Source organism: Cydia pomonella, chromosome 6 (genome assembly GCF_033807575.1).
Source record: "Cydia pomonella isolate Wapato2018A chromosome 6, ilCydPomo1, whole genome shotgun sequence".
NCBI classification, from domain to species: domain Eukaryota; kingdom Metazoa; phylum Arthropoda; class Insecta; order Lepidoptera; family Tortricidae; genus Cydia; species Cydia pomonella.
In genome coordinates, this window is record NC_084708.1 from 7,526,255 (window position 1) to 7,584,588 (window position 58,334).

Here is a 58,334-nt window from a genome sequence, read left to right on the forward strand (position 1 = left end):
AATGTTTAAGTCGCAGGCGAGATACGTGCGAAATCGAGATCGGCGTTTGAAAAGTTGGGCATTGCAAAATCGAACATATTTTTAATTGTATTTAGATGGAGCGACGGAAATTGTACCTAAGTTATTTGCTGTAGAAACTAAATTGATTTATATCGGAAATACTACTAGGAGCGGCAATTTTGCCAACAGTGAAATTACTTGTGAACGTTTTGGGAATGTAATGTGAATTCTTTATTATGAGAATTTTTGAAATATGTACAATCTTTTATGAACAATTTTGCTCACAGCGAAATTAATTGTGAATGTCCAGTAAGCGTTTTGTGAATGTTTTGTGATCTGTTTACCTACTATGGGAATTTTTGAAATATATACAATCTTTTATGAATAATTTGTATATTAATTTATAAAATCCAATATCTAAAAAAAAATACAATAAATTATCACATTAGGTAAATAGGTATTGTATACTTATCATAATAGCTAATTAAATAAATCACAATATAAAATCTAACCTAGGGCACGATATCGAGCCATCTATGATATATCTGTTGGTATACAAAATATTATTTCTAAGGGCTGACAAAACATTACATGGCCCTGCCCAAGTATAGTGCTGTATTTTATGAATAAATGTTTATCACTTTGTATAAATTAAAATAAAACATTAAATAAGCAACTTTGTAATAAAAATACTGTATAATATTGTAGAATTATCATAATGAGGTAATAAATCACATAATAAAAACTCATTTCGGGCGGCCTATTCCCAATCACCCACAAATCCGACAGTAAACATAATTATTTCTACGGGCTAACTTCAGTTTTTGGTCATGTTTTCTATCACACTAGGAGCATGTTGAAAAACGCTGATGTGCATCATACTAAAGGTGATAAAGCTCACTGCAGTACAAATGGATTTGAATAGGCGGGTGTATTTATACATTCACACGCTCACAATCGTTTGTAACATCCGTATGTAGGAGGGAAGGCTTCATCAACCGTGTGCCACTGATATAATCAATGAAAATGATATAGCACGAGTCATATTTGAGTCACGGCAGCTAGGCGTTTTCTTCTTTAGGCACGGTGACGCGCTCCAGCACGCCGCGCGTGCCGGACAGGCGCACCAAGTCGCCCGTGCGGAACATGTCCGTGGCGTTGGCCGCGCCCACTATGCATGGCAGGCCGTACTCGCGTGCTATCACCGCTCCTGTAAACACCCACCATTGGTATTCCGCAGGTCTGATATTTTTGCCTACATAACCTACAAATTTATTGTTTTGGACTAGTAAGCTTTGATATAAAGTCGCGACGCGAATTGCAACAAATCGATCACGTAGGTAGATAAAGTTGTGTAAATACAAAAACGAGCGAAATTCCGTTGCTCTTTTCTCGATATCGACCGGAAAGGGTTTTGTATCAATCTACCTACTAGTTTGGGTGTGCTCGAACTACTGGACGATATCCATTGGCTCGAAACGCTATTAATAAACATGTTTGGTAAAATAATATGCGATCAGATCGAGCCGATTCCGCATCGATAAGTCCGGTGACTCGGTTCTAGGAGATTACGCATCGCATACTAACCATGCGAAATGAGTCCCCCTAGTTCCGTGACGATACCAGTCAAGAGAGGGAAATACGGTGACCATCCAATATCAGTCGAGTGCGTTATTAGAACGTCTCCCTGTTGTAGCTGTCCAATCTGAAAAACGATAATATTTGATAGATAATTTGTTGAGATATTCAAATAAAACCAGCCAAGTGCGAGTCGGACTCGCACAGGAAGGGTTCCGTGCCTTTATATATAAAAAACGGTCACCCATCCAAGTACTGACCCCGCCCGACGTTGCTTAACTTCGGTGATTGGATGAGGACCTCGAGATTGGAAAGAAATATTTATTTTATTCTGTTTTTAGTATTTGTTGTCATAGCGGCAACAGAAATACATAATGTATAGAAATTTCGACTGGCTAATTATCACGGTTCATGCTGAGATACAGCCTGGTGACAGACGGACGGAAACACAAATAGACATACATCGTATATCGTAATTAAAAATAATAACAATAGGTGTACTTATATTAAGAATGTCTACTTACTTTTCCTATCTATCGGAAGAACAAAAACGATATTTTTTATTAGTTTTGTTGTTTTTGCATCCATCTACACTACAAACTGTGTTATTTGTTCGTAACGAAGATATTTCTTTCGCATACATTTTGGCATATTCGAGCACGCGGCGACGCGGCGTGCGTACGTGAGCGCGTGTGACAACCAACTGGCTTACTTTTGTACCGTGAACGGGACGAGATTCGTAGGTATAGATCCGAGCTCGCGGAGAGTTCCATAGCCTACCCTTGTGTTGGGCCTTAACGGCATGCATTAGTAGTACTGCGTGTAGCGAGTGTATACCTCCGAAAGATCCTTGACGACACAGGCCCGCGCTACGGTCTCGCCGCCGCACACGGACGTGGCCTCGAGGCGCGCGTCGCCGGCCTCCACGCGGGGCCTCGCCGCCGGCAGAGGCGACAGCCAGCCCGAGTTCAACTCGGCAAATCGCAGTTTTGACCAAGCAGTAAAATGCTGGTGGCGCTGCATGGCTCTGTAAATGTTCATAAAACATATATAGAATAATCCTAAAATCCATAACTAACATTTATCAGATGTCATGTATCAGATTGTAATGTCAGGCAGATGCTAGACGACCAGTATTTTTGTATATTACCGCAATATTATGGACCCTTGGTAACTAACCCTTGCAATGTCACTCCACCTTACCTACTTACTTCTTCAGCAAGTCTGGATTCCTATATAAGTACCAGTAACATGTATGCGGAAGTAGTAGACCAGGTTAGCGTCAGGGAGGTACCAACGCTGGACGAGGAGCTGGCCTAGTCGCCGGAAAGCTAGCCGTATCTTGTCGATAGTATAACTTGTACTTGGTACATTAACAATGTCGCTGCAACTAATATACTCACTTCTTAAGCAAGTCTGGGTTTCTCGTCTCGATATACTCCAGCAGCTCGTGAACGCGGAAGTAGTAGACTAGGTCAGCATCGGGGAGGTACCACCGCTGGACGAGGAGCTGGCCTAATCGCCGGACAGCTAGCCGTATTTTGTGAATGGCCAGGATTAGGTGCGCTTTAGTACCCTCGCGGTGCCGTACGGTGCGCCGGCATAGAGGTAGAAGCCAGCGTAGGACTTTCCTGGAATGGACACCAGATTTACACATTTGCAGTTCCCACATATACCAATGCGTCCAGAAGGAACACGAAGTATTACATTCATGAATTACTGATGCAGGCCACAAGAAGTAAAAATCATGGCTTTAAAAAAATATGTTGGAATTGCTTCTTTGTCTCTTCATGCCAATAATACCAATCCTATAAATTAAGAAGCCAGGACTTCTTGGGTTTACTATTCATAAGAAGAAGATACCTTGTGCTGGATTTCTTGGGTGTTTTAAGTGCTGCGATGATTTCGGCGTCAGTCTTGGCGTGCGATTTGATGGGTTCCTTAGGAGGCCGCATGTTTTGCAGGACCTCCATCAGGTCGTCGGGAACCAGGGCCCAGGGTTTCGTCGCCAAGTCGAACTGACAACACCAAAATATACATGGTCAAATTATGGGCTTGAAGGTATCAACAAGGAAAAAAGAATAAGGAGACAGATAAATGTAAATCGGGTTGTTTGTATAGAAAATATAAATGAATGGGCTACCTCCATAATGCATCTATGGCCATGTTTGTTCAAGAACTCCATGACTTCTTTGTGGACATCTGGCAGATTATCTTGCAGCCAGCCGAGCGCGTCCTTAGGCTTCTGCGCGCGGAATTCCTCCACCTTCCCCGAGGCGCCCAGCTTGCGTGCCAGGCGGTCCAGGATGTGCGGCACTTCGGCTGACAACACGTCGCCTGAACTGAGGATTACGCTTATCTCGTTGCATTGCTCGGAGGTGAAATCTGAAAAATGATTGGGTTGGTAGTTCTAGTTAAGGAAATTGCGGCTACTGCCACTACTACTATAGACACACAAATACGGTAAAGGCTAAATCACTACTGTAATCGAATAATCGCAGTAAAAGGTCATGGGTTCCAGGAGGGACTCTAGATCTTGCGAAGCTGCCAAAGCGTTCCCTATCCTACTTCTAATAAGATTTGAGACTTCTAATAGGTTTTTGTATAAGACACCAATCCTACTACATAGATCGTCTTCGTTTTCTTCTAGCAATATTTTTTTAGCTTTGTTTCCTCTAGCCGCCCAGAGGCCTATATAACTCTCTTACTTTTTTTATTGTGGCGAATCAAAATTGCATTTGTTTTGGCAAGATGTTAAATGACAGTCTACATACCCTGCCCCCCCTCCAACAGGACTGTCATAGCAATAAACTGGCTAGCTGAACTCGCAGCGCTAGTGCTCATGTGGTTGAACGCGAACCGTCGGATATCTTGGTCTAAATCCACCAAAGCTGCCAGGTATTCCTCGGGTCGGTCTGACTTGAACGAGTCGATGGTCATTCGGTCGACCTTCTTGATCGTGTCGTTCATGTGCCATTTGGTGAACAGTAAGTCCTGGAAAATAAACCACGATAAAACGAATGGATAAGTAAACTACTTCAACCAATACACAACTTGTGTGAAGGTTCACAGGGCTATTAGGATGTATACGATCAGTATCTATTATGTTCGAAGGAAACTGAACCTTGCTGTGCAAGTTATAAGGTCGTTAACCTGGGACATACCGGGGCACGCTACAGACGCAGTCGTAGGCTACCTTGACAAAAAAAATAATCCCCGTTCCGGGCTTGTCGGTATATTGAAGAAGTTTTCGTCATTTCGTGCAGAGACTGCAGAGGAGGCTTGTGCTATAGCACAAGATTCCGTTTCCATGAATCGGGTAAAAAAAACCATATCCTGTATATAGGATAAGGTTTTTTTATCCGATTCATAGATCATGGCAGGCTTGCCAGTCCAGTGCGGTACAGAGTTACGCTAAAAATATAAGGTCGTCGGCCACTTTGTCATACCAAACTAAACCTTTGCTATATGTATATATCTGCGGCCGATCGTAAAATCAGGCCGATTGTAAAGTTCCTGTATAATGTTTTGACTGTTGTCACATTAAACCAATATATAAGTAGGATAGGCTTATTACGGTGCTTCAGATGCCCCAAGGGCAAACTGTCCAGAAATATGAAGCGGGACTCCGCCGGTTCCCTGGAATGAGACAATAATTTTCACGTTTCGCGATATTCGAAGAATTTCATGATCTGCCTGATTTTACGATCTGCCGGCGATATATACATGATAAGATTGATAAGTTAGGTTACCTGAGTCATTTTTAATATCATGGCAGGTTTGTCGGTCCACTTCGGTTTTCGGCGATGCAAGGCCACGCTGAAAATATGATCGTCGGCCACCTTGTGACCGTGAACTGCCATCTCGATCATGCGGATGCCCACATCGATTTCTGATGATACCCTTTTGTATACCGACTGAAAAAATAAGTCTATGTTATCATTTTTTGTGAACTAATAACATATTAGAGAGTAAAGGATTCACAACTGTGCGCTACAATGATACCTAATCAGCGACTTTAGTATAAAACACAACGAAGAATAAAGTAAATAAAACTTTTTCAACAAATTATATCGCCTATAATGAATTTCAAATCCATCCTGATGTTTCGAACCATTTAACTAATTTAGTGCTCAACGGAGGAAATAGTTATTTACGATACAGGTGCAGAAAATAGGACATTCGCAACGAGTGTTGATAAATTAAAACACGACCGAAGGGAGTGTTTTAAATCGACACGAGTTGAGAATTACCTATTCGCACGTGTATCGTACAACGTTTTACAGTAGGTACATATGGCTCTTTAAAGTTTCGACATAAAGTAGCACCATATGTAAAAACATATTCACCACTGTCAAAATTACAATGTGTGCAAAACTAATACCCAAATACAAAAATTATAATTAAAGGCTCGTTATTCGTGCAAAATAGGCGTATAAAGCTTGCTATACATTACAACTACCTATTTTAAGTAACACTATTATACTAAAATGTCCACACCATTGAAAGCTTTGGTGTCACAGGTCTATGTCTTTCTTATTCCTTTAACAGATGGACTACTGGATTCCAAGCTGAAACGTCGAGGTGTACCTATTATGAATTCATTATATCCGTTAATAGTAGTTTATGTGACTGCTACATAATAAAAGGCATTAAAATACACGAGTGTTTTAATGCCTAATTATGTACAGTTGCATACACTATTTTATCTACACACTATTATAAATTTTCTATGAAATATTCACTAACCGAAATTACAGCCTCCGTTAAGGCATCGTTGCCTTATCGTTTCTTGGCGGACCTCGCGGATATGTGGTGGCGTCACCGAAAATTTTTTATCGCTCATTTTACACGCACCTTTTGCTATAGTTACTTTAAAAACAACAAAGCATATTCATTTTATACTTAAAACTGATTAGATTCCTTGAAACTGACTAGATTCCGTTGACGCGAAACGCGAATGCTTTTTTCTCTTCAGTTAAAGCAAAAACCTAGTTGACGAAATCAACTAGTTTTTCAACTAGTTGACGTTTTCTAAGTTAACGTTTCGTTTCGTTGAAGCGAAAACCGTCAACGACCCACCACTAGCGGTAAATGAAAACTTTTTTCACGCATGTAGTTTTTTTTTAATTCAGAGACAAACTAGTGAAACTAGAGTCGGGGGCGTATTTCCGTATCATTCGATACAAACGAACATGCGAGATATGTCAAAATTGTATGCAATTGACATTTCAATTCGAACAAAAAGGCATCTCGACTGATATTAGAATAGAGGTCAAATCGAATTGCTTTTTCTTCAGAGATGTTCCAAATTTGAATGCATAACCAAATCGATTTTGATGTAGTTATGAAGCTATAACTACATTATCACAGATAAGAAATTTGTTGTAACAAAACAGTTTATCGTAATGTTGGCCATTATTTACGGATTTTGAAGGCATCATAGAGGGTTTATGATATGTGTGTAGATAAAATAGTTTTATTTAATAAGTAACTATCGCGGTAAACGAAGACAATAGTAAAGAATAAAGGACTCACGTTATACAGCGCCATAGCGCAGCGGCTGTGGGTCACGATGATACTCTGGTCGAATCCTTCTTGGTTGCTGCCGATCATGCGATCGATGGCTCTCTGTAGCGGTCGCAACATTACGTCATAGCTCAACGGCGACAGGGCCTTGGGTAACACCTGTTAACAACATAATTGCAATGACATTTTTCATTGGCAAAAACATCTAAAACTGCATATTGTTTAAAGTGTTCAAGACAAGAAATTAGAATACAAGACTCACTGGATTTAACATTTAAATTGCGTTCCACACTAGTTAAAGTACTCCTATGAAATCGATTATTTCCATAGAAGTAGTGGTACTTATTTGAACTCTTTAGTTTGTACCACAACGCAAACTATTTTAGGTAGGTACTTTGGCTGCCGTTAGTTCCACTTTCTAAGCTTTACGTCACTCGTCACGATCCGGTAGTCCATCTCTTTTGACCACCGCTCCAAAGATGTGATGGGTTAAATTTGAATCAGATGTACCATTCCGTAAAAAATATAAAAACTTACCTCGCCAGTGTTAGCGAAGGTTATGAGCTCGTCATCCGACATGATCGGGTAGTCCATTTCGTGGAGTAGTTCCTCTTCCGTCCATCGCTCGAGAGATGTGATAGGTCGTGCTTGAAGCAGGTAGATGCCATCCTTCACAAATTATATAACAATGTTGTATTATTCATACATTTACCAAAAACGAATATATAGAGCATAACTAATGCCATAAAATAAACATTAATCTTAAATAACCAACAAGCTGACTACAACTCCGTACCTACATCAAAAACTAGGTACTCAATGTCACAGGTAAGTATGGTATAATTGGTAACTGCTGCAAGCCGCTGTAAGGCAGCAGAAGTCCTTATACCAACAAGCCAGCTTCGACTTTCCGCTCAACGAGGCATATTCTTGTTGAACTTACAACAACCTCTGCATCTTCTAAATAGGTTACAGTCAAAAATTTACCTTGCGAATAGCCCACTCCATATCTCTGCCAGCGCTCTACAGCTCTACCTGGCGCACCCCAAGCCTGGCCTGCCTCAAAACCTTACTCTGCGCGACGCACAGAATTCCTCGCTCGGCTTCCGACACTGCTTGCATTTCCACGCCACCGCTACCGCTGAAACACGGGATGTCATCGAACCGAAAAGTCAATTGAATAATTACCTCACAAACAGCCCACTCTATATCCCTGCCCGCGCCCCACAGCTCCTCTTGTCGCACACCGAGCCTCGCCAGCCTCAACACCTCGCTCTCCGCGAGGCACGGCACTCCTCGCTCAGCTTCCGAAACTGCTTGCACCTCTACGACACCGCCGGTGGCTGACACACGGGACGTCTTCGAGCCGAGCACGATGCTAGATATCGTGAGGCCGCCGTCTGGGCCACGAATGACTGTTATCGTGTCGGGCTCGACTGCGCCAGATACCACGCTCTGGAAAATACAATAGAGGAGATTAACATCTAGTACTTAAGCCTCCAATTCGGAGCATCCCGACCTAAAAAAAACTTCGTTTGTGTAATGTGGTAAACTCCTGAGGCTGCAATTGTGTGCGAGTACCAAAGATTTTACCTTTAAGCCTGGACCAAATTTGAAGAACCCTGCTAATACTGACCTCGCCAAGACCGTAGTTCGCGGTGATAAGAAGCCGCGAAGGATCGCCGGCTGCAGGGTGTTTAGTGAACAGGACGCCAGCTGCGCGCGGCGAAACTAACGCCTGCACTACTACACCACCACCACACAGACATTGCTGACCGTTTTGTCTGAAACAAATTGCACCCATGTATATATTATCTGTGGGATCAGCTAAATCAGATTTACAAAAATTTTGTATGAATTTGTGTTACAATACCTGCGGTAGTACGCGCTAGTGAACGCGAACATAGATCCCCAGCACTTCTGCACGCCACGAAGCACATCCTCCTCGGTACACCCGAGCACGGTCTCGTTCTGCCCGGCCGCGGAGAGTGACTCGCTGTCTTCTCCCACCGCTGAAGACCTAACTGCGAAGCGGATTTCTGGGCCTAAGCCTGCTTTTACAGCCTTCTTCTTTAAGTCATTTAACTCCTTTAGAATTTCTTCTTTAATATCTCCCGTTATTTCAGTTTCAGTTATTAACTGTGCTGCCCTGTAAAAGTTTATATTGTATGAATTTTATTTATTATGTATCTATTAAACGGTCTTAGAGCGACGCAAGCGTGCGAGTGCCGTTGCTATTCGTGAATTATAGAATTTAATTGTCTATATCTTGATAATGATACAAAACTAATTTTGAATGAATGTGCACATGATTTTCCGTACGCCGCAGTGGGCTTTTGACTTAACAATGTTCGTTACCTAGTACATGTTTGTTTAAAGTGTGCCTCTTCGTAATCACCGCCAGCCTTTTCAATTTCTAGTATAGCTTCCTTCAATTTCGGGTTCATTTCCAGATGCTTGTCGAGCGCTTTAGTAGTCAGACAATAGCCTGGTGGAACTTTGTAACCCTGAAAACCACTCGAACTTTACACATTCTGTTCAGCCATAACGTACCTATATACTCGTATTATACTCGTAATATTCAAATGTATAATACGAGTACATCCAAGAGTAGTCCTTAAGCTACCAATCAAAACCAAAATGTTCTGCGATGTTTACCTAGTTGTTTCACAGATAAAGATCTTTCTTCTTTATCCACGTTGTTTCCCGCAAAACTCTTAATTCATGTACCTACTATTTCCATAATTGTAAGTATTTTTAATTATTAAAATAACCAATGTCGTAAGTAGGTCATACATAATCATCTAAAACTTGTTTATCCATGGTAGCGGTTCCTCTGAACGCAGTGAGTACATAACACAAGCTGTATTTACTATGTAATGTACTTAATCCTATTCCAGGCCGCACCAAACTACAAAGTATTTACGAAAAATCCATATTTATTTCAATTAATCCAACTTACAAGCAAGTCACACTATTCGAAAGTTAAATCTAATTTGAACCTTAAATCGAAGCGGTAAAGTTGACATTCAATTGGCGCGTATGTCGAATTTAATGACGATCGATAAATCGAACTATGCCTGGAAAAAGGTTAAGTACATATGTACCTACACGTACATGGTACGTTAAATTAACTAAAAATAACATTTCGTCATAAATCACCTCTTCTTCCTGCATGGACACCAGCAACGACAACGAAGCGCCCTTGCCGCCCACATACTCGGGACAGGAAGCCACTTTAGACTCGAAGAGGGCGCAGTACGACACCGGCCCAACTTCACTTGCTGCGAGCCATTTGAGGGCGCGCGCCGGAGCGAGGCGAATAGCTGGTTCTCTTATGTCTGAAATATTCCATATTTTAATAGATTTAGAGATCAGATCCTTCCAACTCGCATAGTAGGTACAGTCAGCGTCAAATACTTTGTAGCAGTCATCGTGTCCAAATAGTTCGGTACACCATACTAAATATATGGTGTACCGAACTATTTGGCTACTTTGGTTGCTACAAAATATTTGACGCTGACTGTACATTAAAGTATTACTGTGCTGAAACTATCTCTCCCATCACAACCGAGGAAGTGGGTAAAGCCATGTCCACGATGAAGTTCGACAAAGGCTCTGGAGCTGACGGGATTAGCACAGAGGAACTTGTTTTCGGAAAGACTAACCTTTTACTTCCCCTTGCAAAATTATTCAATAACATTTAAAAAACAGGACAATTACCCCAAAAGCTGCTTAATTCTAATATGATACTTTTATACAAGAAAGGCGATAAGTTCGACATAGGCAACTATCGACCAATCAGTCTGGTGTCACATATTTACAAAACATTTATTAAAGTTATCGCATGCTATTAGTGTCGCACCCCCCGAACAGGCTGACTTTCGTCCCGGATTTTCCACCACCGACCACCACACACTCAACCAGATCATTGAAAAGTGTAATGAATTTAAGATCCCCCTGTATTTAGCATTTGTTGATTACAGAAAAGCATTTAATAGCATAACCCATTCTGCCATAGTAAACACACTCATAAAGCAAAACATTAATCCTACCTATATAAACTTAATCAAAAATATATACAGTAATAGTACCGCCGATATGAAACTTCAGTACTCCGGTCCGTCGTTCCCTATACAACGAGGTGTCAAACAGGGTGATCCGCTGTCTCCTAAACTATTCACAAGTACCCTCAAAGAAGTTTTCAAGAGCCTGGTGGTTTCCTGGGAGGCTAGGGGAATAGTCGTCGGTGATAGGAGGCTATCAAATCTTCGTTTCGCGACGACATCGTTCTCTTTGACCCTACTGCAGCAGAACTGAAGCAATAGCTCCAAGATCTGAGCAACACAAGCCCTCAGGTTGGACTTTAAATGTAGCGCGCGAAGACTCAAGTGATGCCGATAGAGGGACGTGGACGGGGCAGGCCCAAACAGAGATGGCGGGATGACCTGGACAGCTTCCTGAACAACTGGCCGGAGGAAACACCAAATCAAGGGGAGAGGCCTTTTCCCAGCAGTGGGACACTCAAACAGGCTAATAAAAAAAAATATTGATACTGAAACACAAAATTTTGTGAGCGTCAGGATGGCGGGAGGCCTTTCTGACGTCAGAACGGCGGGTGGACCTTTTTTGTTCAATGTCTCGTTTTAGGGAGAGGAACACAGAAGGTACAATATGTTTATAAATATTTCGTTGAAATTCACCGCATCGTATGGCATTCGAAGGTCTACCCGCCATCCTGGTGCTCACAAAATGTTTCACCACACCAACGCAAGGAAAATACTAACTATGAAATACCAAATAAATCAAACCAAATCAAATCAAATAAAAGTCATTTCCACCAGATAATATAAGGAATCAACTCAAAATTTACATTGCATCAAAAATATTTTGAGCTGACGGTCCATGTTTTGTCTACATCGAATGTCATTAAAGTATGTTTTATAAAGAATCGTAAGTTACTTATGAGGTGCAGCAACACTGTCGAGTTGTAAAAGACAGGATTATCGCGTTTGGAAATTATTGTATTGGCAACAAATTATTTCTTCTCGTGTCTAATGTAAATGTTGGCTATTCTAAGAACCGTTGCTTATCGTGTGTTTATTACGAATAACATTTATTTATATAACATTAACATTAGTAGTAACATTTATGGCCGTCGATCCTCACCTGTCGGTTGGTAGCCCAACTCCAGAATCCCCGTACCAGGTTCTCCGTTGATTTCCACCACCAGCGTGCGGTACATCATTTCTTGCTGATACGGCACGCCGCTGAATAACCGTCCGCCCTTAGAGTTGATCCGTACCACTACTTTTAGGTCCTTATCCTTTGCTGAAAAAAAAAGTAGCGAGTCGCAGGTTCATGATTTGCTAAAGGTCGATGTTGCATGCTTATTTTCAATTCTAACGTTTCTCTTTTTCAGTCGTTGCTGTCAAATCCAGCAAATTCATATTTACCTCACTATTTGTACTCCCGTTTTTACTCTCTCAATAACAAAAGTGAATTTAGATAATTTTGGACATCGCCTGAAAATCGCTGTCTGATCAATGATCACGGCAGTAAAAAGGTTTAACTATATGAACAATCAAACTTATAATATAATTATAGTTTCCACCGGTAACTACCTCATTGTATACGTACGATAACTTTTTATATTTATTCTCACTCGAACAATGAAACTTACTGCTCACATTGATCGTATAACTCTTCGGTACGCTGACCGGTAGTTCGCAAAAGTCTGACATGACGAAATCAGTGGCCGTGATACTTTGCACTTGGAAGTCCGGAAATCGGACACACCCTGAATAGCACCTGTAAAGAAACTTTATGAAATTTTGTATTGAGTAAGAATTTTTTGCTTGATTTAATAAACTTCATCCAACTAGCAAGTTTAGAATATATGAGGAAGCTTAGTACATATATTACTAAAAATATCTTATTTGAAGTTCTGATTATTAAAATTTCATACTGAAAAGAAGACTCAGCGGTGGCAGCATGGTTCCATTTTTATTACTTGTCACAATGCAAGTCACTTTCGCGCTTGCATACTTGTTAAAACGTGACAGGCATGGTGACAAATGACAAAGAACCAACCATCTTAGTATATATAAATAAATATTTTTACGATACATATTTCATATTCAGCCGCCTTTGAATTGAAAATTGAATAAATCTCTACCTAATTGAGAAGAATAAGCGATTAACTCACTGCGTCAAAACATTCTTGTAAGCCACCGCTTTTAGCTGTACGGCGCTACCATCTTTAGCCGCTACCATTATGTCCACCGTTCTCCTCAAACCTTGGTAGCCGTACGGTGCCCAACTGCGCTCCTTCACTCCTCGAACCTGCAGATCATCGGAATATCCTTTAAAATACTCCCGATCCCGGATATAAGGTTTTTCCAATGATAGATAAAACCACTTGCCACTGTCATCCACCGAATCATTTCTACCAAATGGACAGCCTAGCTTTTGCGGGTTTCTTATCCTGGGAACTTTCTCGTTTCTCGTACCTGCAAGTACTCGCTCATAGTCGCCACGTCCTGATTGAAGACCTGGAACCGGCCCTGCACCACGCCCCATTGCATCCAGCTGCCGTCTTCCCATCGATCCCTGAACAAATATTCTGTTTCTTATGTGATTGGTTCATTTTATACTTGTCGTGTCGCCTCTATACGTACATAATTACGTAAACAAGTAAAACGTAAAAAACAAATTCAACCAGACTGATTTTTAATTTTTTTCACGTAAGCCGCCTATCATCTATTTTTTTGCAAAAAAGCCCTCTATTTTTAAGCAAGGAGGTCATCTTAGCTAACTCTGTTTTTCATTTCATAGGAATTTGACGTTTTTGGTGGCTCTTCCACTGACACTGTAGTCTGTGAAGAATCAGCTTTGGGTTAACTCTAGACGAAACATTGCGATGATCCTCATTCTATTATATACTGCCTGATATTAATACTGAGGTCCAGATCAATTCACAAGAACTGGCACGAATGTAACGAATGAGTAATTTGATACACACATAAAAAAATATCTATATGTGTATGTTAACGGCACCAATTATGGGACATTTAAGAGAATATTTGGAGTATTTTCGATATTTCACCGACATTTGTAAAATTTCTACCGCTTTATGCTTTAAAAATTGAATGTCCAATTCGTTCTTTATGTATTCTATGTATTTAATGAAAGCTACTGAAATTGGTTTCAATATTATTAACCAATTAAAAGTATGTTTTTTTGCTCCAGTCATGGGGTGTATGGCGCCATTAATTTTTAATTTCACAAATATCAATGAAAAATTAAACTGAAGCAGCTCTTTGGCTCTTATTTATGGTAAAATGTTGCCAGCGATTAAAAACTGATGGTAAATGCTTGTTTTACAGGATTTGTTTATACCATTCCATTACTGGTGCCTGTTCCATTATAGGGGTGTTTACTATATCACATTACCCAATAAAATGGTGGCTCTGATTGTATCGATACAAGTGTCACTCATACAATGAAAGTTTCATTCATTCCATTCGTGCCAGCTTTCGTGAATTAATCTGAAATTACTTCCGAGATATAACGTCTAATGTGGCGCCTAGAAAATTCCTTAAAGGCTTGATATGATTACCTATTACCTAACCGTTATTGTCCGTATACTAGGCATGATATAATATCAGTGATAATATTAACACATCAATCTGATAAAACACTTAACAGGTACCTAAGGCATAAGTGGCATATCGTACTTAACCCAATTCCTAAGGATTTATCAACATACTCTGTTTCCTCAAACACATCATGTGCGTAATATGTGAAATCGTAACATATTGTTTACTTTACCTAATAATTTGGCAACATAATGACAAGCGATTACCTACTTAGGTACGCAAATCACTTTGTTTACCTGCACATTATCCCTATTGACAGAGCAGAAAATAAGTCCACGGATATAAGGTCAACAGGCCATGATAAAGATTTTGGTAGTATTTTTATTTATAATCAACATCTTAAAGTCTATAAGTACATAATATCCAGATTAATTCAAGCCGATGGAAGCCAATTATACACTTCAAATGTGGACTATCCAGTCATGACCACGATTCTCAGTCTTGAAGGGACGACCAAAGGGAGCGAGAACCCAGCCGACGCTAGTCAAATATACATTATGGAAACATTAAATTAAGTCGTGCCCAAAGCGCCAGGAACGGTTATATGTCAGAAGCTGTCAATGTAACCTTCATACAGTCAGCAGATAAAGGTTGATCAATGTAACCAAATATATCGGAACACGTCCTTTTTTCTATAGGTATGGTAACAAAGTTGTGTTATACCTATATCTTTTTGATACTGACTGTACATTGAAGTAAGATTATATTAACTCGCATGCATCCATCATCATGACGTGTAACGTGTACATTTTTATTCCTAAACTACTCAACGATATCTTTAATTAAAAGATAAACTTCGGTATTCAATTATCTAGACAAATTACATGCTGATTGTTTGAATAAATGAGATAAGGGTCCTGGCGTGTCTTCTGATAATCTATTTCACTTAACCCTTTTCCAGGCCGCACAAATCTACAAGGTTTTCCCAATAAATCCAAATATAGATATTCCAATTAATCCAGCTTTGATGATTCATTTAAAGAAAAGTAACATTTCCTGAAAGTGTAATCTAATTTGAACCTTAAATCGGAATACTAAAGTTGAAATCCTAATGGCGCGTATGTGGTCGATAAATCGTACTATGCCTGGAAAAGGGTTAAGTATATAAATGAGCTTCATGTACAGTCAGCTGCAGAGAGAGGGAACCCCCCTGCATAGAATCAGTCTATGCAGGGGGGGGGGGGGGTGTCATCTCTCACTGCAGCTGACCGTACCTAATGGTGGTAGTAAAATATCCCAGCATAAATACTTCATATATAAAATTGGCGGCCAAGACTCAGTAGCTTTTACTGTTAAAAAGTTACCAGATCAAAAGCCAAACCCCTAAGCCGTGACTTTATAATATAAACCTTGAAACTTGGTCCAAAAACTACGGCTAGGCCGTTTATGCCTGCACCTCCATTAATGGAGGGTGGGAGTAATAGATTTATTTCGGGAAGTTTCCTAAGATCACTAAGTGTCCTAAGTTCTGTATACAGAACTACACCCCCCTTTATAGAGGAGGATGGGGTGAAAGTAAGAGACTTCTTAGTTTTCCTGTTCTTCGTATGTAAATCCTAGGCTCCGTGCCAAATTTCCGCTTTCTAGGACATCGGGAAGTACCCTAGAGTTTTGTGTCAGTAAGTGGCCAAAATGTCTTATTTTAGTTATTGATAAATGGCTTCGGCCAAGGCGACAACCATAAGTGGGAACGAAAGGTCCGATCGCTGTGTCTCGCTCCAACCTATGGCCAGCGCGTAAAGTATTAAAGCTATTTTGTTGAAACTTAATTTATTTTACATGTTTCCTAATTACGAAGCTATGAGGGTTTGAAATGAGACGTAACGGTACATAGGTGCCCCGCCTTTTTTTCGTACGTTGTCTTGAAAGATGTAATATAACTAATTTAAATTCCAATCTGTACAATATAGTATAATCAGTCAATTGGTACCCATGGTCACCGTTGCCTCTGATTCTAGTCTAGCCATGGTTCTATAAGTCATTGTATGTCTTTTGATCCTGACGAAATCTGGTATTAGAAGTTTGTACGATTATTTTAAATGCCATCACTCACAAAATATTGGGCCAGTCCCCGTCCCGCCACGGCTCGAGCGCGAGTGCTTCTGCCGCTAACTCGTTGCTCCAGTCTTCCGGATGCCGCACCGGATTCGACGCCGCTATCCAACTGTAACAAAGGAAGGAAAGGAATAGTAAATTAAGGACACCAAGCACCAAGAATATCGTACACTGACCCGCCTTTTCCTATCTCTATAGCACGCGCGTAATTATATTCCTGTCACCGTAATGCCAGCAGTCAATGACACTGTGCGAGCGGGACAGCAATATGCGCTGGTCATAGAGACAGGAAATACCTAGTTGGTTACTAAATTCTGTTACTGCAATAATTTTTATCTACATAAAATATACAAACGAAAGTTGAATAAACTATATCTTAAAATGAAATACACATAATAAGGAATTACATATGACTATATCATTCAAAATGGCCCCCTCTGGCCTTGACACAGGCCCTCAAACGACGAGGCCAGTCATCAATAGCGGCACGCACGATTGTCATGTCTAATTCCGTCACTGTCTTAACTATGGACCGCTTGAGGGAGTCAAGATTTGTGTGGGGTTTAGCACAGGCTTTCTCCTCAATAACCTGGCATATGGCATAATCTAGGGGGTTAAGGGACGGCCGGTCTTCGTGGGCAATAAAATCAATTTTGTTCCTTCGAAACCAGGCTTGAGTTGTTTTTGCCTTATGTGCAGGAGCTGAGTCCTGTTGAAAGACCCATGGCTGGTTTTAAATAGGGTGTGGCTTAAGAGCTTCACTATTGGTTCGAGAACGGTTTCCTGGTAAACTTTGGCCCCAGTTTTCACACCTTTTTCACAGAACAGAACTAACACAGGTTAGCCCTGAGTATGACACACCCAGCCAAATCATCACATAAGAGGGCTGATGGCCTCGTTGCACTCTCAGAACAGCCGCAATCGCCTCTTCACTGTTTTTTGCATAGACCCTGTCATTCTGGCGGTTACAACATTCTTCAATGGTAAATATTTTTTTATCTGTAAATACTATTTTTCGGTGGCCATTTTGTGCGTACCGCTTCAATAGCACGCGACTTCTCTCTAGCCTCATAGTCTTTAATCGTCCATTAAGCAAATGACCTTTTTGTCTGCGGTAAGCGTGTAGTCCAAGGTCTTCATTGATAAATTTTTTTAGGGAGCTTCTCTTCACAGACATCTGTATTGCCAACAACTTTTGCTTCCGGACGGGGTTTCTTGCAATTCTCGCCTTCACTGCCTTTATTAGAGCTGGGGTCCGAATGGTGCATGGTCTTCCAGACCTCTTGCCGTCATCGAAGCTCTGAGTACTATTGTATCTATTAATTATGCGGTAAACAAATTGTTTGTTGATTTTTAGGTTTTCAAGCAACTTCAAAATCATGTTTGGCACCCGCCCACATTTGTGCAACGCAATCACAGCGATACGATTCTCTTTTAGGCCCCAATTCATTATAGTTACGACGAGATAAGCGTTATGTGTGGTATATAATTATAGCTCACAAATCCACCACATTACGTCATTTCTTTATTTTTTCGGTAGCATTTGTTTTAACGGAAATAAAGAGGTTGCAAATCGAGTAACAGAACTTAGTAATCAACTAGGTAGCAGGTCAATGGACGATTTACTTTAATTATTTGACGTAGTAACTTTTTATTAATCTGTGGTATTTGTACGTGTACTTCATGTCTTGCTTGCTGAATAACTTAGTAGAGTTTTTGAAAAGCATGTACGATGTTTTCCAACGGATTGACCAAATTAGTATACCTATTTACAGAAAGTAAATAGGTATTGCAAAATATATATTATATAACAAGTTGTCTAAATCGTTGTAAGCGCCTACCTAACTTATAATAATAGCAAACTCAGTTCAGGCAGAACAAACATTAAAACGTATGCTAATATACTTTGATCTACGAAGCCATAAGTAATTCAAAAAATAAAATATACCTACGAGTAGAAAATAGTGTATTGTGTCACAAGGGAGCAAAATATTGTTTACCACACCAACTCGTAAAGGCTCTCTAGAAGTAGCCTGCGGCTGTCGTGCATCTAAAGGCCTCATTTGCAAAATTTCACTTACCCCCCTCGTTGCAAGATGTACTATATAGCATGAGGGGTTAAACAATAACTTTGCTCCATTATAGACAACTATTTCAAACCACATGCTAACAGTCCGTAGGTACTGACTATTGGATCGAGTGTTTAGTATGAATGCTTTCACAAAACCTGTGAATTTAAAAACTTCACTAAATGTATATCATGTTTTTTTTTAACAAAAAACACTTAAGATACTTTATTCCACTACGGAGTTCTAGTTCCCACTATGTTTCTATCAGACATTGGCAATATATTTGTTGGTAATATCAAAGAGCATTTGAAATAGAGATGGAATGTTAAAAAAAAAAATTGTAGCCACAGTAAATGTACTGCAATTTTTCGACACATGACTAAAACTTTTAGACTTTGATCCTTACTCTTTCACTAATATGTGTTAAATTTGTTCAATATCAAAAAGTAGCGCCATCTTACCGGGCGTAGGCCAAAGGTATGGTGGCATCTTTTCGAACGATGGCCTGATGACCTCTATTTCAAATTACCTTTGGGAATATTGACTTACAGGGCATTGAACTTAGCGTGATGAGTAGTACTGTCCCCAACTTTTGTGACGAGACCGTTGAAGATGATCCTCAAGCGAGTGTGCCGCTCTATTACTTGTATCTTGAGGTCTCCTGCGTGCCACGTCCCATCCGTAGCCTCCCAAGCTCCTACTGCTGTGTCTGGGTGACCTATAGTAACAGTTATTCTATTATTTACAAGTTGTATGCTTGGTTGGTAGTTGGTACCCAATGTTAACCAACAAAAACATTATTTGCTGCCAAACAGAAAAATATAAGAAACAGTTAGGGACAATTTTACACAAATCGGCCTAGCTCCAAACTAAGCAAAGAAATACGAGTAGTCAGTAGTGCAAGAACTAAAGTAGTGAATAAACGATGCATTTTTTATGTAAGTAAGTGCAACTTTCGTTGTCTATAATTTTGGTTTGGCACCGACTTGACAAACTAAGTAATTACCCGGATGGTTATTAATTTTCTTATTATTAGGTATTAATTACTTTTTGGCAGAAATTTGCTTTACAACGGGATAGGGGCTGGACAAGCTAGGATAGGGGTGGGGTATAAAATAGTTGTTTGTTTTACAAGGGGGCAAAGTTATTATTTTAACCGCTCGTGCTAATATTGATACCCGAGCAAGCGAAAGATTCCAAAATTGAATTTGGTATTTATAGTTAAAGATAAAGATAGAGTATTTTCCTCACTTTGATGTGGTGAAAAATGTTGTGTTTCACTTGGAGGTAAAGTTTGTTTAACCCTCGTGCCTTGAAACCCTCGCAATGCTCAAGATTCCAGCACTCGCTACGGTCGTGGTTCAATTTTGGAATCTTTCGCTTGCTCGGGTATCAATATTAGCGCCAGCGTTTAAACAACAACTTTGCCCCCTTGTAAAACAATTCACTATTGTGCTTTTTAGTGGGTTTTGGCTTTTTGAAGGCGGTTCCCTTTTATTAAAAGAGAACTAAAATTAACTTACTTTTCTTTTGTTTTGTTTTTCAATTATTTATTTATTTATTTTATTGCTATTAGTACCTACTCTGTGTAGCCAATGTGTAGCTGTGTATAGAATTGGCAATACCTACATTTATTTCTTTAGAATTTTTATACAATAGGGTATTAAATTGCTCACCAAAATATTTTTTTATTCGGGTAATTCGGGTATTTCAGTTGCGAAATTGATGGATTTGTTATAACGATTCTACTAAATACGTAGCTATAGTGACCGTTCCGGTCTGCCGCATGCCGCATCTATGTATTATAATATAGATTACGTCGTTCTCGTGAATGACATGAAATGCGTTTAATAACCATAACCTGTTGGTGGCTATACAGCTTTGGTATTATCGACAAATAGTAGTAGCATCAGGTGTCTATCTATAGTCAAGGACCTAATGCTCTTTTAAGAAACTCCTCTAAACACCTTTAAATAGTACCGTAGATAAAATTTACCTTAAATCTAATCAATGAATGTTGCAATTTCCTGTACGTACCTATAGGTGCGATTATTATGACAGTATATACCCTGGTACTACTAAACCTTGACTGCGACTGACCTCGACATGTTACCGAAAACAATGTTGTAGACACCTGCCTGACACTTTCGACTTCGCCGTTATTGCAGTCCAAAACCTTATCTTTCGCTTGGCTAAATCTGCAATTTAGTTATTTTGCAACTGCTCGCCGGCCCCATCGACTTTGAATTAACCTGCTATTAAGTAGTATCTAGAAATCACCATTGAAATCACTAGACTTCATAAAATTTAATAAATGTACTTATCTAATTCCAATGCAAACCACGCTTTTCCTATCCTACCTTAACAGCCACGAATATCACATTTAATTTAATTCTATATTTATCCCCGTATTTCTACAAATAAACGACTGTCTATAATTAATACAATTGCTGAAATTATGATAATTCTGTTTTCGGGGTTACATTCCTCCCACTCCCGATAGGTACCAACTGTCTATTTAGTAGGTAAGTCTAGCCCAGTCGATGGTCAACTCAATATGGTCATACGAACATGATGTCACGTAGCAAATGCGCAGTTTTATCTGTGGAGTACGAAGCTATAATTATTGTGTCTAGGTATAGGCGGTAACTAGCAAAACGATTGGAAAAACTGACAACTATTTAAGAACTCTTTTGATTTGTAAAACTAATGAAATCAATGCAGAAAATATTGACCCAAGTGACGCATAACTAAAAGGAGATAAACGTTGCGTATCTACTGTTGCCTTAACATTCTATGACAACATGAAATACTTTACCTATGACCTGTGAAACACCGTGGGATTAAGTGTGATTGTAAAGATTGTAAAGAATGAATTATTTATTGTTATGTTATTAATGATGAAATTGATAATTCAATGTATATATATACCGTATTATTTGACATTTAGATTTTATTCTAGAAAGGTTCTAGACTAGTATTTTTATACAATTTTGATGTTTGACGATCCTTTTGTGAAATTCTTATTATTAAGTTTACCATATCTATAATAGTACAATGTTTTTTTTAGAACAATAATAACTGCATCAATAAATTGCTCTGATATTTAGATTAAGATGATATTTGTAAAATTTGACGATTTAAAAGTGCTTGTTGCTAGGCCTATTTGAATAAAGAATATTTTGACTTTTGACTTTGACTTTTGTCCAGTTGCCCTTAATTTAGACGTTCTTAAATTCTGGATCGTAGCATAATATAAATACATAATATATGTTAGTCTGTATGGTATTTGTAAAAAGGGCTCTATTGACTGAATTAAATTTTTTAATAAATAGGAAATGGGATGCCTAAGTACCGACTAAACATTTAGGAACTTCTTACAACATTACAACATCACTGCATTCTTACAGACTTCAAGATTTTCTTCCCGTGAACTATGTGTAATTGTTGTTAAAAAAGTGCAGCTATATACCTACCTACTAGGCCACTAACACACATGGACAAACAAGCGATAAATCTGTGATGTAATGTGACATGCATGATTGTTTTGATTGTAGTTACGTTTAGGGCTCATTTACACGGTGCGAGAACTCGCATGCGAGTTTCATTACATTGCGGTATTTGATCGGTCGCCGAATTAGTTGTAACCTCAATAGTCCGCAATGTAACTAAAATCGCATGCGAGTTCGCGTGCCGTCTAAATCGGCCCTTAGTTTATAAAAGTCAAGGTTATAGATATGGAAGATCGCGCATTAATTTATCCGTGACATAGTATCAAGGTCGACTTACGTAGTAATTTGTAAGCGCTCCCGTCCGCTAGCTTCACGTGGAAAGTGATTTCTGCTAACGGCTTTTTTCCAGACAACTTGCGTATTCCGAGTAATACGGTAGGTCCCTGTGGTGACGTCGCTTTAATGCTGATGCTGTCCAGGCCCTCAGACGTGAGGGTGGGAAGCGGCGAGTCTTCTGTTAGAGTTGTGGCATTTCTTCGGGACTTCCATCGTCGGACAGCCCACCGCGCGCAGACCAGCTTTAGGGGGTAATTCCACCCTGTGCAGCACACATTATTAAATACCTAACAGTGGACTATATAAGTTCACTAGAATTGATTCGTCACTTTAAGTGAGATATAATGGTATATATGTAAACTATATAATGTAGGTAAGTATGATATAATGGAACTCAGCTACTACTTAACCGTTTATTTAGCAAAAGAGGTTTTTGTATTTGAATCAAAATTAGGTAGGTATTTAAGTATATTTATTATTTGGTCCAGTTAGGTATTTTTATTCTTATTTTAGTGTTGTAGGTAGATACATTGTAAGAAAGCATTGTACGGTGATTTTATAAGAATTATGATAATCAAATTACCTATTATCTGAATACGATTAAAGTTAATGTTTCGCTTAGCAACAATTAGATAAAATATTAAAAGGGTCAGTGTTTTTCAAAGAGATAAGAAATTCTCAATACAATTACGTAATAATCTAGTAGTAGTAGTAAACTCTTTATTGTACAAAAACACATAATAAAAGGAACTTAAAGCTAAGAACAAAGGCGAACTTATCCCTTCAAGGGATCTCTTCCAGTTAACCTTTGAGTAGATGAGAGAAGAGAGTGAGAAGAGGGAATCATTGAACCATACTTTACTTTTATAATAGTGTTCGTTTGTCTATCATGTTTTACTTTTTTAATCTCAATTGCTCAAAGGTTGACTGGAAGAAATCCCTAGGGATAAGTTCGCCTTTGTACATTACACACATCCTGTTTTATTGTATCTTAAGCTGTCTTATGTACAATGAAGTGTTTACATACATACATACAATTTAGTTTAGAACATAGACTACCTACTGTTAGAGTAGAACTCTTTATACCTATAACAAAGTTGGTTGTGAAAATTGCGCAAATATTTCACTAAATGCCTGAAATAAAGCTCCATAAACACATATAATTGTGTGACTGACCTGGTGATCTGTAGGGCCCTTTTCTTGCTGATGTTTTTCTAAATAATAACAAATACGAGACCAATGCCACCGTAGTTATACCAGCTGATAATAACAGATCGAAGAGAAACATCTTTATTCACTTATTTCCAAAAAAATATCCGATCACTGTGTATTTTTAATTTCTGATCCACTATAATCTACAATCATAGCTTTTATCGCGTGATAAGCTGGTCGTACAATTCCGGGAGCGCGCTTTTTGGTAAACGACCGCGCAGCTGGCCGCACCGATCGGATTTAAAAATTGTCACGCCAGACGATTACGAGCTGCAATTCTATTGGGCTGTCAGGTTGAGGACGGATTAGCATTAGAGTTGCGTGTAGGTAGGTTAATAAGAGTATAAACAAAAGGCACGTGTTTAACCGGTCAACTAAGTTGAGCAAATTTCGGTACCTAAAGGTTTAAAGGTCCCTTTTTTAGGTTTTCGTTAGTATTGATCCTAGCGAAAAAGTGTACAGAACCTTTCCTGTAGGCAATTTTATATAGATTATTTGCGTGTAAGAATATTTTTTGCTATAGGTCACCGTTTAAGAGTTATTTACGAAAAACTAAAAAAGGGACCTTTCAATCTCCCCCTATATGTTGGCGCCACCATCATCTATAGGCATCGGAGTTTTTATCGCATGGTAAGACTAATAGCGAGGCTATGGAGTCGACATTAGCAATAAATTTCAACTCATATTCATACTCATACTCATTCATCTATTTAATTACTGATTTTAATTTTATAATCATGGAGGATCAAGGAATCAAATTAAAGGATCGTTTACAAACTCGTCAACGTTCTTGGTTGACGAGTTTGTAAACGATCCTTTAATTTTATCTTTGAATATATAAATATGACAAAAAGGAATAATGATCATTTTTGTATTAATTATATTAAGAAATTTCATAGAAAAACTAATTTGTATATCAAAAGAGGTAAAATTAATATGAATATAAATTAATCAATATAAAAAAATGGTCATTATTCTTATTTGTTATATTTGTGTCCTGAAAGACAAAATTAAAAGATCGTTTACAAACTCGTTTGTTAACGAGTCTCGTGTGTTTGTGTTTTTTGTGTTTATTAAGAATGTTTTCTTGTCCTTGACTAATGACTATAAAATTAAAATCAGTAATTAAATAGATGAATGAGTATGAGTAAGAATATGAGTTGAATTTTATTGCTAATGTCGACTCCATACCTCGCTATTAGTCTTACCATGCGATAAACTGCGATTACACTCCGATGCCTAATCATCTATCAGTATTTTCAGTATGTTGTGTAAGTCACCTTTACCTACAACTATGCCAAAATTCGCTTATACACGAATTATTTCCCTGTTTTTTCCTTGGTTTGGTGGCCTATTACTATTAATGCCGTTACAGCTTTTGTTTATTTTAAGGCAAGTATCAATTATTTATTTGGCAACTAAATTATTATATTGGAGACTAATTGAGATTGAGAAGCACATTTTGAAAAAGAAAACGACTATCTATTTATTTAAAAATGAAGTTCTTTTAAAATATCATGATAGCAAATTAAGATAAATGCACCAAAATCGGAATATCGACTCATTTTAATATATATAAATTTATAGTTTAAAAAACACTAGAAAAACACGCTTTTTTATGGTGTAGGTTCATAGTGGTTTGTTATAACCTTGAAACCTGATCGTGTTCAAAGTCCATTACGTGACCTTTCTCACAAGTGCAAACACGACTATGATACGATATTCCATCATGGAATGCCAGTCCCTATCTTCCGGCTTCATCATCAGACCTTGAAACCTAATCGTGATCAAAGTTCATTACAAGACTTTTGTAACAAATCTAACCGCAGCTATGATACGATGTTCCATCATGAAGTTCCAGTTCATATCTTCCGGCCCCATCATCAGATCAGTTCGACAGTACCATATTATTGTATTGTCATCAGAACTACATACAGCTGGCAATTTTCATGACGCTACGATCCTTGGAAGATGGTTAAATTAGATACCTTAGATTCCATTACATAGTAACTACGTACAGGTCGACCTAATAAAAGCGTATTAAAAAGAGTATAAATAAAAAATCATTGTAGTCGTATAAACGTTGAACCTATGGGTAGAACACTTTAGAGGAAAGTGGACGGCCCCTTCATCGTTTGATATATTTTATCCATAGTTATGCCCTACGTAACATTTTTTTTTTATTTTTGATTATTGTAAAAATTAAGAGTGAAAAACTGATTTCATACAAATTTTTAAATGCTCCTAACCCAAACACTCAAAAAAATCAAGCGTAGGGGCATAGATGTGGTTAATGTACAACATATTGTGTCAATATATTTTCAATAATGTCCATAAATCTAGAGAAGAAAATGACGAACGTTTGTATGAAAAGGGATTTCGTCTTATGTTGGATTATGTTGTGAAATAATAACCGAATGTGTCTACAAACATCACTTTTATATAACCTTGTTAGGCTAGTAGTGCGCTGCGAGTTTCAAGCGCGTTACATAGACTGGGTACAGTCAAGTTCATAAATATGTACCTATACATTTTTACCTTATTGAAATGGATTCAGTTAAAAAAATCTATGTGTTCTGGGCCAATCTGTATAATCTGTAACATCAATGTGGGAGCACCTTTAGGCACAAATATAATGTTTCCGTTCTTAGTGTTTTTACCCGTTTTCATATTAGGTGTCATTTTATTATTTTAGATAATACTCGCCTGTCATTTCATGTTTCTTATTTTTTTTTTTGTGGCTTGAATTTTCTGCCGGTTTTTTAGTAATATTATGCTTATATTTGTGGCTTATACACCGTGTTTTTTTTGATTTGCGTTAATTTCGAGGGTGCATTCCTGAGCTTAAATTAAGTAATTTTCTCAAAGACACCGATATTCTAATTAACTCCATTTCGGAGATAATCAATCATAATTTTTTATATTATAAGGCCCTTACGAGCGTGTACACTTGCCTTAGGGCCTGTTTACTTATTGATTAGTGTTTAGTGCGAGTACATACATTTGCTACTAAACGTACGTACTATCTCGGACGATCGATGTTAGAAATGACATTGATATATCACAGTTTTCAATTGTTTAGTTGAGTTAAATGTAATGCCCATGTTACAACAACGCTATATGCAACATTTAGTTACTTTTTATAAATATAAAAATTGTAAAAAAAAAACAAAAAAAATTTTTTTTTTTGAAAATTAACTGTGCCATTTAGTTTCCTTAAACGTACTTACCGAAACCCCGGAGTTAACGCAATTCAATAAAAACACGGTGTATATGTATATTTTTGGCGCTAAAATATTAATACACAGCCATATAATATTTTTATATGGCCAATGAAAGTTCCCGTTTAATATTTTAGTTGCCCGGTTAATAATATACCTAAACAAAGTGTCGGTTAACGTGAAGTTAATGCATAGATCACATCCTTACTAGATGGAACATATAAAATGACTACGGTGCCTTCACAGTGTAAAAAATAACAGTGGACCGACGCCTTTGCCGTTTGCGTAAATGCCGACATCGCACAAGAACACCGTTGTCACAGATTTACAAAAACAATTTCCAGTTTTCGTACTGCCTATTACGTTATCGTCATACAAATGTTATGGAAACTGGTAACAAAATAGAGAAACTGAAAAATGTACAAACTTTTTAGAAATTACGCTGCTCGCCCCTCGCAACCCGCACGATTGCCCTGTCTAGTAAGACGGCTTCGTTGAATGACTGTTTTGTTTTATAGACTGTGGTGCAGTTAAGATATTCTTACGGTAGATATCGCTATGTGTTACACAGTTTTATTGATCTCAAAAGAAATATACATTTCACTTAATCAGATACACGCACTAATTAACTATATGTTAATCTAGATTTCGCTCGATATCGCTATGTGCCTGCCGTAAGGCACGTAAACTACGAAATTAGTTTTATATAAGATTACTCGGTACGTCGTTCTCATTTAGGTATGTTACACATTCTTTAAGAGGCTGTCAATACCTAAAGCGCGCACACTGTCTATTTGTATCGGAGTAAATGAGATGGCACTGTCGCATGTTACTGGGCCTGGGCAAGGGAATAATAAGAAAAATATTTAAATAAAAAAAAGTGGATTATTAGTGTAATATTTTACTCAACAGCGGTTTAGATATAAATGTTTTGAAATTGTGATTTTAATTGCAGACCCAAAACAATAAAGACATAGAACCGTTTAATTGTGATTTTAAGACCAATCTGCAATTATTTTCTATCGAGCCGATTTCGTTCAATCATATATGGAGTACAACCACGGTCTTTGAAATATAATTAATATGAACATATATTTTTCTTACTTGACTAAAACAAATAGTCTTTCTTAAAAAACTGTTTAAGTAACATCAATTTCAAGGATATTGGGTGGTGACAGCCTCTTAATATCAGATGCGTCCACTATCAACCAAAGTGGACCCTAGATTCAGGGCTAGTAGGGCTACACTGTGTCAGATGGAACTAAGTAGGTAGTACTGCGGCTAGCAGCGTAGTACAAGGGCCTCTAAAGGCCGTAAACCATCGCTAACGCTTAAAACTGCTGCTGACTGTACATTATCATCATGTTTTTGAATATCATTGCTCACTTTTTTTAACTAATAGCTTAAGTAAAAGGTTTTATCTCTTCAAATTTGAGATAAAATAGTCGAGATTTACAAACGCATGATTAGGGTCATCCAAGGTTAGGAGTCATCGCCTAAGAGGATGATATATAACATTATGTCTGCAATATATACTGTCTTATCTTCGCCGATATATTCATAATCTGTACTAGTAAAAACAGCCAATGTTGTAAATAATGTATTCTCGTATAATTGTTTATTGCATTAAATTTGTAGGGCTCTCGGGTCAATATTCACAGTTATTTGCCGCAAATTCAATAGTTACATACTATGTTCAGTAAATAGGTTCAATGCCGGCTATTTGCTTTGCAAATAATCCAGTAGGTAGGCGTTAAATAGGTAGACAGTACATACTCACTAGGAGGGTGGTTATTAGATAAGTAGGGACAACCCATCCTACGTGAAGGAAACTTTGTATTATAAATAGTAATCAAAATTGTATTTTTTTTTTCTTATTTAATGCATGTTAATTATAAGATGTAATGTTTAAAAAAAAATTGTCCCGCCGTATTTCTTGCATTAGGATACCCTCCAATTGAGGGGGGATTTAAATCTTCTCGGGTCAGAGGTGTAGGGTTAGAGCCGGTGTAGCTTAATTTGACGTTCATAAGCGCATTGTAATATGCCTACTTTAATAATAAAATAAACTATCTTTATCTTTAAAATATGGAATTATTACACAAATTGACTAAGTCCCACAGTAAGCTCAATAAGGCTTGTGTTGAGGGAACTTAGACAACGATATATATAATAAATAAATATTTATAAATACTTAAATACATAGAACTTATACTTAGATACTTATATTATATAAGAAAATTAAAGCAAAAAAAAACCTACAGTGGAAAGCGCAAATGAGTTCAAAGTAGGTACCTATAAGTATATACGAAATCGGAAGTCTGTATATATATAAATTCAAAATTTAGATCATTGGATGTTTAAGACTTTGGAGAAACCCTGCAAGTAAATAATATTCGGTCATTTTTACAAAATCATAAACAATTTAATATAGTCCTGTAAGTATTTTCGTTAGTATAAAATATAAATCCAGCAGAATATATAATAGGTGCTAAATCTAACATCAATGTAACAAAGCAAGTTTCTAATTTCATAAGTATATTAATTCGTTTATACTGCTAAGTTGTGTAGGTACGAGTACAGTCAACTAATGAGACACTAGGCCACCGTAGGACAATGTCAAAAATCACGCGTTGTAACTAAAATCGTAAGAAATCTTTATTCTGTCAACTTCAGTGTCACTGTCAGGATCAGTCACACTAAAATACACTAACATTCATTACAAAATATTGTCTCATAAATTACTTAGTTAGGGCCGATTTTTCAGTTACCATTTAACTTGTCCGATAAGTAGGTATTCCAACGTTTTCGCCCGAAAAAAAACAGGCTACAATTTGTCCTGACGAGAAAGGAATCTGATGAATGTAGGTATCTTAGATCGAAATAGGTTATGAGAATGACACATGAGAATCGTGTTATCGTTTAACCAGCTTTTATCTGGGGGTCTGAAAAATCGGCTCTTTGTTTATAGTTTTTTACGATACAAGTGCAGAAAGTAGGAAATCAGCAACGAGTGTTTTAAATCGACACGAGTTGCGACGTATTCGCACATGTATTGTACACACCTATAGAATAGAACTGTACAATCAATTCTCAGGTGTTTTGGCACCTAAACGATGTTCAAAAAATTTGGGATATTCTCTTCTGAATCAATTAATTATTTTTACTTCTGGACAAAATACGAGTATAAATAATTTGAGTCTTACAAAAACTTAGCCCATATATAGCCTTTACATTTGTAAAATATACCTATAATATGACATTAACGCCACTAAATAGCATCATTAAGATTAGTTTACCTCCATTGGCATGCATCATGAATCCAAAATATATATATATACCTTTCTAGAACATTACAGCATCTATAAGTAGCATTATTCGACTCATAATACTGTATAATATATTTTTGGTTGTATTTTTCTAACACATTTGAGGACTACCTCCAGCGCATACACAGCATTAAATAGATAGTGACGGCCAAAGTGGCCAAATATATCGGTACACGTCCTTGTTTTTATGGCAGCAAAGGTGTTTCCATACATTTCACCAATTTAGCCTCACTGTACTTGTAAAAAGAATAATACTCTCAGACCAAAAAACTTATCTGCTTGCCGTTCATTTCATTTCAATTAAGAAAAATGATGAAGGTAATCAAGATGGTGAAGGTAGGTAAGTAACTATTTTTTTATTTATCCAGAATAAGAGAGAGTAAGCTTGAACTGCGATTTTTTATCAAGACACGCAATTAAAAGTACTTGGAATGGCGGAACACTGCAAAAAACCGAAAAAAATGGAAAAGGCGGGGGGAGGCATTTGCCCAGCAGTGGGACAGAACAGGCTCTCAACAATCAAATACGACTTACACCATAACGGGGTAATATCATGAACTATACGCCCGCAACAGTAAGTTTATTCTTTCTAATTCTGGACGCGAGTGGTCTGTTATTCGATGTGGAATTCAGATAAAATTATGTCAATTTTGAATTGACGCTAAGTCGTCAATTTATCCACTAGTTAACAACTACCTACGCATCATTTTTCACAACTAAATATTAATGGGATTTTAGCCGTCTCACCGCTATGGCGCTATTTGTTAGGTACATAGAATAAAAAACCGGCCAATTGCGAGTCGGAATCGCGCACGAAGGGTTCCGTACCATTATCATAAAAAAAAAAAATATTTTAACTATTTATTTTATTCTGTTTTTAGTATTTGTTGTTATAGCGACAACAGAAGTAATAAAAAGTAGAAATTTCAACTGGTTAACTATCACGGTTCATGAGATACAGCCTGGTGACAGACAAACAGACGGACGGACGGACGTACAGCGGAGTCTCAGTAAAAGGGTCCCGTTTGACCCTTTGGGTACGGAACCCTAAAAAGGCAACCAAGTGCCAAAGGCAAGCAAGTTTCAGTGCCATCATACAATTTATAGGATTCCGTTGCCAACTAGGAACCCTTATAGTTTCGCCCAGTCTGTCTGTCTGTTAGCCTGTCTGTCCGAGGATTTGTTTCGTGTAACGATCACGGTACTAGAAAGCTGCAATTTAGCATGTATAACTTAATCGGGCCGACAAATTCCAAACTTCCAATTTTCAAAAAATACGATCCGAAACAAACAAAAATTGTCTCGGAAATAGTTTTATTTTTCAAACCGTTTTGGTTAATTCACTAGTGGACGAAAAGAATTTCGTTTTCGTTTTAGAGTAACAGAGAATGATGCCAACTTCCTATTATTATTGAGTTACAGCACGCAGACATTAGTAATTATTACTCTCTGTTATTGTGTTCCATTTGGCTCCCTTCGGGTATGGAACCCTCACGAGCATAATTATCAGTGTTCGCCAAACGTTAATTAGAATTGACCAATTTACGGTTTAATTAGTAATGGTCAATCGTTAATTCTAATTAACGTTCGGCCAAGACTGATAATTAGATCGCTGTCCCGCTGATGATGGAGACGGCAATGCCACTGTGCGAGCGGGACACTAATATAACTATGCGCGTGCGACAGAGATAGGAAATGGCAATTCGATGTACGAATTTCTTCGTTTTTAGTGCCCTTACTTTAATGGGAGTGAATATCAACGACAAAGCATCTGGGCTACTTGACAGCTTACGCTATAATAACTTGACCCTGATCGATTTTTGCGTTAGAGTTCGACTATTTCAAGTATTATCTGCGTTAAAAGTGATAATTAAGTTATATGGTACCGCGGCCGGCAAAACGTCCCACTTTGACGCTTGCCATAAGGACGAGATTTGCTTGTATCTTTGTACGAATAACCTGCCAAAGTGTTCGTATGGCAAGCGACAAAGTGGGACGTTTTGCCGGCCGTGGTCATATATCGTTACGCCATTCACTCAAATATACATTAGGCATTTTAATAAATTATTTTTATCATATGTTTAACATAGTTTAGCAATTTACTTTCTAATTTTCTTACGCGACTCAGACGCTAGTACAAATTATTGCTCAAAAGATATTTTTTAAATACTAGGGCTTATTCTGCACTTATGTAGGTATCTAATACAGAAGTTAACGGAATGATCAAGTATAATATATGCGTTTATCATATTCTAGTACATTACGATACTAGTGCGAATCAAAACGAGTGGCGATAAATTAAAACATGACCGAAGGGAGTGTTTTAAATCGACAAGAGTTACGAATTACCTATTCGCACATGTATCGTACAACGTTTTACAGTAACATATGGCAATATATAAGTTTCGACATAGTTATGTAATGTGATAATTATCACACTAGTGCGGTAAAATAGCACCATATGTGCTGTAAAATAAATATTAAAATAAATAGTAATGGCGCAAATCTTTTTAGCACCTTAGACAGCCTCATTCACAGTTCATTTGAGAAATAAAGCTAATTTAAGCATAACCTAAATTAATAATTTCATTTTAATTTAAATCGTTTTTTAGTTTACATTGTCTCTGGCACCGTAAAATGTACAGTCAGGAACAATAGTAGCTATAGTCGTTCGATTTGTAGCTGACCCCGAACGGCTAATCTTTTGTCTATTGTTAAGTATAATATGTTATAATAAATTATTGACTTACAACTCCCATGGAAATAGCAATAAAATACAAAATGAACAAATGTAAGAATAATTTGCGATTTCTTGTGTGGTCACTCTACGGTTACTGAGTGCCGGCGAGTCGAACACTACAGAACCAGTCTAAAATGTGTCCTCGAGATGCATAACAAAGGCGCGTTATCGGAGAGCGCACCTACACTGGTTTTTTTTATGCGTTGGACTAGCCCGCGCTTAGATGCCAATTAGAATTATACGACCCCTTTTTTTGGCACGTGCGGTTTTACTAATAGACAGAGGATTAGAATAGCCGTTCGCGGCCAGCTACAAATTGAACGACTATTCATGAAATGCTCGAAATATTTGCTGATTAACATTGTCAAGAGAACCCACTCTTTCATAAAACTTAACAAGCCTCTAATACACAACTTTAAATTACACAAATTCATTTATTAAATATTTTGATTTGTATTGTGTAATCCGGCTAGTGTTGGTTAAGACTCGAGTCCTTTGAGTCCTCTGCTTTAAGACTCTACTCAGTTTTTCAGACCCGAGTCATTTGTAGAGACTTGAGTCCTTTTCGGAGAACTTGTAATTTTATTACAAATAACTTAGAAATGCGTTGTCTTTATATAAAATTCATGGATGTACATATAACATAAATTATACAACAATATTTTTATTTTCCTATTTCCTTTACTGTTGTTTAGGTAAAACCTATAAAATTGTTGACCGAGTCTTTATTCGGAGACTCGAGTCCTTTTGAGATGTGCTTAAAAAAGACACAATAAAGGACTCGACTCGGGACTTAAGACTTAGAAGGTTTTTAAGTTCTATATCTCGTAAAAACAAGTCGAGTTCTTCAATTTAGCAAACACTAAATCCGGCCTTCACCACTGGAGGGCTTCGTCACTTTTTCTTTAATATATGACCTCTATTTCAGTTTATAAGCCTCTATTCGTTTAAACTCTTGTTATGTCTCTTTCTAAGTAGCACAAATGTCACAGTGACCGACAAGGAAAAACAAACTATAGCTATATGAGACTTGCACGACATTTATGAATATAAGCATGAGACTTGTACAATTAATTTTGATCATGTCCAATTTCTTTGTCCAATGTGAATTGCGTCTTACTCTCTCATTAAGCAAAATGTGAGATGCAAATACACATTGCACCAAGAAATCGGACAGGTGGAATACCATCCTAAGCTAAATTTTCACCGACTTGAGCAGAACAAAATGGGGGAGTGTCATTATAATCGTTTTATTTTGGATATTTTTCCATTGCAGATGCCGTGCAGAGTCAGCTTGGTTCGCCTCTGCAAACTGGCTGCCGACTGAACACGTACCGCAAATATAGTCTGTCAAGCCATTTCCGTCAGTAGAAAAAAGCGGCAAATTTAAAAAATATAGGCGCGACGCGTTACGGTCCTATAGAAAATTTGAAATTCGCGCCTTATTCTACTGACTAACTTGTTTGACCGACTATACCAAATAAATTACAGGAAACAATACAGTTTAGCTTATATATAACCAAGCAGTCATCTCATTACCTACTATAGAAATAACCAAATTAACTAGGTCGTCTACATATTGTCCGTGAGATGTTAAAAAAGCCTATATGGAATACTGTGGCCATGGACGGAGTAAAACAAAATTAATTATACCACAAGTTAGATAGTATTATAATATAAGAACCTTAATTGACAAAGTTATATGACTATCAGTATACCTTATTGCAATGAAAGAAGGTCTACGGTCAGTCAAATATGTTGCTGTATAATCTCTCTTGATGCAATATTTAGTGTCAGTTGCGCCAAACCTTATGTCACCGTGTTTGCTAAATTAAAGAAATATTAGGGGACATCTTATACATATCAACCTAGCCCCAAACTAAACAAAGCTTCTACTATGGGTACTAGGCGACGACATACTTATATAGATATATACATAGACAACACCATAGAGAAATAAGAAGTAATAGAGTGCTCACTCCATCCATCAGTTTTGGTACCAAAATGATTATTATATTCGCAGTCGACATCTAGCATCAAGTAGCGGAACTCTCAGTACTGCTACTCGACAATAGATATCGCGGCAAACAAAAAGTCTAATGCTCAACGATTTTCAGCTAATATTATAACCAGAGAAATGTAGGAGTTGAAAATAGAGTTCTGGTTACTCTAGTTATAATATTAGCGGAAAATCGTTGAGCATTAGACTTTTTGTTTGCCGCGATATCTATTGTCGAGTAGCAGTACTGAGAGTTCCGCTACTCGATGCTAGATGTCGACTGCGAATATAATAATCATTTGGTACCAAAACTGATGTATGGAGTGAGCACTCTATTACTTCTTATTTCTCTATGACAACACCTATGACTCAGGAACAAATATCTGGGTTCATCACAAAAATAAATGCTCCTACCGGGATTCGACGAACCCAGGACCTTCGACTTCATAGGCAGGGTCACTACCCACTAGGCCAGACCGGTCGTCAATTTTATTTTTATTGCATGGGAAATTTCATAGTTGGCCGAACGTTAATCAGAATTGACCATATTGAAAGTTATCCATTACAAATTGAACCGTAAACTGTAACCGTCCGTTACGGTTACGGTTCAATTTGAAATGGATAATTTTCAATATGGTCAATTCAAATTAACATTGGGCCAACACTGATTAGGTCACTAACTGTGGTTGGTGCAAGACCCTTTAGTGTCACATCACATCAAACACTATGGAAGCAAGAAGGAATACTGCCGTGGTGGTCGCTTATTTGAAAACCAAAGGAAACGCCTAACGATGGTGTTCGGTGGTAGTCTCGGGCCTAAAGCAAGTGGTTGCCCCTTAAACTTTTATCTCGGCTCCTCCCTAAGCCGCGTAGGAGGGATATGGTGGAAATATTCGTTGTCATCGGGTAAGTCTCGGTAGCTCAGTCGGCCGAGCGATGGACAGGTTCCAGAGTCGCGAGTTCGAATCTCACCCAAGTTTTCCACTTTTCCTTGATTTCTAAGCGTGGTATCGTTTGCAGACGCTTAATACAAAATCAATTTAACTCTCATCTGTATTTTAGATAGACAAGTATTTTAGCAAGTCACTTGCTTCATATTCTTAATTGAAGCTCAATGATTGAACTCTATTGGGTAATAAGGCTGACAGCTGACAACTACAGATACCGACAACAAGTTCGAAGCGAATACTATCTATTATGTGCCTAAAGTGTGAAGTTCCTGACTCAAATTTATTTCATCTGGCCAGAGGATTTTGAACATCTCATGGACTAATAGAATTAATAAGCCTTATTCGGCTTTTTCTTTCAGCGGCTCCAACTCTTCCGGGTTTTCGTCCATGCTGACAGCCGAGTCTGTTCGCGACTTGTCGACCGGGTATAACCTAAAAAAACACAATGTAACGTGAAATTTAAAACGTAGCTTAGCTTATTGACGCAATGGCGTGATAAGGGATTTTTTTTCATAGTTTAACACGAGTGCGCTATCGCCACGACAGTCTCGCGCGGGAGATTGACTACCCGTCTTTTTCTAACTGTATTAATTAAAGGAAGGGTAGTCGTTTATCTCGCGCGAAACTTGCGACAGAAGAAATAGCCATTGCACAAGTTTTTACCTTTTGTCTCAATTACTCTGAAAATATACTTAAAAATAAATAAATGTTATAGAGACATTCTTACACAAATTTACTTCTGTTTAAAGTTTTGCTCGTCAGGTCCCTCGGCAATATAAGGATATTTATACTAAAATTATACTGCTATGGTATAAATCGTGTCATTCGCAAAGACACGTCATGATATTAAAAGTTAGATTTGACAAATCTGGGCGTCATCGTGGATTCCACAAACTATCTGCAAAATTAGGCATGTTTTCTACCGAGCAAATTTTTACCTATTAAGGTTTTGGATGGAGTCTTCCCTAGCTAGTTGTTTCCATGTGAATGTTTCATGGCCGCCTCTTAAAGGGCTTGCACATGAAGGGTAACCATCACGTAGCTTAGGTAGAGTATACATAGCGAAATATTTCAAACTACTTACCATCGCTGATATTAGTACACGAGGAAAACAAAGTCATGTTATGCGCGGTCAGCATAGTAGTGATAAACGCAAACACATCATCAATGAACGTGTACATGAAGGCGCGACACATAAGCACCTCCAGAGCGTAGATAGATTAAATAGTATAATCTCAAATGACTTACCATCGTTGGTACGGATACACGAGGAACACCAAGTCGAGACGGATGGGGAGAAGGCGGTTACAGTATATTAATCGCCTAATCTCCCAGTAGGGCCTGTGGGCTGGGGATCCACAATATAGGGCCTTACACGTCTGGAGGAAGGATCAGTGCGTTGCCGATCCTTCCCTCCTCTGGATCGAGGGTGTCCCCGTTATATTAACTAGGGCAGCCGCGGGGACGGCACGGTAGAATGGTCTCGCGACCCCGTGGCGTCCCCCAATAACGGTAGAGCGGGCAACGCCGCAGGGGATGTTAGTGGGTATTCTCTTCCCCTCCCTCTGTTTAACAGAGAGAGTAACGGGAGGAGTGAGTCCCACATACCACACCCCAAGTTGGCCTCCCCAGCCAGGGAGTGAGATGCGTAAATGCATTTACCCCTGCGTGAAAGAAAAAAAAAAAAAAAAAGGAACACCAAGTAGTCTCTAAAGCAAGCCACCCTATGCGCGGTCGGCATAGTAATGATAAACGCGAACACGTCATCAATGAACGTGTTGAACGCCTTGTAGGTACATGAAGGCGCGACACATAAGCACCGCCAGAGCGTAGATAGATTAAATAGTATAATCTCAAATGACTTACCATCGTTGGTACAGATACACGAGGAACACCAAGTCGTCTCTAAAGCAAGCCACCCTATGCGCGGTCGGCATAGTAATGATAAACGCGAACACGTCATCAATGAACGTGTTGAACGCCTTGTAGGTACATGAAGGCGCGACACATAAGCACCGCCAGAGCGTAGATAGATTAAATAGTATAATCTCAAATGACTTACCATCGTTGGTACAGATACACGAGGAACACCAAGTCGTCTCTAAAGCAAGCCACCCTATGCGCGGTCGGCATAGTAATGATAAACGCGAACACGTCATCAATGAACGTGTTGAACGCCTTGTACATGAAGGCGCGCCACGGCAGGGCCGCCACGGAGCGCAGGCGGTAGTTGACGAACAGTTGCGGGAGCATGAACAGGAAGCCGAACGCATACACGCCGTTCACGACGCTGTGGAGCGCCCACGAGTACCAACTGAAAAGACGAATGAGTGTGTGAGAAGTTTCCTGGTAACTTGCAATGAGGATAAATGCCTAAAGCCGTAGTTAGTGATCGTTGAAAACGTAGGAATTAGTGACAGCAAGGACCCGTCCACCCCTTCCCAGAATCAAAGCCTTTAAATGGCTTAGTCGTTTATCGAATAGCCCCAATGATTGGCTTTCCCTTTGAATTAATATTTTGTAATATTTATTGTAGGTACAGAAATGTGTTTACAGGGGTGTTCAAATTAACCTAATTAAATACAATTGACAAAATGTAGGTACCTTGGCTGTAAATATACTTGTCAGTTTGCTCTGGTTCCTACACTAGGCTTAGCCTGTCTCGAGGTTGGCTACTTGACAGTTTTTTGGAAATAATGTCAATCGATTTTGAATTTCCTGAGGATCAAATGTCTATATAGGACTCATGGCATTTAAACAACACAAAGGTCAGAAATGAGACTTAAAGTCTGACGCTCGCACTCGACGATTGAAACGCCTCTCAAAATGATTTTGTAATATGACGTCACATTACATTAGTCTGTGCTAAATGTATAGAAAATCAAGAAAATTGCTATGTTGACCCTGAAATATTGCGTTTATTTCAGGGTCATCAAAGAAATTTTCTTCATATATAGTTGTCATATAATTTATTTTTTAATAAAATGTAAGGAATCGAATGGTACCATTTTCTTTATTCTTTTTGTAAGTAAAAACATTTTTTTTTCTAGACTGGAGGATTGTATTTTTTTTATAATCTCAATATGTCTTTTTTTATTCCACTTTTTTTTTATAATGGATAGCTCATTTTCTATCCATTTAGCTACATTTTGTTATAATATTCAACACGTGTCAAGTACACAATTGCTTCCCGTTCCTTTGGGGTGCAATGAAATGAAATGAAATGTCAAAAAGTAATAATTGTTGTGACAAATTAACTGGGTGGCCACTGTGTTTCGCTTTTATGTCCATTTTGTTTAATTCCTGCAATTGTGTGCACCTACCTCTGTGTCTCATCATGCAGCAGTAAAAAAAACCCTGTAAATGTGGAAATCAATGCAGATGTCGCTGTTATTGAATAGGATAGTACCCAAATGACACGTGAGTTTTCATAAGTCCAAATTCAAGGTTTATACTTAGAATTACATCATAGTACCTAAACAAGTGCAACAGTTATACCATAGGCCCTGTGAGATATTCCATCTTAATTTATTATTGGATATAAAAGATTGAATTGTATGTAATGTAATCGATAACTGTAAATATTTACTATATACTCGGCATCAGCGGCGGTGATGCTGCGTTCTGTCGCGTCCAGCACGTCGAGCCTGCACTCACCTCTTGTGGGGCTCGTAGAGCAGCGAGTAGACCGCGCCGGCCAGACACAGCGGGTACAGCAGCATGGACAGGTACTTCACGAGGCCTCGTCCGGCACGTCGAGGCCGCACTCACCTCTTGTGGGGCTCGTAGAGCAGCGAATAAACCGCGCCGACCAGACACAGCGGGTACAGCAGCATGGACAGGTACTTCATGGCCTCGGCGTCGGCGGCGGCGGTGCTGCGCTCGGCCGCGTCCGGCACGTCGCGCCACACGCGGGGCTTCCAGCCCGACCAGGAGACGCGCACGTGGAGGATCTTCGTCACCTTCCATAGCTGGAAATACAAGGATGTTTCTTAATGTCTATGCAAGGTGCGGGAACTTAAAAACATACCTAAAGAAATATGATAGGTTCATACCTACGAGGGCGGTTTGAGAAGTCAGTGACTTTATGTAAAACAAAAATCATTTTAACATATAAACTTTTTAATTACAATTCTAAACTCCTTGGTAGCTGGCAGTTTTTTTTTTAAGGCGGGGCAATAAAAAAGTTGTTGAGGCATATGTCAAATACGATCGGAAAATTGTTGGAAAATAGAGAAAAGCGAATTTCGTGTGTTAATTAAACATTACTTTTTACGTGGAATAACTATTAAAGAGACTGAAAACTGTTTAAAAAAATATTATGGGGAATCTGCTCCTTCTCATGGAATGGTACATAAGTGGTTTACAGAATTTCGTTCTGGACGTACCACTACCAATGACGCAGGACGCTCTGGAAGGCCGATTGAAGTGACCACTGATGATGTCGTGAATAAAGTTCACGACATTGTTTTGGATGACCGTCGAGTGAGGATTCGTGAGATAGCTGAGACTGTACACATTTCATCTGAACGAGTTTTTCATATCTTGCATAATATTTTGAATATGAAAAAGCTTTCCGCAAGATGGGTGCCGCGTTTGCTGACAGCCGATCAGAAACGACTTCATGAATTTTTACGTCGATTTGTGACGGTAGATGAAACGTGGATCCATCATTATACGCCAGAGACGAAAAATCAGTCAAAACAGTGGACTTCTGCTAACGAACGGGCCCCAAAGAAAGCGAACACCGTTCAATTCGGCAGGAAAGGTAATGGCCACTGTTTTTTGGGACAGCCAAGGGGTTATTTATATAGATTATTTAGAGAATGGTAAAACAATAAATGGCCCTTATTATGCTACTTTGTTGGAAAAATTTAACGCAGAAGTTGTGAAAAAACGGCCACATCTGGCAAAGAAGAAAATCGTTTTTCACCACGACAATGCCCCTGCACACTCGTCAGCAGTCGCAACAGCCAAATTAGTAGAATTGCGTTACGAAATACTGCCCCACACACCTTAAGTCTCCAGATTTGGCCCCATGTGATTTTTTTATTCCCAAACATGAAGAAATGGCTCGGTGGGAAAAGATTTTCATCAAATGAGGAAGTCATAGCTGAAACTGAAGTATATTTTTCAGGGTTTGACAAAAAATATTTTTGGAGGGGTTGAAAAAACTGGAACATCGTTGGACGAAGTGTATGGAGTTGAAAGGAGATTATGTAGAGAAATAAAACTAAAAAAGGTGAAAAAGTTTTTTTTTTGCAAAAAGTCACTGACTTATCAAACCACCCTCGTATACTATTATATTTTAATTATAGTGAATATAATGCACGCGTAAGCAGGGAGGGCGCATAAACAACTTCGCGTCGGCTGACAAAATCGAAACTCATCAACGAATTGCCCTTTCCCTGCTTCTGCAATAATACTATTACTTATTCTGTGACGCTACAAAGGCTCCGTTGACCTGGATTTGCGGCTGCGCGTAGGAATCAGGTGCGTTCTTACGTGTCTTGACAACACCTAAACAGCCTGATATATAGTTCCGTTTTTTTAGAATAATAGCCGATAGGGATACATAGTGCCATACATTAGAAAGGGACAGCACGATTCGTCCCGGAATCGCTGTCAAATTTCGGTTTTGTAGGAAGTCTCTTTTCTCTACGATAGTACTATTACTTATTCTGTGACGCTACAAAGGCCCCGCTTGCCTAGATTTGTGGCTGCTCGTAGGAATCAGGGGGCCTACAGCGAAAACCGAAATTCGCAAATTAATGAATGAATTTATTGCGTATTTGGAAATTCAGGTTACAAAGTAGCAGATACAATTGCAGAAAATGAGTCACACCTAAAACCCTAAATTGTGGGGATCTTTCTCTTTTACTCTTACTAAGACGTAATTGGTTGACAGAGATAAATGCCCGCAATTGACGAACTTCTATTTTTGCGGTTATAGACCAGCAGGGGCCTACAGCGAAAACCGAAATTCGTAAATTGCGGGATCTTTCTCTTTTACTCTCACCAAGACGTAATTAGAGTGACAGAGAAAAATTCCCGCAATTGACGAACTTCGATTTTCGCGGTTATACTTAGTTCAGGTGCGTTCTTACGTGACTTGACAATTCTTAAACAGCCTGATAAGATGAGATATATAGTTCGTTTTTTTTTAATTAAAAAAAAGTTAAACAATCCTGGCGTCTTTTTATTGAAAATTATTGCATAGCATTCAGAAAATTTGTTTATATTACGTATAAAAAAAAAGTTAAATATCGAATATAATTTAGGTATAATTGTTACATAGTACCTGGCCGACCGAGCTTTGCTCGGTTATAACTATTTATTGTAATATGGTGGTGATAATCTTAAATACATTTTTTTTACTAAATTAAACTTGTCTAAAACAATACAAATTAAAAAATTATATATAAACTTGAACATATAAAAAAAAAACAAAAGTTAGTCACCGGGCGAGATTCGAACCCGTAACACTGGTTTAGCAGTCCGCGTCTTAACCCGCTGGACCAGACGGACAGTGGCCGGCTACACGAAATTAGCGACCATATTCTGCGTCGAAAGAAAAACGCATGAAAACTCGAAAACACGCGATTTCCCAAACATACGACTAATCTAGATAGATTGTATACCCCCAAAAACCCCCATATACCAAATTTCAGCGAAATCGTTAGAGCCGCTTCCGAGATCACAGAAATATATATACATATATATATACAAGAATTGCTCGTTTAAAGGTATAAGATTTGCTGTGAAATATTTATCTAAAGTGATTTTTAATAAAAAGACAGGTTAAGAACGCTTACCTTATTTGACTTAAGTATTTCTAATGCTAAAAAAAAACGAACTATAGGTTGCTGCAATTGTTCCTATACAGTGGCAGCGATAACTGATGCGTGACGTGTATGACACGTCGGCCTAAGAAAACTGTTTTCATGGTGGGTAGCGATGTGGGTCATTCCATATAAGTAGGTAGTTTCCTACGTGAGGTTTAAACAAAACAAAACATTGGAATAAACCTTTGTGATTGATATAGGTATACCAATTTATGTAAATCGCCGTTTTATCTTTTAGTACAGCCACGGACTTATATATATACCCTAATATGTTGTATGTATGTATAGATAGCTACTAGCTATCTAACTGGTGGTTCCAATATAAGATGTGAAGTAAAATGGTATATCTACTCGTATACCTGTTGACGACCAAAACAATTTAAAAAAACAAATAGTTTAAGTAAGAAATCCACAACGCAGGCTTCGTCAGGTGCAACATGTTACGTCCCAAACATACCAATAATAATATCCACATAAGGCTTCGTCATTTTTTTTAACTGGTGGTTTGATTTTGAAAGGATTTTAAAATCCGTGACTGTATACACTCAACATGTTACTATACCGACTTACGTAACTTATAACAGCTATTAGGTGGACCCACACAGAGCGCGCCGGCTCGGCCGAGGCACGTCTACACTGGCCGTTTTGTGCGCGAGAAAATTGCCTCGCGCATATGCTCGCTCTGTGTAGACCCGCCTATTGAATATCAAACACCCTCCTGCCCCCAGCTACATCAACAATACACAACAAACACCAGCAGCGAGGTGTGTTCTTCTAGAAGGTAGAAAATGACGAGCTGCGAGAACGGTAAGCTGGATCACACTCACCTCAATGACCGCGCTGACGCCAGAAATTATGAATGGATTCATTCATTATAATGAATGAATTCATAATTTCTCCATGCAATTTCGCAGCTCACTGTACATCCAGCAAGTAGAACGTGACAAGCATTGAGAACGCGCGCCTTAGTACAGCTCACAGCGAGCTGGATGAGACTCACCTCAATAACCGCGCTGACGCCAGCCGGCACCAGCACCAGAAGCGACGTGTGCTCGTCCAGAAGATAGAAGAAGATGACCAGCTGTGAGAACGCGCGCCATAGCACGGTGCGGGCTGAGAGCCCGCCCAAGGAGCGCTTGCTTCGCCAGAATGACACATCGTTCTTGAATGACAGGAAGTCGAACAACAACTGCGAGGAAACGTTCTCAGTTAGTTATTGAAATTATGTCAATTTCCAAGGGAATGGCAAAGATCATGGAGTACAAGATATATAAATACAAATACGTTTATTTCATTACTTTTTGCAGCAGTTCATAGGTATAAAGGTTAGGTAGGTAAGTAGTCAATTTTAGGTACAAAGGAGTGGGTGAGGTATATACATCATATACATATGATGGGTGTACACAAAAACATCTAAAACAGCATGTCAAAGTCAAAGAGGAAATCTTTTTTTTGCATGCATGTAGGTATCGAGTGTAATTTGGAGTGTCGGTTAAAATGCCTTTATAATTAAAAGAAAAAAAATTGTCTAAAATTTTAGGAGAAGCGTATGTATCACATGTGGTGAAAAGTAAGTATATCAAGGTAATAAAGATGAATAATTGATGTAGTTTTTCACCTTTATGAATAGATAATTAACCGTGACTAATAAAATGACGTCAATTAAGTTATTTGATTAACTGATCCACATATTTTGAAATAAACACATGTTATGTTTGTATATTATTTAGTGACATTAAGTGGCATCTAGATATACATAAGATAGTAAAACTGTTTTAAATAATAGTGACAATGTACTTACATGACAACTAGCAATCAAAAGTGTTGCAGACAGCAGGTACAGGTTGGTATCAGCAAAGATCCCCTTAACATCGTCAACATCTTTGTCGCTAAATCCCAGGTTATGTAGTTGGTCTAAAGCCAAGCGGACATGTAGGGCTAAACGTAAGGACCCATATGAGGATGGTGACACGGTGACAGTTATGTTCACTTCAGAACTGCTGCTGTTTAATGGCTGAAGGTTTGACAGTCGAGATTTCAGAACATTGTGCTGAATAATCGGCAAGAACTTACGGTTGCGTAATCTGAAAGAAATGTGAAGTTAACATGGTTGATGATAGAATGATATTTCACACCTGTTAAAAGGTGCATTGGGAAGTGAGGTAATAATAAAAATGTCAAATATCTGCTGAACCAGAATACTTTAGCAACACTTAAGCTACTGCAACACATGGCATCTTGCTTACAACAGTGAGCATGCAGCCACAGCTAGAATAGAGTGCTTCTAGGTTAGTTATAATTAACAATTTTCAATATTACCCCGCTTTCATTACTCCTAATGCACCGTGTATAAGCTAACCTTTACCATGTTGATAATTTTGGACATAATTTACATTTCTGATGGGTTTTAAGTCACGTCATTACTAAATACCACTTACCTTATGTAAGAGTACAATTCCCCAGGTATTTTGTTAGCTGGAAGGTTTAAATTGTCTGTTAAAACAGACAGAGGAACTATGGTGTTTATATGAGCTATGGGCTTTACATTTTGAACCTTTGGTTTTTTCTCTTCGGTCTGAAAATGGAAAAATAATTAGTATATTTTACACAAGCAAATGTCTAAAAGATATTTTTAAATGTATACAAACATACTTTAACTTGTTTGTTCAAGCAAAACTACAAAACTTACAGTGAGGTCACTGGCCAAACTACCAAGTTGCAAAGTCTCATCATTTGAAGATTTTATTGAAATAGGTTATAGAAATATAAACAAAATTTATTGTTGTCTGGGTACCCACAACGCAAGCCTTCTTGAGCTTAATGTGGGGCTTAGTCAATTTGTGTGTGTCCATATATTTATTTATTTAGCACAAAAAAGTTAAGGTTAAGTTTAAGGTTAATGGTTCTAATCTGGGAAAACTACAAAAAGAAGGTTAAAGGTTATATTCATCACAATGAAAATTATCAAATTAAGGGTGACTTAAGTCTATGTTTAGCCTTTAAAGAAAGCTGTATACTTAAGTCTCTTACATTTTTATTTAATAAATTAAATGTAGCTGCCTGTGGCTCAATAAATGTGATAAGTGGCAAGGTATGCAATGTTTCTGTTCTAAGGATTTCATCAAACTGCTTGTACAACCGGTCTTCATCAAGGAGAACCGCATGCATGAACAGTGTGCCATTATTGCGGGTTCTGCGAGGAATTTTCAATGTGACATCTCTGAAAAAAAAAAACATGATTTTTAATTAATAGAGGGCAGATATCCTAATTTCCATTAAAATTTTGTAAAACTTTCTGAAAGTAGTTTTTTTATAGGTTCTAGCAGAATATGCAAAACTTTATTGGTTGTTAGTAAGTAAATATTCTTTATTGCACCAACATTTATACATTTTATATACATGTAAAACTACAAATACTAATAAGCTATAATCTTGTCAATTTATGTACAACTGATGTACAATATTTGTTCCTTCATCCATAAACATTTGTTTACAAAATTATTGACAGCAAAAACTCACTAAATACTATAAAATAATTAAACAAAAATCAATCTTATTGGAGTTGTACTATTCATTATGGCTATGAACTTGTGGTGGAACGACTTGGTGTGACGACTTATAAGGTTTTTCTAATCTAAGGTTAACAACAAACGAATAACGACATTTAGACACTCACATAGAAGCCGGATTCCGGTAGTCGAAATTCACCGAAGTATGCACCTTTGTCACCGCTTCTGAGGCGGGATCACCCTCGTGCGGATATTCTCTAACAGAGGTATAAAGAACTAAATGCTGGACTGGATTTGAAGCTAAATAGGAACTAAAACATCGTTCGCCACGACTACATTCCGGCGGGATGAATATTTCGGCTAGAGTCCATATCGTATTAATAACATATCCAGCAAATATTAAAGTTAATATTAAACTAAGTGAGATGTATTTCATCACGAAATAATTTATAAAACTAATACTATACAATTGAATTTAAGCAGCCTCTCTTTTTCAATCTGTATGGATTTGTCAAGATAAATTGAAAAAAATTGACATTATTGACCAGTGTTGCCAGCGCATATATCCAATTTCGTCGGACGGTGTGTAATCTGAAAAGGGACGGTTTTTATGACAACGGGACGAAAACGAACTCGGAATATTTTATCATAGTTAGTGTATCTGCGTTTAATACAATATATGCAGAGATGTGACTTATCTAAAATAAAAGTATCTAAGATACAGATACAAGATACAAAATACGTATTTTCATCTTGTATTTGAAATACTTTTTTTAATACTTTTGAAAATATCTTGTATCTTGTATTTAGATACTTTCTATTCGTATCTTAAAAAATGCTGTGCCTACTAGTATTAGTTGAATATGTACCTACCTCAAATTGACCTGTAAAACATTTACCTTTATCAATAAATTTCTTGTATTTAGCAGTGTGTTCGTGTTACAGCTTTACATTTCTACCTACTTTGAAACTTATAACCATCTTTTAATGTGAACCGCGAAAATAAATCGAAGTTCACTTATTACCGTCTCGTTCACCTAAATAGATATTATATAAAGGGAGAGCGAAAGAGTCTGCACGTCACAGTGGCAAGACGTGGCTTTCTATTAAAAAACCGGGCAAGTGCGAGTCAGACTCGCGCACGAAGGGTTCCGTACCATTATTTATAAAAACGGCAAAAAAATTATGTTTGTAGTATGGAAGGTGAGCCCCCCTTAAATATTCATTTTATTCTGTTTTTAGTATTTGTTGTTATAGCGGCAACAGAAATACATAATCTGTGAAAATTTCAACTGTCTAGCTATCATGGTTCATGAGATACAGCCTGGTGACAGACGGACGGACGAACGGACGGAACGTATTTTCCAAAACGTATCGGTTTTTAGGGAACCGTAAAGTTTCGCCATGTACCTACGTTTGTTTGTACGTCTGTCTATCCGAGGCTATGCTCCGTGATTGTTAGTGCTAAAAATCGCCAATTTGGCATGAATATAAAAATCAATCGTGACGACAAAAAATAGTAAAACACATATTAAAAACTAATATTTTTAGGGTAGAGTTAGACCAAGCTAAGTTTGCAGCGATTTTGATAGCCCAGACGGTGCAAGTGTTATTTTAAACATCAAACTTCTATAAGATTATGACGTTTTAAAAAAAACACTTGCACTGCACCGTCTAGGCTATCAGAATCACTGCCAACATAGGTAGCTTGGTCTAATTCTACCTCCCGTACACGTAGTTGACGTAATGGGGGTACAAACTTTTTTCGCTTCAACCCTATGGTATGTGTCGTTGGATAGGTCTTCCAAAACAAAGAAAGGTTTTTGACAAACATTTTTTTTATAAATATTTTCGGAAACAATCGCACCGGTAGTAAAAAATATGTGTCCCTCTGACTTTTAAACCATTGCTTGTTGTGCATCATCAGCCGCAAAGTGCATGGCGACCTTATCAATGAATTCATTCATAATTTCTACATGCAATTTCGCATCTCACTGCTGTACATGATACCTAATACCTACTTAGCCCCCGTTCAAGTCCGCCTATTGTGACAAGTGGATAATTACGTAAACGGAACCCTACACTGAGCATGGCCCGACATGCTTTTGGCTGGTTTTTTAATAACAAATTCGGATGATGAAGACTGAAGTCGTCCTATCGTCTATCCACAAAAAAGTCGAGATCTAAATGCCTAGTTAGTCAAATGCTTTATTAGAACAATCGGAATACAACAAAACTCGAAATTTCGCAAAGATATCTTGGACATTTTTGTGTAGAATTTAATAAGCTTTAATGTTGTTTCTCAACATATTTTCCTAAATAACGTAGGTCGTAGATTGTGAGTAAAACGCGAATTTCTCCAGGATGGTACACATTTTCCAAGATGGCTGCGATTCCTCGAGGTCCCCAAATGTCAAATGGTATGGACATGAATAAGGGGCCTTTAATTTACATACATACCAAATTTCAGGACTCTCCAAGAAATTTCGAGAGTTGTTCTATTCCGATTGTGCTAAGAAACTAAGAAAAACGTTTTGCATTGTAGGTATTAAGGTAAATAAACATTAAAACAAATAAAACTGAGTTTTGTATCAAAAAGTATCTTATCATAAAAAAGTATTTAGAAGATACGTATCTTGTATCTAGTATTTCAAATACCTTTTTCAAAGTTATCTTGTATCTGATATCTTAGATACTTGACTACCTAGCATCCTGTATTTTAGATACTTTTTATAGGGTATCCTGTACATCTCTGAATATATGTTTAAAACAAATGTGTAAAGTGTGCAAGGCACTTGATGCCCGAAAAGGGACGGTAGCTTGGAAGGGACGGGAAAGGGACGGTGTGGCATTAAAAGGGACGGAAAACCGTCCCTTTTAGGACGATCTGGCAACGCTGTTATTGACGATTCAGACTTCAGTTGACGTTGGTTGACAGCATTAGTTTGACATTTGGGGTACGTTCGTATATTAATAAAATAATGTTAAGTTATATTTTCCATAATTTAGCATTTATAGTCTGGCAAACCCAATTTGTTAGTAAATAAGAAGAAAAGAAAACTATACTCATCCCTTTTTTGGGTGCTAATACTAGCGTAAGATAAAGACAGTATGATTCTCTCTATCTATGTTTGAAATGAGAGATTTCCTTGCAAACCTAAAGAAAATTTATAAAATATTACTGGAGACTGATATTTTTGGTAAAATTATAGTATAGTAGTTTTTAAAATAGCAATGGAGGAGAATTTGATAACTGCACGTTTATATACCATCAGATTTTGTTCTCAGTCTGAAATAATAACGCTCAATTTATTTATTTTTAATAAAACTATCATCACAAAATTGAAGTAGCCCTATTATTATTATTATATAGCCATTTGTTCTGAACATGTTTGTTGTTTTTGATAGTAAATTAGTCTTGAATAGTCATATGAAGTCTCTTAGTTCAGTGTGCCTGTTGGCAAAGGCCTCCTCCAACTCCTTCCAATATCTCCTCTCTCTTGCTACCCTTGTCCGGAGTGGACCCACTCCACTGTAAGTATAATTTCATCTTCACTTCACATCGTGTTAATTGAGGGTCTTGCGATCTTGACCCATCTGTAGCCCTATTACAAGTTCAAAAATTTCCAAGAAATAGTTATAGAACCGGGAGACCTGAAAAACTAAATGTTTATAAGTACCTTCTTTATCGCTTGAATACGCAAGAAGGATAGAGAGGCAGGTAACGAAATTTCATTTTTTGCGGTAGGCTCTCATGTCGAGTGTTATAATAAAAACCAAGCGCTCTCGTAAAACCATTATAAATACGATATTTTTTGCTTTATAATTTCAATATTGTAGCTTTGTCATTAATACATTATAATATGGATTATATATCACTAAAGATATACTATATTTTTGAATTACCGTTGTAGATGGTACACTGATCACATCCTTATTGTGTTTTGGTGACAAGCAACACTTAACTCTTGTCTGTGCATGGACGACAAACGTAGGAACGTAATAAATCGGTGTCTCCTAGGAAATATTATTGATGTCTTAGAAACTTCAGGTAAACTAAACGAGTACTGCAGCCTTTTCATTGTAAAATTGTGCTTTAATTATTTATTGAATCCAAATATACAAAGGGTATGTGGCACTGTGTTTTGACAGTTGCCAAAGTAGTTATCTGTGATATTGATTGGTATTTTGTTTATATTTTCAGGACGAGCACTATATTCATTATGCTGAGAGTATGAAATAGAAGTAACGACGTGCAATAAAGTATACGTAAAAGATGTTATCAAGTAAGGTCCATTGTGGAACTCGGGTTGGCCATGGATGCTAAGGACTCGCGGGCTGAGGTAGTGCTGACGGAACGTAGCAACGATGGCGGCGCTAAGTTCGCGCTCCAGTACGACAGGAGCAAGAGTCACGACGTCGCAGCCAGCGCATTCAAGGGGGACACGGCGGGCGTGCGCCCGTGCGCCGTCATAGGCCCCGACCGCGTCGTGCCGCCCTCGCGGGACGGCCCCAAGAAGACGCCAACCGAGCCATGGCTTGCCCCCGACCCCATCTACCGGCGCATGCCTGATTACCCTTACAAGATGCCCGACCACAAGGACCCCACAAGAAACATATCACCACGACAGACATTCCAAGAAAATATGCAGCGCATTATCATGCCACCAGGATATAATTCGACTAAACTGCATGAAGATTCCCCGTTTGCATCCAAAAATACAAAGTTAACTGTGCCCACTGAGGTAAAGTATTGTGAAGTGCCTTATAATATTAATCAAGTAAGTAGTGACCAAAAACATATTAGGACTGCTGATCATAGTGCATCAAATGTAAACCCATTGCTTATGAGAGGAGTTCCACATGGGTGGCCTGCCGGTAGTGTACATGTACGCCCATTGAGGACTTATGGTGCTCCGGAAGGGCTGCCATACCCAGATTATGTCAACTGTACTGGTCCGAGGCCAGTGCTTACTAGGACTCATGAAGAACCACTGTATCCGGATCCCTATTACCATGAGAGCAACATCCGCTTCAAACCCTATCCCAACATTAAAGAGAGATACCCGCAGGGCAGGTATGAATATCTAGGAAATTATCCAAGTCCTTACCATCCCCCCAATCCCTTTGCTCATAAATATGAATTACCAAAGACAATGCCGCCTCACTCATATCCTGGCTATCCCCAAGTACCCAAATATACTGAGAGGATACCTGAGCCTCTTATGGATGGTTACCAAAGAGCCCTTAGTCAACAAGGCAATTATGGTGTTCCCATTCGTAACCCTGTTATTCATTCCTCTTATAGACCTATGCCTGGGAACCATATGCAAAATAAATTGAACCCATACCCACCAGACGGACAACTTAAACCAGTTCCAAACAAACTGCCTTATGACCCCACAAGTAAGATGTACCTTGATTATGATACCCGTTCAAAGCCCTTGCCTATGCCTGATAATTATTATCTTAATGAAGGGCCTAGGCCATATCATGCTAAAAATACTATTGTTGTACCAAATTTTGCTTCTTCAAGCATGCATGGAGTAAATGCTCATCCATACTATATTAAAGAAAATATGTCATTGAAAAATTATGAATATCCTCGATATAAAACCATGGACCCATCTATGTTAAATCATTCTCTAACAAAACTACCACCGCAGTTTTCCCCCAGTGCCTTAGCAATATCACCAGCAGATTCAAATGCTAGCAATGAAACAGCACTGACTCATGGCACTTCTCAAGATGACTGTGGATATGTAAGCCAATCCTCAATGACAAGTGTGAGAAGTATAGAGAGTCTAAACAGAATTCCAATGGATCCTTATGGTAGATATGACTACAGATATGGTCCAATAGTAAGAGCTTCCCCACCTACCAAACCAGATTCCAGCAGTAACCAAGGGTCAAAATCTAAAAAAGATATAAGACAATTTATATCATCATGGAGTGAAGGAGATGATGAAAATGCTGAAAACAGTGCTAAAAGAGATGGTGTTAAGAACATGACTGATGATAAACATACTTTTAGTAAGCAGTATGATAGTGTTAATAATCAGGAACAACTCTATGTCCTTGGATTAGTCAATGTCCCAAGTGAAGAGCTCAGCAAATATGAACACATTCAAAAAGTATCCAAATTACCCGAAAATATTAAAGGCTATAACAGTCTTGAATTGCTCAATCAATTTGAAGAAGCCATAGAATCTTCAAATATTACCAGTGTTAAACCACCAAGGACAATACAAATGCCGTTAAAAAGTGTTCAACACAAACATGAGCCAATACCTCGTGCTTTGTCACCATTGGATGTTGAAGCTAAAATCAGTCAATCTGTTATTCATAAGGAAGTTGGCTGTAATTTCGAAATTAAGCCATGTAGCCCGAAAATGTTGAATGTCGAGGTGGCTACACCCATGCAGATGCTCAATGAAAGAGTTATTGAAAAAGTAGCTAATCCACATAATGTAAAGTCACCTATAATAATACAAGCTGTGGATGACAACTTAGACCACACTTTATTGAATAAAACAATAAAATGTCCGATACCGAACACAGCATCAAGTTGTAAAATGAACAGTCAACATCTATCTAATTCACCTACTGTTGATCATTTAAAAACAAGTTATACTTTACAAGATTTAGAAAGTAATTCAGGTGTATGTTTGGCTTCCTTACCCAGACTAGACACAGATATAGAATTGAATTTCCCTGAAGTAAATCAACAATTTATTAACGCAAACAAAACAGATTCGGTTATAACTACATCTTTCACAAAAGATCTGCCTTCCTTGGATATTGACCGGTCTGCTATTACCATGACTGAATGTGATATGAATTATCAATATTCGCCTAAAATGGAAACTGAAACAGATTTTTCACGATTAAGCAAATACAGAAAATTAAAAAGATGTGTTCTAGATGAGAATGATGAACCAGCAAAAGTTCAAGCTACAAGAATAGATAGTGTAATTATAAAAAATCCTGATAACACAAGAAGTCTTGAAGAAACCAATGATAATTCTGGGAGCGGTTTAAAAGATGACCTTCAAGAATTTGCTATGAACTTAGTGTCTCAAACTAAAAATACAAAACAACAAAATGATGTGGATAAAATGTTTGACCCTTCCACCAACTCCACTATCACCGGTAGATATGATGATGTTAAAACTAATTTACCCAGCACTTTTATGCATCAATCAAGTAATTTATCAAACAGACATTTTAACGAGAATGAAGAGATCAGCTGTAATAATGCTGTCCATGCACAAACAGAAGATTGTAATATGCACAGTAAAGATATTTCAAACCGATATTTAGAAAAGGCTGCTTTAGATATTCCAATGAATCTGTCTCCACAGGCAAGATATTCGATGATCGAAGTAGACGAAGAATGCAGAAATTCTGAAAAGGGAGATAAAACCTTTGTTTTAGAAGAGAAGCATCAGTTTGCTATGGGTAATATTTGCACGAAGAAAAATAATAATAATGATAAATGTATTAGTAGTGGTAGTTTAGAAAATCCCAACGATATTTTAATGAAATCACAAAACGATACGTCTCATAAGCAACATTTTAATACTCTTGAGAAGCCGATTGCGATCCCAAATACCCATAGTAATTGTCTTACTACTGGGTTAAGCAAGGAATGTGACATACAAAAAGATGAAAAAGGTAATTCAGTTTCAGAAAATCAAACTCCATATTCTCCAAAAATGAAAACTGAAACAGATAATTCAGTTTCGCATATTGAAAATCAAACTTCATTTTCTTCAGAAATGGAAATTGAAACAGATAATTCAGTTTCGCATATTGATAATAAAACTTTCTACATAACAAATGTAGACAGCAATAATGATAAAAAAACTAGTTTTGAAAATGAAGAAAACGTTGCTTTGAATGAAAAAGCACCAGTTAATAATACAATAAGCAAAATAGACCGTGTTGAAAACATTTCGGAAAATAAAAAAGAACAGGATAAAAATGAACACAAAACCATTTGTCTCGATAAAGTTAACAATAAAGATACGCATTATTTATTGCAAGAGGAAAAGAGTATCCTTTCAGAGCAGTATTGCAAAAACCACGACACTATATCGTATGTTCCTAAACTAAAGCGAAAGAAATTTAAGGGTGAGGCCACTCATCGAAAACGAAGTTACGAAAATAAGGCCGTAGACATTGTTGAACACGGTGTTGTAAATAATATGGAAAAACAGATTTTTTTGGTTTCCCTTGATAAAAAAGAACCTGGAGAACAACTAACACTTAAACAAGCCCAGATTATACCAGGAAACGTCATAGCAGAAGAAAATAATAAAACGCACGTTAATTTGATGAATATAGAATCTACCAACGTTAGTACAAATGGGCCTAAAGAAACTGTAGCAAATAATGACATTATAGGGAACATTTCGCATAATTTTCCAGACGATATAAATACCAATATGCCAGTTTCATCTTCGCCTGTCAAAGACAAATGTTCGGAAACAATATTCGTAACTGAGACGAAAGCACTACAAAAAAAAATGTCTTTGGATACCGATAGTGACATCAAAAAAAATATTGATGACTCTAATTCGACAGTGAAAAATAATCTAAATTTGGATAACCTAGTAGTATCAAACAAAATTCTTAACAACAATGTGTCAGAGATTTCCAGTGATTTAAGTGCACAAAAAGAAAAGTCTTTGATACAAGCAAACGCGAGTATTAATTATGAAGCAAAAGAATTAAATACACTAGATGAAACTCAATCTCATCATCAATCAAGAGACATTAATTTTAAGAACAAAGATTTTGATCCAATGGTTAGTTCAGATATGAAAGAAAAAGAACTCGAAGAAACAATAAAAGATAACACTATGAGCTCCGTTACGAAGAAAGTAGATACGCTCAATTTCACGGATCAATATGTCGAACACGGCGTCGAATTGAATGAAGATAAAAGTTCTAATTTTGAAAATGAAAACATAAATATTACTACCAACGCACAGAAAAGTGAATATCAATCGCAAAAACTAGAAAAATGTCAATGTAAAAACGAAGGCCGACATCATAATGTTCAAACGCTTAATAATAGAGATAATCCCGTCGTAACAGGCTTCAAACATGATATTCAAAAGGATTTTTGTCAAGACGAAACAAAAACTAAAAACGTTCCGGCGTATCATGCATTTGTAAATAAAGAGCTTTTTTCTTCTCGTTTTCAGAACTTACTTTTTTATAATGTAAATTTCGACACCTGTTCTAGTACTGGTGAACACAAGGTAATTGATAAAAAACCTACCATGAATAATAGTTTATGTGATCATATGACCAAAAATCCAAAAACTGATGAAGTTGATATAAATATTAAAAATAAAAGTGACGAAAATTTAAGGGATTTGGATTCGTCTGATCGAATCGAAACAATAGTTGAAGCCGCTACGATTGAGGAATGTGGTAACGGAAATCTAGGCGAAAAAAAATTTTACGCGATTTCTTCGGAAAATATTAACATAAGCAATGGTCCAAAAAACGAGGATAATGTTAACAAAACTTGTATTCAAAACGATAAAGAAAGTGCTATCCCATCGTCAGAAACTCTAATAATAAGTTTTGATACAAATGGAATGAATACTGTCACAGATAATTTTACAAAATCGATGGATAGTTGGGTTTCTAAGTCTTGCCAGGAAATGGATGAAGCTTGGAAAAAAGATTCAGAAAACAATAGTGGTAAAAGCGGATCGTATATACAATACACAAATACAGATACTTTTCCAAAATCGGTGGACATCTCCGGTTGTAAGTCACCTGGCCTAGAAATAGTTGATGAATGTGTAAAATTATTAGAAAATGACAATGACGAATGCACCAATAAAGATACGTTTCCAAAATCAGTGGACGATTCTGGTTATAAGTCACCTTACCAAGAAATGGACGATGAATGTGTTAACAATTTAGAAAATAATAACGGCAACTCAGATTTACAATTCATTAATAATGTCGAAAGTGACGCTTGTGACACTAATATCATAGTCATTGATAATTCTATAAGAGTGACACCAGAACACTGTAATGAGTATAGTAAAATTGGTACACCTATCGAGAATGAATTGGATAAAAAAATAGAATCATTCGTTGATCAATTAAGTGCTCGACCACGTTTTTCCCTCAAAAGATCTTTATCTGACTCTGCCTTGAATGCATATGATGATGATGTTGACGAATGTACAGCAAAAAGATGTATATTGCCTAAAAAACGGAAAAAAATCTGTGATATCAACAAAATAGACGGATCCCACTTGCTTAACATAATTCAAAGTAGTAGAAGAAATTCTGTTTCAACACTTAGCAATGAAAATTTTTCGTTTTGCATACTGATAGATGATCATTGCATTGTCTCTGAAGAAAATTATGAACAAGAAAATTATATGCAGTTTGAAAACAATTTCTTAAACCATACCCTTAAAGATCCTATAGTGGATGAAAAAACTGCGTCTCCAGCGTATAACTCAGAAGACCAGAACGAAAATACTTCTGACACATACATAACCAAATATGATGAAGAAAAAATGTGGGTCGAAGACGTTGGCTGTGAAGAAACTATTGAAACCGAGGACATTGCAGAAAATATCATTATTGGTGATCCCGCTTCTCCAAATAATACGGAATTAACTGATTATGAATCGAACGATGAAGACATGGATATCTTAAGTAATGAAGACGCAGATCACACGAGCAAAGTTAAACACATATATGGCGATAATATGTGTACAAATGATGCTCAATTAGTTGACGCATTGTACAGAACACCTCAAATGGATGTTAATAAAAAACTAATGGATAAAGAATCTCATACAGCCGAAAAATATAGTAAATACTATGATAGCGATTCATTAGAAATGTTATTAGCTGAACCTGTTGATTACACCCCTCGTGCGGTTACAGAGTCAAATATAAACTCTGTTAGCCTAGCGATCCGGCAGAGACCTGAGGCAGGCGCAATGAATAAAGAAAATCTGAATTCAAAATGTTTAGAAGTTTCCTCACCTCGTGTGAGTAATATAAAAGATATACTGACGATTGACGCTATCCCAAATGAAGAGAATATAGAATCGATAAATAATATTACGGAGCCACCTGCTGATAATAATTGTGATGATGCTCAAGACGGTACAATACACTCGTGTGAGTCAAGTTTAGACAATGTTTTCTCTTACGTTGACAACAAGAACTGTTCACATAAAAGTTCTAGTTCTCCCGAAGTTTCGTCTACTACACCTGAAGAAAAAAATTCAAGTATATTACTCAAAATTTCGAACTTCAAAGGTTCACGAATATCTGAAGTAAAAAACTTAAGTTCCGATAAGCAAGAATACAATAGCTGTAAACATACTACCAACGAATATTTTAAATCTGATTACAGCCATGGTACCACTTCAAAGCGACCCTTGCTTACTAAAGCTGCTCAAAAATATATTCCTCCGCTTAGGGAGACTATTCCTGACCTAAAAGTAAAATTGGCTTTACCACAACAAAGTCTACTGAAGTTGCGAAAAAACAAAGTAGCCAAAGAAGAACCAAAGTTTATCACTCGGAATATTTATAGTGATAATAACAATATTAAGCTAAAACAAGAAATTCCAAAGAAAATTAAACCTAAATTTGAAGATGTTCTTAAAAATATTGATGAAGCTCAGTTTCAAATGCACAAAGCGAAGAATAAAAAACCTAAAAAGTACATTCCCAAGGTGGTTATAAAAAAGTCCGAAAATGGTTCACATTATGCGAGTACTTGCGCAAAAGAAGTATTTAATCCAGATTTGACTGGGAGGAAATGGCAACCATGGGTATTTATT

At 37.6% G+C, this 58,334-nt stretch overlaps 3 protein-coding genes across 4 annotated transcripts; 1 reads left to right on the plus strand and 2 right to left on the minus strand.

The window, feature by feature from the left end:
• Nucleotides 1-669: 669 nt before the first annotated feature.
• On the minus strand, nt 670-24,433 carry LOC133518847 (putative phosphoenolpyruvate synthase). The gene is made up of 23 exons (XM_061852588.1): nt 23,857-24,433; nt 22,682-22,942; nt 19,442-19,610; nt 16,822-16,932; nt 13,620-13,719; nt 13,316-13,452; nt 12,791-12,918; nt 12,277-12,438; nt 10,270-10,448; nt 9,466-9,614; nt 8,981-9,256; nt 8,744-8,891; nt 8,296-8,562; nt 7,645-7,776; nt 7,117-7,266; nt 5,331-5,495; nt 4,353-4,572; nt 3,722-3,963; nt 3,442-3,596; nt 2,982-3,209; nt 2,416-2,605; nt 1,588-1,705; nt 670-1,210 (listed from the first exon to the last, which is right to left on the minus strand). The coding sequence occupies exons 1-23, from the start codon at nt 23,966-23,968 to the stop codon at nt 1,062-1,064; spliced, it is 3,948 nt and encodes a 1,315-aa protein (XP_061708572.1). The 5' UTR covers nt 23,969-24,433; the 3' UTR covers nt 670-1,061.
• A 5,083-nt stretch (nt 24,434-29,516) lies between these two features.
• On the minus strand, nt 29,517-47,118 carry LOC133518838 (lipid scramblase CLPTM1L). 2 transcript variants are annotated; one of them, XR_009799542.1, is made up of 8 exons: nt 46,653-47,117; nt 46,007-46,196; nt 45,415-45,551; nt 44,778-45,060; nt 43,977-44,165; nt 39,903-40,102; nt 37,998-38,445; nt 29,517-36,563 (listed from the first exon to the last, which is right to left on the minus strand). XR_009799542.1 is itself a non-coding variant. In XM_061852578.1 (8 exons), the coding sequence occupies exons 1-8, from the start codon at nt 46,919-46,921 to the stop codon at nt 36,470-36,472; spliced, it is 1,614 nt and encodes a 537-aa protein (XP_061708562.1). In that variant the 5' UTR covers nt 46,922-47,118; the 3' UTR covers nt 29,517-36,469. The 2 variants fall into 2 exon arrangements, 1 of the variants encoding a protein (XP_061708562.1); XM_061852578.1 differs by having other exon boundaries at nt 38,194-38,445; nt 46,653-47,118.
• Nucleotides 47,119-50,092: 2,974 nt separating this feature from the next.
• LOC133518563 (uncharacterized) lies at nt 50,093-57,987 on the plus strand. The gene is made up of 4 exons (XM_061852225.1): nt 50,093-50,536; nt 50,690-53,946; nt 56,947-57,189; nt 57,902-57,987. Exons 2-4 carry the CDS (start codon nt 50,802-50,804, stop codon nt 57,985-57,987), a joined length of 3,474 nt encoding a protein of 1,157 aa, XP_061708209.1. The 5' UTR covers nt 50,093-50,536; nt 50,690-50,801.
• The last annotated feature ends 347 nt before the right edge of the window (nt 57,988-58,334 follow it).

What these genes read in the sequence shown, in the direction of transcription:
- LOC133518847 (XM_061852588.1), bottom strand. Translation starts at nt 23,968, where the DNA reads ATGTTTCTCTTCGATCTGTTATTATCAGCTGGTATAACTACGGTGGCA. An exon ending in CACGCTAAGTTCAATGCCCT is followed by an intron (nt 16,933 to 19,441) that starts GTAAGTCAATAT and finishes CCTTTGTTACAG; the next exon opens with TTGGATAGCGGCGTCGAATC. An exon ending in GCCATAGATGCATTATGGAG is followed by an intron (nt 3,597 to 3,721) that starts GTAGCCCATTCA and finishes TGGTGTTGTCAG; the next exon opens with TTCGACTTGGCGACGAAACC.
- LOC133518838 (XM_061852578.1), bottom strand. Translation starts at nt 46,921, where the DNA reads ATGAAATACATCTCACTTAGTTTAATATTAACTTTAATATTTGCTGGA. An exon ending in GAATTGTACTCTTACATAAG is followed by an intron (nt 45,061 to 45,414) that starts GTAAGTGGTATT and finishes CATTTCTTTCAG; the next exon opens with ATTACGCAACCGTAAGTTCT. An exon ending in TTTTGATTGCTAGTTGTCAT is followed by an intron (nt 44,166 to 44,777) that starts GTAAGTACATTG and finishes GTTTCCTCGCAG; the next exon opens with TTGTTGTTCGACTTCCTGTC.
- LOC133518563 (XM_061852225.1), top strand. Translation starts at nt 50,802, where the DNA reads ATGGATGCTAAGGACTCGCGGGCTGAGGTAGTGCTGACGGAACGTAGC. An exon ending in GAAGCATCAGTTTGCTATGG is followed by an intron (nt 53,947 to 56,946) that starts GTAATATTTGCA and finishes ATACCCTTAAAG; the next exon opens with ATCCTATAGTGGATGAAAAA. An exon ending in TGAAGACATGGATATCTTAA is followed by an intron (nt 57,190 to 57,901) that starts GTAATGAAGACG and finishes ATCTGATTACAG; the next exon opens with CCATGGTACCACTTCAAAGC.